The following is a 63,062-nucleotide window of genomic DNA, read 5'->3' on the forward strand; positions in this document are numbered from 1 at the left end:
TCAACCCACTGCAATGCCAAGAGCATTCCTATCATTTCTACAGTATAAACTGCCAAATGATTTGAAGTTCGCTTTACTCCACTGATCTACTTGCTCATCACTGTCTTGAACTATAAAAAGCAGCCCCAATTCTAAACGTGAAGCCTTCTCTTCTTCTTCTTCTTCTTCGATGTTTTTTGGTGGTTGGCAACCTAACTTATTGGTGCATTACCACCACAGACTGGAATGGAGTATGGATCAAGATATTTGACAGTAAAGTCAAAAAGAAAAGTCATTGAAACAACACAAACTTATGCTAAGTTTTCAACTCAAACTGTATCTAGAGTTCACTTATTTCAAAGAGTAATCATATGCATTTTAAATAATTACTAAAAGCTTAATTGGCCCAAACACACACACACACACACACACACACATAAAAAAAAAAAAAAAAGACCCTTGACAGATGACGATGGTCAGCTATATTCCTTTTTCAGTTTCTGCTATAATGTTTCCTCTTTCTCGTTCAAGAAATACACGAGGTATTGGGAGCAAACAAATATTCATTCCTCTATCTATATACATAACAAACGAGCAAAGCTTTAGTCCTGTTTCTATTTATAGGCCTAACAATTCAATTCTGTCTCAGTAAAGGGATTTTTGATTGTTGAGAACAAATTCAATAATCGCTTTATTTTGGAAACATATCAACAGAAAATCTATCCCAGCGTCTTCTTTTTATTGGATGGCATTGTATGATGTTAACTGGAGTGACACTCGGTCTCTTCCACACAAATATTTATTAACAAACAAAATAAAGAAAATATTTATAAAATAATATATTAAATAATATATATATTTAAAATATTACATAGATGCTACCCTTGTAATAGTGTACTTAAGTACACTAACAAATACAAAATAGCACTGCATTGAGATACAATAACAAAAAAATTAATAAAATAAATAAACAAAAAACAAGCCAGGACAATCAATCATTAAGTAAAATATCGTCATAAACCTTAATAAACTTGTTATTCTTATTATTATCAGTGTGTTTAAGAGATTTAACAATAAGCAAAATCTCTGCCACAGAAGACATCAAATCTAGGTAACGTATTGAGAAATTTTCTGAATAATTTCTGAAGAAATTTTATAAATAAAAAAATGTACAATGCAAAAAAAAAAAAAAAAAAAAAAATTACAACAAGATCAACAACATGGTTACTACCAGAAAAATACAAAAATATATCTTTCAATGAGAATTTTAAATCACCTTTTATAAAAGAAGATAAATAATAACTTAAGTTCTCCCAAAGAGACTTGACCTGATTGCAATAATAGAATAAATGTAGTAAAGTTCTTCAACTTTGCAGAACACACATAAGTTAGAAATATCCAAAAAAAGAGAGCAATTTTAGAGTTCGTTGGAATAAACATTTTGCAAAATTTTAAAAGGTACCTCTTTAATTTTATTAGAAATGCAGAATTTTTCAGGAAGTAACCATGCTCTCTTTTGATAACAGAATTGAAGGATCTAGCTGGCAGAGGAAAACTATACAAAGTCATAAATTCTTCATACTCCAGTATAGTACCATCATCTTTAAATAAATCCAAAACAAAGACAGTACCTCTGTCATAACACTTATCAATAAAAAGAGACTTTCCACAAATTAAAATACTTGAATTATTCCAAATATTTTTTATTTTATTTTTTTGTGGGGGGAAAAGTTGTGTTCATAACACAATTTCCAAGCAAGTAAAGCTTGCTGGTGAAAGTTTGAGAGAGAAATCGGCAATTTAGAAGGAGTGAAATTCCATCTTAAAAGAAAATCTAGACCATCTAATATACAAAATATTGTATTGGGGATGTAGTACCAAATTGAATCAGTACTACAGAGACATTTTTTTAACCAACTAATTCTAAATGAACTAACTAATTCTTTGAAATCCAAGACATCTAATCCTCCTTCAGAAGTCTGTTAGACAAGACAGATTTCCTAATTTTATGGGATTTATTCTTCCAAATAAAATTCAGCAACATTTTATTTATATCAAAAGCAATAGTTCACACTTTGATAAATTTAAATACAAGCCTGAGGCTTCAGAAAAGGACTGAATAATATGAATACTTTAAGGAATAAGGTAGTATCGTCCGCAAGTCGAGATATTTTAATTCAACAGCCAAAAGAAAAATAAACGGGGAAATGGGGCAGCCTTGACACACTCCTCTATCACAATTATACTATTAAGACCAGATTTTAAACGAGTAGCAAATATTAAAGCGAGTAATTTATAATCAACATTTAACAATGAAATTGGTCTCCAGTTTTCAATTAAAAGTGGATCTTTATCTGATTTAGGAATCAAAGAAATTAGTACCTGCTTCATTGTGGGCGTCATCTCACCTTTGTGAATACATTCTTTAAACAAACAATATAAAGGCTGCTTTAATAGGTCCCAAAAATGTAAATAAAATTCAACAGACAGACCGTCAGTACCTGGAGATTTTCCCTTTTTCATAGATTTAAGTGCCTCTTCTATTTCAGTAACAGATACATCAGAATCACATAATAATTTTAAATCCTCATTAATACCTGAAACTTTATCACAAATATTCAAAAGAAAAGAATCACATTTATCTTGAGAAAACTGAGAAGTATACAATTCTTCATAACAGTTGTATACAAAAGTTGAGATCATTCCTAGATCTGTACATAAATCACCATTAATATTTTAGGGCAGAGAGCAAACCACTGAAATTTTGAAATCCTGACGTAACGAATACATAGATAAACAAAATAAAACACAACAGGAAAATAAATAAATAAATACAGAAAAAAAAAAACCACTACTACAAGGGGCTTAATCATCAAAAAACAACAACAACAACAACAAAACACATTCAAAAGACTACATAGTTTAAGGGCTTTTATGTGACGCATGAGCTTTAGGGATTTGAAGAAGACCATTAAATCTGGCTGGAAAAGCATCTCTTTTGTTAACTGTTCAGCATTTGACAGTATGAAAAAAACATAGGAGAAAGGATACACTTTTAAGTCCAATTGAGGCTATTTACATATCTACATCGAGCACCGAACAAAGACAAATCAATAAAGTGAACAAGAGGGTTGTGGAAAACCATAAGTCAGCTGTAGGTAGATGATCTTTCGTAATAAAACAAAACAAACAAACAAACAAACAAAAACTAAATTAAAAAGTTTTGTAGACAAACTTTAAGTTGGCTTGAAAAGCCTAGCCAGAAAGTGTTTAAAAAGTTTTAAAAGCTTGCAGTCAAAGTTTTAAGTTTTGAAGTAGTTTGTTAGCAGAAGTATAGGCCTGATAGGAAACAGATATAAAAGATACAATGATACAAAAACAGACACAAAAGAACATTAATCCAACCATATACAAAAAATCACCTTAATCCCTTTGCTGGTTTACATGTTTTCTCAATTATTGCTGTATGAATATATACGAAGGAATAATTGACGACGGGCCGTTGAATTATTAGATATATACTACTGCTTATACCTACGGTTACCACACCACATGACATCGATCAGAAGATGAATTTAAAGGGATTCATCCTTTTTTGTACTTAAATCGCTATTGTGAGTAGGATTGTTTCTTCCGCATCTCATCCAACGCCTCTTATACTGGTTCCAAAATGTAATTTTAAAGCTGGTAACGGAGGCTTTATACGTTTTATATGTTTTTTTTTTTCCAATTATTGTTTCAATTATTTTCAATTATTGCTGTATGAATATATACATTTCATTCAGTTCTACTCTGGTGTTTGAGGTAAAAATTGACTTTTACTGGTATCAGTGATGTTACAGTGATGTCTCACTGGCAGCCTCAGTCTCATCCTCATCAGGGGACGTCTCATTAGCATTGTCCATCAACACAGGGCTGGATTGTTGTCCTTAAATAGGGCTGGACGATTAATCGAAAAAAATAATCGAAACCGAAATTCAGAACCTCTAACCGACGAAATTTTCCCATGTCGGTTATTCCGTTTTTTTTTAATCCTGTTAATACTTCCCCCTTAAAAAGCATCCTACCGCGTGTAGCCACATCACTCTCCCCCCCGTCCAGTCAGTGGCATAAAAGCAAAACACGGAGGTGAACGCCGGTTCAACACAAAGAGATGGCGCGCGGAGCGGTGAGCCTTGCATCTTCACTAAATTTTGTCAGTTGTATTTGTTTTTATGGTTTGGACATTTAAGCGATTAGAAGATCGGATGTGTATTATTATATCGAGCTACCATATTCGCGCAGCTGCATTGTGACACGAACACTCATATAAACAGTAGCTGTGAAGATCGCGCGCACAGAGGAACGCATAAACTATAGAATGTCAGCGCTGTCCTGTCGGCTGCCTGATTTATCACTAAAGTAGCCTAGAATCTCAAAACTTATTATAGCATATTTTTCTACTTTTGAAGGAACTAGGCTATTTACAACCCACAGCTTCACAATTAATATAGAGATGGTTTGACTAATTCACACACACATCACTCGTACTGGTACTGTGCTAATTTATCTTTATCTAATCTTTATTTATCTCTTACAACCGAGCAATAATCTGTAAGAGAAATGTTACGAACATAGATAAAATAACTGCTGATAGTGAGCTATGATGTCAGATCGCTCTTTTCATAGGAAAAAATATCCCACCTTTAATAGTCAAATCATATTTACAGTACAAACCTTGTCAGTGAACTATGAGGGCAAAACAACAAAAATATAATCGTTCATTAATCGTAAAAACGAGGTAAAATGTTCAATTAATCAAGCTTTTGATTTTAGGCCGTAATCGTCCATGCAGCCCTACTTTTAAATGACCCATCTGTAATAAAACACAGATACACAGAGGGTTAATGAAGATGATTTAGTTGCACATTATGCTTTTTCTTGATGCACCGACATTTTCTCTTCCTCAGTGTACATAGACTTTAGTGTGCATAGTATCTCACCTGATCACTGGCTTGTGCTGTGGTGCTTGTTTGAACAATAACAAAATTCAATTAAACACACATTACTTTGACTTATGAGTAGACAAATACTTTTGCATCTTTTAAAGTTTCCTTTTAATACTTTTTCCATCTTGTTAAATCATCTGTATGTAATACTCACTATTCTGTCCTGCATGAAGACGCTTGCAATAGTAAATCACACCCAACACAAGCTGCAGCCACCAGCAGAACAACACCAACACCAGCACCAACACATATTCCTGCCACAGCAGCTGAAGACAGACCTGAATCTGAAGCAGATAAGGACAGACATCATTACTACATCGAGAACGATAATCGGTAGTTACATCAATGTTGGTCATATTTAAAATACTGTATTAAGATATTTACCATTAAGATATTTAAGTCACTACACCACTAAGCACATGCTTCCATGAGCAAAATAAATATTATTATTTTTATATATGAGAGTGCACAGAAGTGACAACCACATTCCATAACCAAACTCATACCAGAACATTTTCAGGACTCGCAACTGCATTTTTGGTGAAGCCATGCTTTTGAACAAAACTGAACTGGACAACTAGTTTTCTTTAGTGTCAGTCCCAAACACTGAGTGTGAATGTAGCCGGTAAGCGGTCAAGGACACCTCAGTCATGTGTACTGAAGGTGGAGAAGAGCTCTGTACATTTACTCTCCCAGCCTACAATTCCTGGCTTTACTGAAACTCTGAACCCACAACCTTTTGGTTACAAGTCTGACTCTCTAACCATTAGGCCACAACTGCCCTCATTTAACTTAATTTGCTTAATTTTACTTTAATGTTATTAATTTTACATGTTAACAGCATTAGACTTGTGAACTGGACAAGCTTGTTGTGACATTTTGAAGCATATGCAAAGGTGATAGATCACAATTATATTTTAATAATGACTCAAAGCTCACTTTTGACCACAATAAAAATATTTACTGGAATTATTTAAACATTTCAAAATGTGTTTTAAAATTGCTTCATGGAAAAGTCCTTGTAAGACTAAATTTTACTCACCAATGACAGTAAAAATGAATGTTTTCAAACTGGTGATGCTGACGCTGTTCTGAAGGATGCGGCTGATGATCAATACTTTATAATCTCCAGAGTCTGTGGTTCTGGTGTTTGTGATGATCAGAGATCCAGTCTGATTGTTCAGTTTCAGTCTGTCTCTGAATCTCTCTTTACACTCATCATCTGTACAGATCTTACTCTGATCTCCAGTGATTTCAGCGATGAGAGAGTCATTAAAATACAATCTCATCACATAATTAGTTGTTTTTATGACACCAGGATCAAAAGTAACATATTCTCCCTTCTTCACTGATATTGTCTTCACTTTATCAGGAACATCTGCAACACAAACCGACAGCTGCTTGAAAAGGATGTTTTTTTTGGCAGGTGCTCTATTTTTGACTTTCAGCATGAAAACACAACATTAGTGAATGCATTTTGTTTCAAAGATGAACGTTTCATTAAATGTCTCACCAACAGTAACACTGAAGGTCTTTTCACTGATGCTGCTCCTACTGAAGATCTTCAGCTGATAGACCCCAGTGTCTGCAGTCTGGATGTTTTTTGATGGTCAGAGATCCGTTTGGTTCTCTAGATTCAGTCTGTCTCTGAATCTCTCAGTGTCTTCATTACACTGACATCTGTACAGATCCTGCTGAGATCTCCAGCGATCGCAGCGATGCGGGGTGTCATTAAAATACCATAAAATCTCTTCTTGTTGTGTTGTTGTAACATTAGTGTACAGAGTAACTGAATCTCCCTTCATTACTGATACTGATACTGTCACTCTGGCTATAATAACAGTGAAAACACCTGGAGATAAAGAAAAATATAATTACGAATCATGCCTGGGGTAGTGGGACATAATTATTCAGAAAAAAAGTAATCATTAAAAAAGCATAAGAAAAGCATAACTGATTCACACAATCACTCATCAGACAAACATGCATGAGTCTCATGGATGATCTTCAACATATACCTATATAACCTTTAATTTAATTAAATTGGGGGGGGAGGGGGGGGGGGTCACATTATGAAATAAATGTTTTTCTGTAATACACATTGGCCATAATTAATTCAATGCTTTCTGCAACCTATAATAATATACGTTTTACTATAATAAAAGCATGGTTGATTTTCATATCAGGTAAACAGTAGTGATGGGAAGTTCGGTTCTTTTCCGCGAACCGGTTCTTTCGGACAGTTCGATTCAATAAACCGGTTGAAAAAACCGGTTCACCGGTTTGATTCTTTTACCGCTCGACGACTCCGCGTAATGACGTCAAGTCTATCAAACATCCAAATTAGGGCTGTGCAAAAAATCGAATGCGATTTTTCATGCGCATCTCTTCAGTAAAGACGGTCTTGTAATTAGTAGTATATCTCCAGCACGTGCCGTTCAGATAAGGTTTGCCAGGTTTTCACTAGGGATGCACCAGTTTAACCGGCCATAAATCGGAAACGGCCGGTTTTTTTGCTTAAAATACGCGATAGGCAATCTGCCGGGTTTTGGTTATTTTTTCGGCCGATTTTTTCCAGAAGTGCGCCCTGCGTGCACAAAATACATTGTAATCATTCGCTATCATGTCATTTGTGTAGAAGTATTTCGAAATCTGTGCGCAGAACACGGGCAGTCGTTCAGCACTGGAAGTGCAGAGTTACATGTCTGAGGCACAGATAGCAGGAAGTGAAACCAGTATGGAAGGCCCAGAGGGTCTAAAACACGCGAAATTTTAATGCGTAAACAACACGTTAAATACGCGTATTTCACGCGTAAACAATAACACGTATTTAACGCGCGTTAAATACGTGTCGTTTACGCGTGAAAATAAGCGATCAGCGCATTAAATACGTGTATTTAACGTGTTAAATATGCGTGAAGTACACGTGAAGTATGTGTTAAATACGCGTGAAGTACGTGTTAAAAATCAGTTTGAACGGGTCAGTGTCATTGGTCCATTGCTGCTGAGACTTAGAGCTGACTTGAGGTCAAACTACTTCTGTGAGCTTAGGGGGTGTACCATTCATAGACTAGGATACCACCATTTAACATGCTATAGTTCAGCTTATTCAGCCTAATTATTTTGTTCTTTTTTGTATAGCCCTATAGAAATAATATATTTAAACTTGCAGTTTATGATGAAAAATTTGATATATATATTAGAAATAAAATTGCCTTGTTTTTTCCCACGTACTCGATGTTTTTTTTTTTTAGTAAAATAAACTTATTAGTGGACATTATAGTTTTAACAGTGTTCAAACTTAAGTTTGCATCAAAGCTTTTACATTTATGTGGGTAAATCAGTTAAAGTGAAGGGAAACAATCAATGCGGGTTAAGGACAGGCCATTGTAATCAATATTTGAAAAACAACGTGAGCTTTTCTTGTGCTTACATTTACAGCTATCACCAGCAGGTGGCGCTTATTATGCATTATTTAAGACTTTCAGGTCAGTTATAAGAACTTGATTTGGCTTTCCTGGACAGCAGAAGTATTCTACCCACTTCCACCATTTAAGATCCTCCTATGTACTTTTTTCTTTTCTTTTTTTTTTTTTTTTGTTTTTTGTTTTTTTTTCCTTTTCTTGTGTAGTCCAAAAAAAAATATCTAGATTGCAGTTTTATGAAAAAATACTTTTATCAAATTTCAGATAAGATTGCCCCTTTTTGCACATTAGTAAACAAACCTGCGTCATCACAGCAACCCGGGATTATCAAAGATTTATTAATTAATACTTTATTTTGAATTAAAGAAATTATTATATTATTTTATCCGCACAACAAATAAAATTCATATTATTAAAAATATTATATTTACCATACGCCTTGGCTACAGTGGACTGTATTGACATGCCATTGTCAGCATTGATTCAAATTAAGTTTATCATGAATAAATGTTACATAAAGTGCATAATATAATATAGGGCCTAAAAGAAAACATTTTTATCCATCCTACAGTCTTGTAAGTCCATTAATGATCGTCATTTTCCTGTCATATTGGTATATTGTTATATATTATTATTATTATTATTATTATTATTATATTATCCACTTATTATTGGTTATATATTTATATTCGTTTATATCAATATTTTCTTTTCATTTTGATCTCTTTGCTCGACATGCAATCAAGCTTTGATTATGCAGACTGGAATTTTTTGCTGGAATGCAGTTTAAATTTAACATATATTTCATTTTTATTTCGGCTAATTAATAGACCATAATTATCAAGCCTAGTATAGTGTTTTCGTTAAATAATTAATCATTCATGTAGTTTCATTTGTAAATGAAAAACACAACAGCTCATTTATCATCACCCAATGGACATAAATACAATCATATAATAGTCAAAACTTTTATTGCCATAATTGTCAGATAAACGATACGTGAGCGTTGTGTTTTCATTTACAAATGAAACTACGTGAATGATTAATTCCTCAACGAAAAAAATAGAGTATTTATCAAAAATTGTATAGTATTATCCTGTGTTTTTTCCCTTCTCCCAAAACAGCTTATACTAGGCTACTGTTTTAGCTATTAAAATAGTTCAGTTTTGTATGTAATGGCAAAGTGATTATATTTCGTTTCGTTTTTTTTAAGTTAATTTAGAAAAAACGTTTGGAGCATTTTAGCTGGCGCAATAGCATTTATTGTTCGTTAATGTTCGTTAATATATATTAAAATTTGTTGTTTTTTTTTTTTTTTTTTTTAAATGTCACAACTCAGAAAACACTAGTTTTTTACTGTAAATAAAATAAATATCTCCTTAATATATTCCCCATGACACACTTCATGGTTATTACTATTGCTGTGGCTTTGCGGCAAGCTTGGCCTATTGCGTGCATTCGAGCCGCTCTTACATGTTAACAGCATTAGACTTGTGAACTGGACAAGCTTGTTGTGACATTTTGAAGCATATGCAAAGGTGATAGATCGCAATTATATTTTAATAATGACTCAAAGCTCACTTTTGACCACAATAAAAATATTCCCTGGAATTATTTAAACATTTCAAAATGTGTTTTAAAATTGCTTCATGTAAAGGCCTTGAAAGACTAAATTTTACTCACCAATTACAGTAAAAATGAATGTTTTCAAACTGGTGATGCTGACACTGTTCTGAAGGATGTGGCTGATGATCAATACTTTATAATCTCCAGAGTCTGTGGTTCTGATGTCTGTGATGGTCAGAGATCCAGTCTGATTGTTCAGCTTCAGTCTGTCTCTGAATCTCTCTTTACACTCATCATCTGTACAGATCTTACTCTGATCTCCAGTGATTTCAGTGATGAGAGAGTCATTAAAATACCATCTCATCACATAATTAGCTGTTTTTATGACACCAGGATCAAAAGTAACAGATTCTCCCTCCTTCACTGATATTGTCTTCACTTTATCAGGAGCATCTGAAACACAAACCGACAGCTGCTTGAAAGATGTTTTTTGGCAGGTGCTCTATCTTGACTTTCAGCATGAAACACAACATTAGTGAATGCATTTTGTTTCAAAGATGAACGTTTCATTAAATGTCTCACCAACAGTAACACTGAAGGTCTTTTCACTGATGCTGCTCCTACTGAAGATCTTCAGCTGATAGACCCCAGTGTCTGCAGTCTGGATGTTTTTGATGGTCAGAGTTCCGGTTTGGTTCTCTAGATTCAGTCTGTCTCTGAATCTCTCAGTGTCTTCATTACACTGAACATCTGTACAGATCCGGCTGAGATCTCCAGCGATCACAGCGATGCGGGTGTCATTAAAATACCATAAAATCTCATCTTGTTGTGTTGTTGTAACATTAGTGTACAGAGTAACTGAATCTCCCTTCATCACTGATACTGTCACTCTGGCTGTAATAACACTGAAAACACCTGGAAAAAAATAAAAACATTTAAAATCGTGCCTGGAGTAGTGGGACATAATTATTCAGCAAAAAGTAATCATTAGAAAAGCATAAGAAAAGCATAATTGATTCACACATTCACTCATCAGACAAACATGCATGAGTTTGTCTCATGGGGGGAGACAATAAAAGCATGTTGTGCTAGACTGTTTTTTTTGTTTTGTTTTGGGGTCCTACGAACGCGCTGCTCACGTGGCCGGTAACATTGGACCGGTTCTAATGTCACTGAAATGGTTTTCTGTCTTGCATTTTCTCTCTCAAAATGAAGGAATTTTTATGCGGGTGGTGAGAGAAAAACACAGACATTCTAAACTCGGCAATAAAAGCTCCGACTAACTCATGTGAAAGCTGAAAAAAGTATGATAGAACCAATTAAAACAGCGAACAAGTTGATGCCTTATCATTTCTGGTAATATGACTTGAATGCCGTGTTACGAGCTCTCGCGATTCATTTTGAATAATGTTAGCTAACGTTATATGGAGAGTTTGAATGAACCTATAAACTCTAGAGTACTGCAAACATTTTTCGTCATGTACCGTTACGTCATATGCAGTTTTGCCCTTTATAGTTTTGTCGTTTATAGAAAAGTGAAAGTAACAAATGTTTTACCAGGCACGAAGAATAACCACAACGTGAACAAAAGAAAAAAACAAAACATTTCACCATTTTTCTAAAACTTTCTAAAACTTTTCTTCTTCCTTCCACTTTTCTTCTTCTTCTAGTTTTATGGCGGGTTACAGACCAGCATAACGCCACCTACTATATTGGAGTGTGTAAAATCATGGCTTTATTTATAACTTCTTAAATTCTTCTAACTACTCCAGTTTCATGCATAAACTTCATTAAAACTTTACTTTGGGAATGTTCTATATCTAGAATACCTTTAATATCCCATTACCTCCCTAATTTGATAATACATACTTTAAAATGTTCTCTTTCTTTGTTAAATTTCCTACATTTTTATTAAAACATGTTCTACATTTCCTTTGCAATCACATACCTCACATTTATCTGTGTTTATTTTACTCATAAGAAATAACCTATTATTAAGTCCAGTATGTCCTAACCGTAGTCTTGTGTATATTATTTCCTCTCTTCTGTTTCTAATATTAAATGATCTAATTTTAATAGATTTTTGAATTCTGTAATATTCTCTTCCTTTGTTATATAAATCCCATATTTTTTACACTGTTTATCAATTTTACTTTTAATTAAAGATTTTCCTTCATTTTTTCCAAGAGGAATCTCTATTTTATCAGAATTACTTGCATTTTCGCTAATTTATCAGCTTCTTCATTCCTGAGATTCATATATGAGCTGGAATCCAACAAAACTGAACATCTATTTGCAATCTTTCTAAATTTAACAATAATGAGTAAATTTCTATTAAAATATAATCTCTAGTTGTTTTACTAGTATCAAGACTGTGTAATATTGCTGCTGAGTCTGAATAGATTACCACTCTATCCGGTTTGACTTCCTCCACCCAAAGATACAACCATCTGTGTATATTTCTAAATATCCATAATATTTTTTGTTCATGAATTCTTGAAGTAAATTACAAATATTTTCCTTTCCATTCTCCAACCATTCCTTTTTATTTTTAGTTATAAAATCAAATGTATTTCTCTCCTCATAGAATCGTACGCTCTTTCTATATCAAAGTAAACAGTCGTCATTATTTCCTTCAAACTAATTGACTTTTCTATTTCATTGCTTATTTTAATTATAGCATCTGTAGTTGACCTACCTTTTCCAAAACCACACTGATGGCTATTAATAATCCTTTTTTCTTAGAAAATACATTAATCATTTTCTCAATCCATTTGCAAAGATGTGACGTTAACATAATTGGCCTGTAGTTTTTAGGACTTTCAGGATCCTTCCCTGGTTTTGGAAAAGGCAGGATAATTGCTCTTTTCCACAGTCTAGGAACTTCACCTTCTCTCCAAATTCTATCAAATAATTCCAGAATGAGCTTTAATGCTTCTTCTGGCAGATGATGAAACATAGTAAAGCTCAGCTGATTTTGTCCTGGGGCTGAATTTTTTGATCCTTTAATGGCTCTTTTCAGCTCCATCATATTAAATTCCAAATCTAAAGGGGTAATCTTATCTTTCTTTTTAATAATTAAAATCTAAAGCCTTCTTCTTCTTCTTCTTCTTCTCGGTTTTTAACGGAGGCATGCATCAAGACAAATCGGTACATTACCGCCACCTTCTGCTCCGGAGTGTGGAACAGAGTTTTACATTTTATTTGTCAACCCCGTCTCTCTTATAAAATCAAAGAATACTTTACTATTTATTTCACTTGCCCATATTATTAAAACCTTAAAAGAAAGATCCTGAATTCCATTTTTTCTTGTTTCTATTGTCATTTTTCATCTTTCTCGTTCATACTTACTACATTCAAGAAATACATGAGGTATTGTATCTTCAACATGACATTGTTCACATACCCTTTTGGATGTTTCCCTATTATTTTAAAGAGTGCTATTTAATTTTAAATGTATCTACCCTTTTCCCCGTTGTTTCACTTTAACTTGCCATTCTTTAATCACTTTACCCCAGATTAAAACCTTCATCTCTGATTTACTTAATGAACTTGTATCTCTGTCGGTTCTCTCTGTAGACCTTGCTTTGCTAATTTATCCACTTCTTCATTTCCCCTTATTCCTATGTGTGCTGGACCCATATAAAACTGATTGATGTATCATTATGAACAATTCTTGAATGTATTTGTAGGATACTAAAAATAATATATTGGTGACATGATTTAAAAGATTTTAAACTCTTTAAGACTGAAACTGAGTCAGAACAAATTAAATCATTCTCAGGTTTGTGTTCCTCAACCCACTGCAATGCCAAGAGCATTCCTATCATTTCTACAGTATAAACTGCCAAATGATTTGAAGTTCGCTTTACTCCACTGATCCACTGCTCTTCACTGTCTTGAGCTAAAAAAAAAGCAGCCCCAGTTCTAAAAGTGAAGCCTTCTCTTCTTCTTCGGTGTTTATTGGTGGTTGGCAACCTAACTTATTGGTGCATTACTATGGAGTCAAGATAATGCCGTATATATATACGCACGCAAAAAAAAAAAAAAAAAAAGTTTTGCAAAAGAAAATAAAGTTTTGCAAACGAAAATTAAAGTATTGAGGAAAATAATTTTGCTTTTTGCAAACAAAAATAAAGAATCACAAAACATAAATGATACCGAGCGAAAGCAATGATTTTGCAATACATTTTTTTCCATGGTCATATCTATTATTTTATTTGCAACACTGATTTTATTTTGCGTGTCAGTCTAGTCTGAGCTTGCGCTGCAGTTTTTCCTGTGCGCTTCATTTTTCTGCGCGTCTCGCTTTGTGACACTGTTTTGACGAGGGGGTGGAGTCAAGGGGCAGGGGCGTGTACAACATGCCTCCCTGGAAGTGACGTCATCGGCCCGAGACGCAGCTCACTGATCCAGGTACTGTCATGATGAGCAGATGCATGCGAATGGATCGCTTCCTTTTATTCACTAGCATTAAAACATGAATGGTTTTGTTTTATTAACTTTATTAACAAATGTATATGTGTATTAGCAGCGTTTGCTCAAGTTAAAGAAGTTGTTACCATGCACATCTGCTGTTTATTTCTCTCGATGTGCACACTTTTATAGCATTAAAATGTGTATTTCATTTGGTTAACTGCATGTGTATTAACAGTGTTTGTTTAAAATCTCTTAACCTGTGGGAGGACGCCAGCGCACAGAAGCGTTCTTTGGTCACATTAGTTCAGAGTTACTGATAGTTTTAACGATGCTTTTGGAAAACGCAGCCCTGAAGAGTTTTGTAAATAATAGCCTATACTGTAAAAGCCCGACATGCCAATAAAGATTTTTTACTGGAAGTGCACTTTAGAGGATGAATTTAACAATAACTCTATAAATACCCTAACCCTATAATAATAAATACTAGAATTATAAATGAATAATTCGCTAGTTTCATTTTTAAATGAAAACACTAATTTAACAAAGAACGTTAATTAGGTAAGCAATACACGAATTAAAAGGGAAAATAAGCATAACAATAAATATAAAAATATAGCCCTATTTAATATAATATTATTATCAATTATTATATACGGTTAGCCTATGTGAATAAATCAATGATGCATTTATATAGCGCTTTAATGTATTGTTGTACACCCAATTCGCTGTACGATCATGTGGGGGGGTCTCTCCCAACCACCAGCAGTGTGCAGCATCCACTTGGATATATTATATATATATATAATGATAAAACTAATAAAAGCATTATATGCACATATATTACATAAAAAGACATGATCAACGGACTGTGGGATGGATAAAAATATTTGATCAATCTCTGGTAATCTCAGGTTGCTATGGTCACGCGGGTTTGTTTATGCATTAAACTCGTGGCAAAAATTAAACCAAAAAGATTCAAGCTTCATTTTTTTTTTTATCTTACAATGACAGTCATTTATTAATTTATGCCAGGAGTTATGTAAATGAAAAACAAAGTCGAGATCAATATAAAACTTGAGTCGTAGACCTCTTTAATATTAAAGCATAATTTTACATTAAAACTAGCAGTAACTCTGAACTAATGTGAACAAAGAACACTTCTGTGTGCTGGCGTCCTCCCACAGGTTAAGAGATCTTAAACAAACAGTGTTAATACACATGCAGTTAACCAAATGAAACAATACACATTTAATGCTATAAAAGTGTGTGACTGGCATAAAGTTGGCTTGAACGTTGGACGTTCAATATTCGCAAATCTAGGGACCGTCTCTAAAGTTACATGCGAAACTACTATACACTTCTCTAACGTCAATAGCATGCAAGGAGAATGACTAAAGGCCAATTTATACTTCTGCGTCGAGTGTACGCCGTAGTGTACGTCGTAGGCTACGCCCGTAGGCGACACCGTCGTGAGCATTTATACTTCTGCGTATATGTCTGTTTTGCTCTGCAGTTACACCGCCGAAACGCTAGTTGACGCGAGCGGGTTCCACTGTGTTTTACAGTCCACGAATTCGCTGCCGTCTGGCAGTCTTTGTAATCTCCCGAAGAGGAGTCATACAGATGGCTGTATTTCCTCACTTCTTCAATTAATCGCTCGGTCACTTGGTCCATTTCCATGATGGCTCTTCACTGAATTTCGGAATTTAAAAATGGCGGGCGGTCCAGAGTGCGGAAGATCATTCCGGAAATGCGTAGGAGGAAACGTGATACTACCAAGCCGACCAATCACAGATCTTGCAGTCCGCGTCGTCGCGACGCGTAGTTACATTTTTGAGGAGGTGCGCGTCAAGGTACGTCGAAGGGTACGACGTATGGTACACGTCAATGCGTATGCTACCTACTACGCGCACCCGACGCAGAAGTATAAACTGGCCTTAACAGTCATGAAAACAGCTGTTAACTGTTCATCCAGGTGTCAACTATAATGCACACCTTTTATATTTTTTTGATAATTATTCAAATAAACTGTAAATCATATGTAAAATATTGCTATTTTTCATTACCGAATGCACTTAAATACAAATTTAAAGCTCAATAGCATTTGAACAGAATGACTCACATTCATAAAACATACTGTAAAGTGTTCATCTAGGTGTCAGCTATAATGCACATCATTCATATTTTTTCATAATTATTCAAATAAACTGTAAATCAAATGTAAAATATTGTTCATTGTCATTACCGAATGGGCTCAAATTTAAAATATGCCATAATTTGAAGCTCAATAACATTTGAACAGAATGACTCACTTTCATAAAACATACTGTAAAGTGTTAATCTTCGTGTCAACTATAATGCACACCATTCATATTTTTGATAATTATTAAAATAAACTGTAAATCATATGTAAAATATTGCTATTTTTCATTTGAGCTTTTGAGCTTTAAATTAGTGTTTACGTCCATTTGGTAATGAAAAGTAGCAATATTTTACATATGGTTTACAGTTTATTTTAATAATTATCAAAAAATATAAAGGGTGTGCATTATAGTTGACACCTGGATGAACAGTTAACAGTTGTTTTCATGACTGTTAGTCATTCTCCTTGCATGCTATTGACGTTAGAGAAGTGTATAGTAGTTTCGCATGTAACTTTAGAGACGGTCCCTAGATTTGCGAATATCGAACGTCCAACGTCAAGCCAACTTTATGCCAGTAAAAGTGTGCACATCGAGAGAAATAAACAGCAGATGTGCATGGTAACAGCTTCTTTAACTTGAGCAAACGCTGCTAATACACATATGCATTTGTTAGTAAAGATAATAAAACGAAACCATGCATGTTTTAATGCTAGTGAATAAAAGGAAGCGATCCACTCGAATGCATCTGCTCATCATGACAGTACCTGGATCAGTGAGCTGCGTCTCGGGCCGATGACGTCACTTCCAGGGAGGCATGTTGTACACGCCCCTGCCCCTTGACTCCACCCCCACGTCAAAACAGCGCCACAAAGCGAGACGCGCAGAAAAATGTAGCGCAAAGTAAAAACTGCAGCGCAAGCTCAGACTAGACTGACACGCAAATAAAATCAGTGTTGCAAATAAAATAATTGATATGACCATGGAAAATATGTATTGAAAAATCATTGCTTTCGCTCGGTATCATTTATGTTTTGCGATTCTTTATTTTTGTTTGCAAAAAGCAAAATTATTTTCCTCAATACTTTAATTTTCGTTTGCAAAACTTTATTTTTTTGCGTATATATAAGGCATTATTTTGACTCCATACATTACCGCCACCGACTGGAATGGAGTATGGATCAAGATATTTGCTTATACAGTCATGGCCAAAAGTTTTGGCAGTGACACAAGTTTTATAATTTGCAAAGTTTGCAGCTTAAGCTGTTGTGGTGTTCACTCACATTGTATCTAGATTATTGCAAAGAGAAAACATACATTTTAAAAAATTTCAATAAGCTGCTATTTTAAAAAAAAATATTGACAGATGACAATGGTCAGCTATGTTCCTTTTCAGAATTTTCCAGGAAATTTGATTTTGGGGCTTTGTTAAAAGAATATAACATTGTATAACATACTTCCGGCTTCACTGCCGTTCGGACGTTCTAGCTTACTGCTCTGCACTTTGCTTCTTATTTCTGTACTTTTATCTGATTTTTCTAAGATTTTTACTTCAGCAGATCAGCACAGTGCTCAAACAACAGATTTTTGGCACAAACACTAAAACTAAAAACTCTTTGGGACTGGAATAATACTACAAAAAGAAATCTTTGTCTCCCACTGCCAGCAGCTTATATTCCGGAGACGGAAAACAACTGCCTACATTCAAACAGAGGAGAGAGAAAATGCCTCCTGTTGAATATACTTGTTGCATGAACTGCTGCAAACTTCTACAGAGGATTGTGGTTCTTGAAACAAAGTTACTTGCTGGACTTCCAAAACAGACGGAACACTCAGCAGACCATCGTCATGGACCCTCTCAGCATACAGCCGGTGAGTCCCATGAATCTTTTGAATCTCAACAGTTTATACCAAGTGTAGAGGAACAAGCCGAAACTGATCGCCACACTAATCGATGGCACAAACAGGGAGCGAGACCCAAAGGAACACGAGACATCAGATTGTCACGAGTTTCTCGTATTGCTGCCTTATCATCCTCTACCCCAGATTTGACTATGACAAGGCTTGTGAATACTGGTATTCTACCACCCCCTATACATCTTGAGAACAGATTTGAAGCATTAATGAATGTGGGTGAGGAATCCCCAAATGTGATTAAACATGGATCGGATCGGCCAGCAGCTAACACCGCTACTAACAGGCGCTCAAGTTCGAGCAGACAGCGGCATCCAGCTCAGAGCGCAGCCGAGCCCAGGACTCTGATAGTGGGTGACTCTATTATCAGAAACATTAGTAGCAGAAATACAACAACATGCTCCCTTCCCCAAGCAATGGTCTCTGATGTGAACAAGGAACTTCAGAACATTCTAATGAAGCACAAGACTGCAAATCGAATCATCATCCATGTGGGGAAGAATGATATTCGGAAAGAGCAGTCAGAACTCCTTAAGAAGGACTTCAGTGAACTCTTTGAAACACTTCAAAGACTCAAAGTTCACTCGTTCATCAGTGGACCACTCCCAGCAAGGGGAACAAATATGTTTTCACGGTTGCTTGGGCTGAACACATGGCTACAAAGATCTTGCAATATAAAAGGAGTCCATTTCATCGACAACTTCAATCTTTTCTGGATCTCCACTTCTGTGCTTCTCACAGAAAATGGAGGAATTGATGTATGCTGGGACTAAACTCTCTCACTCATTCGCTGCAAGCCCGCAGATATCAACAAAAAACGACGGCCCCCCAACCACCAAAGCCTGTGGGCCCTGCAACTGTGAGAGCTCTCCGACCGCTGCCACAACACCAGGGCCCAAACCCTCCATCTGCTGTAGGTGAACCAAAAACAACTGATAGCAGCTCTCAGTGATATGTGTCGGGTCCCCGCTATAATAGCAGCAACATTCACAAATGTTTACAGAATAAGCGGGAACCCAGTGTGCCTGTAGCTTTCTCTATTTCAGTTTTATCACGTGATAGAAAGTCCAAGGCCTTTTCAAGCCGAAGGGCAAACAAATCTAATCTGCGGCCTATTATGCATCAAACTAAGATTAATGTAATTTTTAAACATTCGCTCACTAAAAAATAAATCATTTCTAATCAATGACTTTATTACCACAAACAATCTGGATTTTATGTTTCTAAATGAAACATGGCTAGAAGACAGCTACAGTGCAACAGTCCTCAATGAAGCAGCCCCTCCTAACTTTACTTTCATGAGTGTCTGCAGGACTGTTAGGAGAGGTGGAGGTGTAGCTGCTCTATTTAAAGATGTCTATCAATGCAAGCAAGTGTAATTTTGTCAGTACTTGTCTTTTGAATATCTAGGAATTGTGCTGAAATGTGCTCCACACATTCTGTTTATCATTATTTACAGGCCTCCAAAATACTCTCCAGCCTTTGTTGAAGAGGTCACAGAAATGTTATCAATAATCTCCTCAGAGTTTGACTGTTTTGCTATTGCAGGGGATTTTAATATTCACATAGACAATGCAGAAAACAAAACGTTAATGGTTCTAAACACTTTTGACCTGATTCAGCATGTGCATGGACCCACACACAAAGGTGGACACACTCTAGATTTAATCATCAGTAGGGGTCTAAACATTTCATCCATTGTTATTAAGGACGTAGCACTATCTGATCACTTCTGTATTTCCTTTGATATATTGATCTCAGCTACCACTGAATCTATATCTGTCTCTGTCAGAAGGAGATGCATAAACGAGAACACTAGTGTGCTATTTATGGAGGCTATATCTTTAACACCAAGCATTTCTGCAGACTCTGTTCATATTTTCCTTGATTCCTTTAACTCAAAAGTTAAGAATGTTATTGATGAAATTGCTCCAATAACAGTCAGCAAGAAAACAGACAGAAATCAGTTTGGAGAAGATCAACAGCAGTTCAGACTATGAAAAGACAATGCAGAAAAGCCGAGTGGATGTGGCGGAAGACGAAACTTGAAATTCACTATAGCATCTATAAAGACAGCCTTCATGCTTTTAATGTGAAACTAGCCACAGCTAGAAAGAATTTCTTCTCAAACCTTATAAACAGTAACTTAAACAACACTCGTACTCTTTTTGCCACTGTTGAGAGACTGACAAACCCCCCAAGTCAGATTCCCAGTGACATGCTCTCTGACAACAAATGCAATGAGTTTGCTTCCTTCTTTTCTGAGAAGATCATCAATATCAGGAAGGCGATTAGCACATCCTCAAGCAATGCAGAGGTCAGACAGATCCTGGCCGTAATATCAAAAAGATACTATGTCTATTTTTGAAGCAACTGATAGCAAAATTTTAGAAGAAATTGTGCGACACCTAAAATCGGCAACCTGCTATCTTGACACTTCTTTTTTCAAAAGTGTGCTTAACTGTTTAGAAGCAGATCTCTTAGAAGTGGTGAACGCCTCACTTCTTTCTGGGACATTTCAAAACTCCCTGAAAACTGCAGCTGTTAAGCCCCTCCTGAAAAGAAATTATAGGAAATTATAGAAAAGGTAGTTTTTAATCAGCTGAACAAATACTTAAACTCAAATGGATACCTGGACAATTTTCAATCTGGTTTCTAACCACATCACAGCACAAAGACAGCAATCATTAACATAATAAATGATATTCGCTTAAATTCTGACTCTGGCAAAATATCAGTGCTGGTATTGCTAGATCTCAGTGCTGCGTTTGACACTGTCGATCATGGGACAAACTACTAAAAATCAAGTCAGGAATCTTGGTGTGACTCTGGAGACAGACATTAGTTTCAGCAGTCATGTCAAATCAGTAACTAAATCAGCATACTATCATCTAAAAAACATTGCAAGAATCAGATCTTTTGTTTCCAGTCAAGACTTGGAGAAACTTGTTTGTGCCTTTATCACCAGCAGGGTGGACTATTGTAATGGTCTCCTCACCGGCCTTCCCAAGAAGACTATTAGACAACTGCAGCTCATCCAGAACGCTGCTGCCAGAATTCTGACTAGAACCAGAAAATCTGAGCATATAACACCAGTTCTCAGGTCCTTACACTGGCTTCCACTTACATTTAGGATTGATTTTAAAGTACTTTTACTCGTTTATAAATCACACAATGACATAGGACCAAAATATATTGCAGATATGTTCACTGAATATAAACCTAACAGACCACTCAGATCATTAGGATCGAGTCAGTTAGAAATACCAAGGGTTCACACGAAACAAGGGGGGTCCGCCTTTAGTTACTATGCCACCCGCAGTTGGAATCAGCTTCCAGAAGAGATCAGATGTGCTAAAACATTAGTCATATTTAAATCTAGACTCAAAACTCATCTGTTTAGCTGTGCATTTATTGAATGAGCACTGTGCGATGTCCGAACTGATTGCACTGTATTTTACGTATTCACTGTATTTTATGTAAAATAATTTTCTATTTTTAACTGTTCTACATTCATTTTAAATAAGTCAAATTTTAAATCATTTCCAAAGTTTTAAATTTGTTTGTTTTATTTTTGTTAGTATTTTTTTTTCATGATTATTTTACTTTCTTTTATGTAAAGCATTTTGAATTACCATTGTGTACGAAATGTGCTATATAAATAAACTTGCCTTGCCTTGCCTTGCCTAAACATCTTTAAATGTATATATTATGTCTTTATATTTAGAGTACTGAGTGCACTTTTCAGTCCAGCCATACAACTAACGTTAGCCTGGCTTAGCTTTCGATTAGCATCATACGTAATTCATGATATTTTTATAACAGCAAGATATGGATGATGATGGCAGGTAGCCATGAATTTCAAATTTGGGGTTTAACAAACATTATTGGTGCACCCAACCACACAACAACTCTTTGGCATGTTGTAAGGTTAGTCCACTTCTTCCATCCAATACTGTATGGCAGTTTGTTTTCCCCTAAAAGTGGGCGTGAATCTGTTCATAGACATTCTATGACGTTGCACCGGTTGTGCGTATTGGATCTGATCCAGCTACATCATCGTGCCACAGGCTGCAGCCAGGACCTCTTGGGTCAGAACAGTCCTTCTTGCCTGCACTTATTTCTCTCTTCCCTCACTGCAGTAGTGATGGGAGAAACAAAGCTGTCAAAGCTTTGAATCAATTGAACCAATTGCTTTGGAAAATGATTTATTGTTTCGAAGCGCTCGAAACACCACGTGCTGGTAACCTGCTGGTCAAAAGTGTGTAAATGCGACAAAAACTCAGGCTAAAACATGCATAAAACAGCTTTTAAAGCCCATTGCAAATGTTTTATTGTCAATATACTACATTAAATGCAATAAAAATAATAAACTACCACTAAATATTAAGTGCCTGTATGATATGTGGTTTTAAAATATTTTTGCTTAGTTTTTTTTTTTTTTTTTTTTTTATGGACAGCTTCTATATAGAGTAAAAGATTATTACCTACTTCTCATTCTTTTAAATTACACAGATGTCTCGTAAAAAAATGTCTGATGAACCTGATCTGAGATCAGGTTCATCAGTTGGTGGGCGATCTCAAAGAACTCGCATGATTTATGTTTTTATACAGTCTATGGTTTAAAGAGATCGCCCCCCAACAGCAAACCATTGAAATTTCAAAATGTTTCGAAACAATCCTGACGTAGCGATTTTATTATTATTATTTATTTACTGCTTGATAAACATACAAAATACCAAATAAACAACAGAAGAAACAATTCTTAATTCAAAGAAGTCCAAATAGCAGTATAACAAAAAATACACATAAAACAAACACAGAAAAAAAAAAAAAATACAAAAAAAAACAACAATACAATTAACCAAAACAACAAAATAATAAAAAAATAAATAAAATAACAACAACAACAACAACAAAAACATTCAAAAGACTATATAGTTTAAGAGCTTTTTTGTGACCCATAGAGGATTTGAAGAAGACCATTAAATCTTTCTGGAAAAGTAATAAAGTGGGGGGTTATTTAATAATCTACATTTATGAATGAAGTAATTGGCAAAAATCACAATATTCTTAATCAATCCTGACGTAACAAAGCCTTGTTTGCTGAAATCACATAACTTGCCCAATTTGACATGCTCCGAACCACTGATTAGAAACAAAAGATTTGTAAATGTTTTAAAGCTTCATGAAGCAGTGTTTCAAAAGCGGCCATCACTACACTGCAGCCATCTGCTCTCGTCTACATTTCAGGCAAGGCGTGGCACATCTCAAACAAGCCTTATATGTAAAGGAAATAAATGCAAATAAATCAGTCCTCAACTAGACACACTAATTTTAGGAGTTATTTATGTATGTCATATGGGACTATTGTGCAGGACTGTTTACACACTAATGGGAATTTGCTTTCAATTCAAATCAGAAGATAATTTCCAAATTCCTAAAATGCAAAAGCCTCATTCCCTTCGATGATCATTTGCAATATTTAAAGGTCCCATGACATAAAAGTGTCACTTTATGAGTTTTTTTTTTTTTTTTTAACTATCTGTCTATGGTCCCCCAGTGGCTAGAAATTTCGATAGGTGTAAACCGAGGTCTGGGTGTCCTGCTCTGTCTATGAGAAAATGAGAGCTCAGACGGGCTGGAATCTTCCCCATATGTCGTCAAACAGAGCATTCAAGTCAGAGGAGTAAAAACAGGAAATAAAAACACCTTTTATTTCTAAATTTACATATCTACATGGAGCGCCAAACAAAAGACAAATCAATAAAGTAAACAAGAGGGTTGCGGAAAACCATAAGTCAGCTGTAGGTAGATGATCTTGCGTAATAAAATTGTAGACAAACTTTTAAGTTGGCTTGAAAAGCCTGGCTAGAAAGTTTTAAAAGCTGTTCAGTTTGAAGTAGTTTGAAAGTTAAAACAGTTTTAAAACCCACTAAATGAATGCTGTTTGTGGTCTATAGCCCAGCATTTGACACCATAGTGTCTGCCACACTTGTTGCAAAGCTCCAGACTCTGGGACTAAACAGATCTCTGTGCAGCTGGATCCTGGACTTCCTGACAGGCAGAAGTCAGGTGGTCAGAATGGGCAACAACACTTCATCCCCGCTGACCCTCAACACTGGTGCTCCTCAGGGCTGTGTCCTCAGCCCGCTCCTGTACTCCCTGTACACACATGACTGTACAGCCATACACAGCTCCAACGTCATAATCCAATTCGCTGATGACACAACGATGATAGGCCTGATCACCGACAATGATGAGACGGCCTACAGAGAGGAAGTGAGTACCCTGACTAAATGGTGTCAGGAGAACCACCTCTCACTCAACTTCGACAAGACCAAGGAGCTGGTGGTGGATTTCAGGAGACAGAGCAGAGAACACAAACCCATCACCATCGACAAGACACCTGTGGAGCGGGGGTAAGCAGCTTCAAGTTCCTCGGCGTTTACATCAGTGAGGATCTCACCTAGTCCATACACACTGACGCAGTGCTGAAGAAGGCACATCAACGCCTCTTCTTCCTGAGAAAGCTGAGGAACTTTGGAATGAGCCCCAGAATCCTCAGAACATTCTAAACCTGCACTGTAGAGAGCATCCTGATGGGCTGCATCACTGCCTGGTTTGGAAACAGCACCGCTAGCAACCGCAAAGCTCTGCAAAGGGTTGTGTGAACTGCCAAGACGTCTCCTCAGTATGAGCTTCCCTCCCTCCAGGACATCTACACCAGGCAGTGTATAAGGAAATCCCGGAGGATCATCAGTGACTCCAGCCACCCGTCCCACAGACTGCTCTCTCTACTGCCCTCAGGAAGACGTCTCCTCAGTATCCGATCCCGCACTAGCCGACTTAGGGATAGCTTTTTCCCTCAGGCTATCAGACTAATGAACAGTCAAAACTTATACACCCTTCAGCATACTCCCACAATATGGTATGCCACACACTGTACTTTAATTTCAACAGTTCAACACTGAACTATACATACACACTGCATTTAATACAATAACCTACCCATTACCACTGGATACCATCCAAAGCACATCCATGACATTTCTGTATCTAGTTCATGTATAATCTTTTGCACCTTAGCCTATTTTTATGCGTATATATGTCTACATAATGTAGAATGTGTACATACTGTGTATAGTGTATAATGTGTAGTGCTAACTGTATGTCTAATAGTACACTGTGTGTACTGACTATATGTAAGTAGGGCTGGGAATCGATTCCAAAAAAAACCACTTAGGAGACGATACCAATAAAGAGAAGACTCTCCCTTTGGAATCGATTCCATCAAGGGGAATCGACTCCTCATTCAGAGTCTTTTTCAGTTCAACAAAGCTTATCTATGGGAGTCTCTCAAACGGAAGGCTACATCCAACAAAGGCTGCACACATTTCACGAGTTCACACTTACATATAATTACCTGAAGTATATAATGCATATTTGGCGTGCTGTCCGGGGAAGGGCTCCGAGCTAGGGAATGGCCCGAACCTAGAGTACCCCCCCCCACATAAGTGTAAAATGAACTCTAAGTGGAGGAGATGGGGTGGAGGGGGGATGCTGATAAACCGTCAATGGATAGGGGTAAGTCAGCTGTATTTATACCCTAGTGTTGATTATCTTAAGTGAGCTCCACCTGTGCTAATTAGGCTAAGTATCTGACGTGCTCCTCCCGAACCTTGTTACAAGTGAAAAACTCACGAGTTCACATTTACATATAATTAGCTGAAGTATATAATGCATATTTGGCGTGCTGTCCGGGGAAGGGCGCCCGAGCTCGGGAATGGCCCGAACCTAGAGTACCCCCCAAAAAAGCAATAGCAAGAGGACAGCCGCCAGACTAAGGACCCCCCCCACAATAGCATTGAGATCTGGCGGGGCTGATATTTGGAAAGTGAGCTGGTTGGCAGGCCGGACGTGTAGGTCCTCTCGGTTGAGCAGATAAACAGGCTTTTGGGCCGCCGGCAAAGAGGACTCTAGCGACATCCGACGGGAGATCAATACTCACGACGTCAGATGGATGAGACCTGTTTGTGGGCAGCAAGTAAAGAAACCCGACCGGGAGCACTCTCGCCGACATCTGACACGAGCACAATACTCAACGGCATCAGACGGGTAAGCCTCGCCGGCCGGGGAGTGGGAAAAGGAAAACCCGACTGCGCGGGCTCTCGCGGCATTCGATGGGAGATCAGGACATCGAACGTGTAAGCCTCACCTGGCAGGGGGAAAAGATTTGGACAGCGTTTGGCAGGCGGTTGAGACTCTTATCGCCACCCGTCAAACAGGAACGAAAAGTTAGGTGGCCGTGAGACTCTCGCTGACGTCCGATGGAGCTCAATACTCAAGGCATCGAACGGGTAAGCCTCTCCGACCGTAGCATGGAGAAAGTAAAGTTAGGTGGCCGTGAGACTCTCGCCGACATCCGATGGGAGCTCAATACTCAAGGCATTGAATGGGTAAGCCTCTCCGGACATAGAAAGGAAAAGGTAAGGTTGTCTAGCCGGGAGGGTCTCGCCGATGTCCGATGGGAGCTCAATACTCAAGGCACCGAACGGATAAGCCTCTCCGGACGCAAGACGGAAAGGTAAAGTTGTGTTGTCATGAGGCTCTCGCCGGTGTACGATGGGAGCTCAATACTCAAGGCATCGAACGGGTAAGCCTCGCTGACTGTAGGAGGAAAAGGTAAGGGTGTGTGGCCGGGAGGCTCTCGCCGACGTCCGATGGGAGCTCAATACTCACAGCATAGGACGGGTAAACCTTTGTTGACCATAGGATGAAAAAAAAGTTGTCTAGCCGGAGACTCTCACCCGACATCCGACAGGAGCTCAATACTCGCAGCGCCGAACGGGTAAGCCTCGCCGACCATAGAAAGGAAAAGTAATGTTGTCTAGACAGGAGGCTCTCACCGACGTCTGATGGGAGGTAAATACTCATGACATCAAACGGGTAAGCCTCTCCGAACATAAGACAGAAAGGTAAAGTTGACTGGCCAGTATTTGGCCAGACAGTGAAGCTTTTATTTATTTATTTACTTATAATTATTATTATTTTTATTTTATTATTTTTTTAAGTAAGGGAGTGTAGCCGGGAGGCTCTTGACGGCATCTAGTGGGAGCTCAATACTCACGACACGGACTGGTCAGGTTCGCCGGTAGTTGGATTTAAAGGCCAAGATCGCTTGACCAGGAGGGCTCTTGCAGCATTCGACGGGAGTTCAATACTCACTGCACGGATGGCTAAGCAACACTGATAGTTGAAAGAAAAACATTCACTCGACCGGGAAAGCTCTTGCAGCACCTGCCAGGGAATTCAATACTAAGAACAATTTGGGTTGTCTAAATGGGTAGATGCTATGAGGATTACTTTGTGTAACTGTTTAAAAACCGATGAGCTGCTTCCGATAACGTGTCAGAAAATCTTGGTGCAGTCTTTGCATTCGAAAGCATACAAAAAATTAAATAAATAGAATTTCCTGTGCCAGTGTACCCAAAATAAGTGCTATGAATCTGGATGCATAAACATAACTCTGAAATCTGAGGTGATGTCGACTTTTGCCAGCCAAGTGCTAAGACCCATGACATACAGTATATCAGGTTTTTTTTTTTTTTTTTCCTCCAGAATTTCTGAAATCATCAAGAGTAATCGAGGTGATTATGTTTCAAAACGGCAAGTTATACGGAGCTGACGGATCGATTAGAAGTTTCTTACACCAGAATTTTCCAAGTAGCCACACCAGTGGCTAGTGCAAAACTGAGAAGGCGGGGCATCGAAAGGGCTGATCGTTAATGGGTATGGACCGGTATGATAGCCTAAGCCAAAATATAGCTGTTTTACAGCATGTTTTTTTTTTTTTTAATATATATAAATGACTGGGTAAGTCATTTGGTTTGTTTCTTTGATTTGTTTCCTAAAAAGGAGAAGGAAAAATAAATGAAGCATGACATCTTTAACCTAAATATGTAATTACAGTTAATTTTAGTTATATAATTCATGTATATATCATTTCATATCATTTAGTTATATAACAATAATCATACACCTAATCTGATTTAATAACCCAATTTGAAGCAAAACCAGAATGTTCTCACAAGCTTCGTGAAATTATACCATGTAAACTTTTTATTAGACAGTCAGCTCCCCTCAAAACACGTTCATATAAACACCCAAATCGGTATTGGGGATTTTCCTCCAGTAGTTCGTGCATCATGAACAGTGAGTGATCTGCCTGCCACAGTAAGTCAAATTATTATTATTTTTTATTTTCTACATCAAGAGGGCTCGGATGAAAAATGGCAACTTTTGATGTCCACATTCAAGGATTTATGATTGCCGTAGCACCTCTGTTGTAAAGAATAGTTTAAAAATTCAAGATTAAGTGTACATTTGAATTAAATGTTTAGCCAAACGAGGATTAAATTGCACAGTGACATGGAGAAAGAATCATCGGGAAGTCGGGCCCTTTGAAGGCTTTTGGCAATGCATGTACATTATATTGTTTAAAGTACGTTAAGTTTGTTCAGTAGAACGGTATCGTTAATTGCTTTTCATACCTCATTTAACCCGATCACCAAGGCCTCATTGCTATTATACATGTATTTCAGGTCATTTTAAAGGCTATTGTTTGATAAGGGCCAGGTTTTTTTTTTTTTTTTTCTTCTTCTTCTCTCCCCTTCTTTCTACTTTCTTTGGCTTCTGTGAAAGCGTTCGCTGCAGTGGAGAAATATAGATAGAGGGCCCCATGGGAGCGAGAACTGCAGCGGCAGTGGAGAAATATAGATAGAGGCTCCTGCGGGAGCGGACACTGCAGTGGCAGTGGAGAAATATAGATAGAGGCTCCTGCGGGAGCGGACACTGCAGCGGCAGTGGAGAAAATATAGATAGAGGCTCCTGCGGGAGCGGACACTGCAGCGGCAGTGGAGAATTATAGATAGAGGCTCCTGGCGGGAGCGACAACTGCAGCGGCAGTGGAGAAATATAGATAGAGGCTCCTGCGGGAGCGGCCACTGCAGCGGGCAGTGGAGAAATATAGAGAGAGGCTCCTGCGGGGAGCGAGAACTGCAGCGGCAGTGGAAAAATATAGATAGAGGCTCCTGCGGGAGCGGACACTGCAGCGGCAGTGGAGAAATATAGATAGAGGCTCCTGCGGGAGCGAGAACTGCAGCGGCAGTGGAGAAATATAGATAGACGCTCCTGCGGGAGCGGCCACTGCAGCGGCAGTGGAGAAATATAGATAGAGGCTCCTGCGGGAGCGAGAACTGCAGCGGCAGTGGAGAAATATAGATAGAGGCTCCTGCGGGAGCGAGAACTGCAGCGGCAGTGGAGAAATATAGATAGAGGCTCCTGCGGGAGCGGCCACTGCAGCGGCAGTGGAGAAATATAGATAGAGGCTCCTGCGGGAGCAAGAACTGCAGCGGCAGTGGAGAAATATAGATAGAGGCTCCTGCGGGAGCGAGAACTGCAGCGGCAGTGGCGAAATATAGATAGAGGCTCCTGCGGGAGCGGACACTGCAGCGGCAGTGGAGAAAGTAGGGAAAAGCTCCTGAGGGAGCGAGAACTGGAGCAGGTTTTTGTTTTTTTTAAATAGAACGTGCAACTTTAAGGTTATTAGGTTTAAAAACACATGCATTTCCTCTTAATCACGCGCATAAAAAAAAAAAAAAAAAAAAAAAGTATTGAAAAACTAGCCGATGCGCACGTTGGCTAGACTTGGAGAGACGTGCCTAATACTCAAGTCACATGTGAATTATCGCTTGTTGATTGTTTCTTAGTGGTAAACCTTATTTTTAGCTGTACAAAACAGTTGGTTTAGCTGCTTGATATTAACAATTGATGTGTCCTATCATATTAATTTTAATCTGTTATCTTTATTAAGAACACTCTAGTTTGTACTGCAAACAGTTTTACTGTTTACTGCACGTTGTTATTCTCCTCGTTATTTACCTTTAGCGGCTAATGAAATGGAAGTCTCACCCATAGGCTCACTTCCGCGTTGAGGAAAAAGGCGGATAATCGATAGTCGTTTAGGTAAATAGCTGAAATCATTTTCTCGCAAATCAATCTTTTTCATCCGTTTATCTGAGTGAAGTGTAACTTAAAATACAGGAAAAAATACTCGCGAAATTAAGAAAACCTTAGAAATTTATTTGCATTCTGCGCCGTTTGCGACGTGGCTGAAAATAATATCAAGATCCTTGTGTCCCAACAGCAACCCATGACAACTTTTAGCGACTTACCTAAAAATGTATTTGCAACACTTACTGTGCCGCTAGCGCGAGAGCTTGACGCCCGGCTGCACGATGACGCTGCGGCCGGATGAGCCACGGCAAAAGGTTGAGTTGAAGCGGGAAACCAGTGGGGCTTTGCTGCGGTGAGATCGGCGGCGCGGCCCAGGCTCGTTAGCAGCCTGCTGCTGCGAGCCCGCGCTTAAGGACACCCGTTTTTATGTGCCGCGGGGCAATGGAGGTGTCGAGCGAGGCGAGTTCGGGGCCTTGCGAGTTTTGCCCGATATATTGGCCGCCCTGTTGTTTTGGATTTAGGAGTGAGCTTTGGCGGATTGCTGGGAGACTAATAACTTAGATCGTACAGATCCGCTTTGTTTACCTTCGCGAGGACTGAGCGTCGGAATTAATCGCCGTTTGCCTCGGGATTACGTGCGGTCCACTTCCGATAGGAGGAATTGTAGGCACAGCCTAAAGATAAAAGGACGCCGGGGGAAAAATGGACGTGACGCCGGTAGATGCGAGGTTTAGCCTCGGCGTCGTGGGGAGCGTGTGGCTGGTCGAGCAGAGCGGCGGCCGCAATGAAACACGGAGCTCGCGGCGGTGTCTGGCGGAGAAGGAGCGATCCTGGGCCCGGCAGATTGGCTAGAGAACTGAAAAATCCCCAATATAGACCTCGTCTTCTAAATGAGAAACGCTGAGTCTGCCATAATGGCAAAAGGTGCAAACCGAATGCTGATAAGTCAGCTGTATTTATACCCTGTGTTGATTATCTTAAGTGAGCTCCACCTGTGCTAATTAGGCTAAGTATCTGACGTGCTCCTCCCGAACCTTGTTAATAAAACATCATTTAAATTCACGAAAATAAACAAAGAAAACGAGTCGGTACTGATCAATTGAATTTTAGGATGTAGCCTTCCGTTTCAGAAGCACAATTCACCAAAGCCATAATTACAACAGTTGTGAGATAAAAGATAAATATAAATATATAAAAAAAAAAAATAGAGAAAGAGAAAAAAAGATTCAGAGGTTATTTTAAGGTGGAACTGGCTTGTCTACCATTTTAAGCGCTGCATGACAGAATAGATCATGACGTCATTGAGGGTCTTGATCTTATTACCATCTAAAATACTATTTTTAAAACATTTCTATCAGCCAATGATAATTATAAAAGAACACGTCATGAGCATAGATCAGTGCGCGAGAGCGCATCTGATTGACAGATAAACCATGAGCTAGGGCTGTATTAGGCCTACTCGAGTCCGGACTCCAGACATTTTTCTATCGTCTCGGACTTGTCTCGGACTCGTTGGTGTTTGCACTCGGACTTGTCTCGGACTTGGTCAGTCATTGGACTCGCCAAATGTTCTCGTTGGTCTCGAGCTCCACTCTAAAAAAAAAAAAATTCTCCTTCAAAACAAAAGCTCATTTGCGCTCTATCCTTGCGCTCCAGTGGCGTCTGCTGTTGCTAAGAAACCATTACCTGCACTAAAAATCCCTTGCAGTAGGCTCTGCTAATGAATTCATTTTAAAAATGGCTATCCTTGTACAGCTATAATCAGCTGTTTCTCCATCTTGGCTTAGCTTTCAATTTTGTTACGGGAAAGGATTGTGCATGACCAGCGGCGCACTTGCTGCGTTCTGAAAAGTTTAGATGTAATTTAATTTTCTACTTGTTAGATTGTTTTTATTATGTCTACACCTAGGTAGCCTTAAATTTACCAATAATGAAATACTTATTAATGTTGTACAGTATAGGGGCTGCAAGACTACTGATTTCTACTAGTCGATTTTTTATTTAAAAAAAAAAAAACTACTCGTGGTTCATGCTATTGTAAATGAAAACCCATTAAATAGTTTTTTTTTAATCAATAAGCACTTATTAATTTATAGCCTTATGCAACAATTACATATGTAAATTTGCAAAACTTTATAATTATGACATTACATATATAAATTTTCATGTAACATGCCAGTAGCAATCACAACATTTTTCGTATCTGCATTCGCATACAACGTCGTATAGGCTACCTACTTGACAAGACCGTTATGACTTTTTATCTTGTTTTTCATAGTTATCACTGACCAAGTATGTCGTGTTAAACTAAAATAACTATTAATTTCTAAAATAATATTTATCATGCAAGCAGAGAGATGTCATGACAAACATTTAGTGATCATTTGAACACGACTGAATCCATAAGCGCACATTTTCATTACGCAGAACTCTTTAAGCGAGTCTTAATGTTTAGTGAACTTCACTAAACAAATGTGCGTGTGCCGCGCAAACCCAGCAAAAGATAAAGATGCAAAAAAATGTAGAACAAGTAGAAAATGTATCCGATTCTATGCTGATTATTAGCCTACTTTTGAGAGAGAACTGGTTTGGTTTTTTGAGAGACTGAGAAGCGCAACGCGGCTGTTTGATTGGTGAGCGCGTGTGCTTGTTTCATTCATATCGTAGCCTAAGGTTTAAACACTGATCTATATATTATAGATCAGTGGGTTTAAATCATTGCCTTTTAAATATATACAAATAATATAACGTGTATGATGTATTATTATAGGTGATATTACTCCTGCCAAGCTCTGATTTCAGAGAGATGCACGGAGAGGAAAACACTAATGCGGTGTTTGATTTGCGTTTTTTTTTTTACTCAAAGTTTATATTCATTCACTTCACACTCGTGACTTTAGAGGTCTGTGTATACTATTGCGCTGATCACATGACTCAGCTGATATCTAGCAAACACCGGACTGTGCCAGCTTGAGCCGATTATCCAGGCAGAATTATTCCTTGGTCCGTTATTCGTTTTTGAAGCCATGGTCCAGGTATTAGGCTTTAGGCACACGCCTAATTATTACATTACATATTTTATTTTTACATGCAACATAGATAAGGTCATAGAAAGTAACAGCTCCACGCAATATTGTAATCCTAAAATTCACGCACTTGCAAACTCTTTGTATGCATTATGGTTAATACATGCTCGACTAGTCGATTGTTTCCGACAAGCCCTAGTACAGTATGCCAAAAATTTTGCTGTATTTATGTGCGCATGCCCAGTAGAGCCAAACGTTTCCCTTCTAGCCTTAACTGCGCGCCTTTGTCATGAGCTTTGCGTGTGTGTGCTGCGCCAAGGCATCAGTCATTTTAATTTTTGACCAAAGACATAATGTCAGCAACAGCTGCATTATAAAGTAAATAAAATGTGAATAAAGTACATAAAATAATTTGACCCTACAGCTCCAAACTCGGTCCAAGAGGGCCGGTGTCCTTTAGGGTTTAGCTCCAACCCTGATTAAACACACTTGAACCAGCCAATCAAACTCTTACTAGACACACTAGAAACATCCAGATAGTGTTAAGGGCCGGTTGTAGCTAAAGTCTGCAGGGCACTTGCCCTCCAGGATCTAGTTTGGAGACCCCTGTCCTACAGAGTTGTTACTTTGCACATGATTTTTGATCATTACAAATAATAATGTAAAATGATTTTCTTAGAATAGGATGCTGTCTCTCACATCACATACATTAGTTAAGTATGTGGTCTTGAAGAGGATCCTTTTTTTTCTCTCATTTGGACTTGGTCTTGACTTGGACTCGAAACTTTTGGACTTGGACTTGACTTGGACTCGACAAAGCTGGACTTGTCTACACTCAAAAAAATGTACTTTCACTTTTGCCAATTTTACTTAATCCGTTCATGTTGTAATTACTTAAAAAAAATAAATTTAACAATCTGAACTTATTTTAATCTAGTTTCATTTCAACAAAAAAGTGTGTATTGTCAGCTTTACTTAAAAAATATTTGTTCAGCCAAACATAACAGTGTCAAGTACACCCGGCTGCAGCCTGCAGATCGAGGCGGTGCCGCACCTGGGGCGGGGTTGTATGTGTAGCCCCGCCCCATACCTACTCTGATTGGTTCGATCGTCTTTCATAGACATACATGATAGGAAATGTGTGTGTAGTTGGTTGTAGGACGGAGAATGCTGTTTAAAAAGCTAAAAACGCTGTACAGTTTTATAAAGCCTTCATTATAATGCACAAAAGAAGAAAAAAAAACATTAACCTGTAACTCGCCATGTCCCTGAAATGATGTTTTGTTAAATTAAGCTGATCTTTAGGCTAACATATGAATATAGTAAATTAAATGGGTTGATTATCCACAGTAAGACGATCAGGTCTTTCAGATAGAAGAATGAATTATGAATTAAATAATTTTAGAAAATTTGATTATTTCATATCATCAGAGTATGAGAAAGGAAATGAAAAGGGTGTGTCATTACTGTTTTAATTTACACTGTAAAACCCGACAAGTAACTTAACTCAAACCGTTTGAGTAAACAGATATCCTTAAAAACCTGACAAGTTAGGTGTACTCAAACCGTTTGAGGAAACCGATTGCCTTAAACCATTTAAGTTTTAAAACTAATAGTTATGAGTACTCTGAACTAAATTCAGTTGAGTTCACTGAAAGAAGATATACATTGCAATTAAATAATTAAGTGATTAAAAGGAGTGATAATTAAGCATTATTGATGAACACCTGCTGTTAACAAACAGAATTACCTGAAGAAAAGAGAGAAAGGAACTACAACTGACTTCAGACACAGCCTCACTAAAACCTGACAAGTTATGTTAACTCAAACCGTTTGAGGGAAACCGATTGCCTTAAACCCATTTAAGTTTTAAAAAACTAACAGTTATGAGTACTCTGAACTTAATTCAGTTGAGTTCAGAAAAAGAAGCTATACATTGCAATTAAGTAATTAAGTGATTAATTAAGTGATAATTGTGAATTAGTGATGAACAGCTGCTGTTAAAAAACAGAATTACTGAAGAAAAGAGAGAAAGGACTCAAGATCTGATTAAACAACCCCAGAAACAGCATCACCAGCTAAATAAAAGACATTAAATCTCTCAAGATCTGATTAAACAACCCCACAAACAGCATCACCAGCTCCACTTATTAATAACCAGATTGACTGTCAGACGTCTACAGAAGATCTTATTGAGAATTAACTAAGGTTTAGATGTTGATTTATTGTTTCATTTGAAGTAACCATGTTAGAGATCAGTGTTTGCTCTAGTTGGGCTCTTGACCCTTGACTTTTGTCTTAATTTTTTCTCTGGTTGTTGTAACCATATGTTTTTGAAACATATTTGTTGTAACTTGAAAGCCCAGAAGAAATATCATCAGGTTTTGACAAAAACACACACACACACACTTAGACGCTGCTTTTGTCCAAAGCAACTTACAGTGCCTTCAGGCTAACATTTTTTACCTAACCTGTAACTAGGTGTTGGTTGTTATACTGTATATTGGTGATGATAATCATCAATTATTGAACTGTTAGGAGTCTAATCTCTGATGAAATAGGTGTTGTGTAATTAGTTGGATTGATTATAGTAAAAATGATTCTAGGAGCCAGTGGTTCTGTGATAATCAATTAATATAAAGGACTTTCCAAACAGTTTTGGTCTTCTATGGTGCCAACTAGTCACACACAGACATCAATAATCAGCATATGAACCTCAACAATGGTGACCATTAAAAAAAAAAAAAAAAAAAAAAAAAATGCAGCAGAGCATGCTGGGAGCCATGGATGAGTTTTGTACTACAATAGTACCCAGCAAGCATTGCAGCATGTTTTTTTTTTTTTTTTTCGTCACCATTGTTGAGGTTCATATTCTGATTATTGATGCCTGTGTGTGACTGATTGCTGCCGTAGAAAAAAGATGTATGTGCACAAAGTGTTTGGAAATTTTTTTATATTAACTAATTATGACAGAACCACTGGCTCTTAGAATGGTTTTCATTGTAATCAACTGAACTAATTATACAACACATATTTAGTCAGATCTTGGACTCTGAACAGCTCCATAATTGATGATTGTCATCACCAATATGCTGTATCCAGTCAGACTGTCATGAAAAAAATTCCAGTGTTTTCCACCATTATGAACATTAAGATAGATAGATTTTTATGGTCTAATTTCTTTAAGTTTCTTTAAGTTTTCTACTGTTATATACCAGATGAATCAATATCTTGAAATTTACTTAGAATTTATTTCTCTGTTTTAATTTGAAACTTCCATGACTTCTGACAATAAAATTTATCTTGATCAGAAAGCACAGTATACTGTCCATGTCCAGAAAGGTAATAAAAACATCATCAAAGTGGTCCATGTGACATCAGAGGGTCCATTAGAATTTGTTGAAGCATCGAAAATACATTTTGGTCCAAAAAATAACAAAAAATTACGACTTTATTCAGCATTTTCTCCTCTTCCAGGTCTGTTGGTGAGTGCGTTCACAATAATGCAGTGACGCCGCTGACGTACGACTTGACGTGTTTTCTGGTGCGCCCAATAACAAAGAAAACACGTCAGCAGCGTCAATGCAGCGTCGTGAACGCGCTCACAACAGACCCAGGAGAGAAAGTCAATGCTGAATAAAGTTGTAATTTTTGTTATTTTTGGACCAAAATGTATTTTCGATGCTTCAACAAATTCTAACTGACCCTCTGATGTCACGTGGACTACTCTGATGATGTTTTTTATTACCTTTCTGGAAGTGGACAATATACCATACATACATTTTCAATGGAGGATTGGCAAGCTCTCGGACTAAATCTAAAATATCTTAAACTGTGTTCCGAAGATGAACGGAGGTCTTATGGGTTTGTGACATAATTTTCATTTTTGGCTGAACTAACCCTTTAATGCCCTCATGTTTTTTGAAACACTCTGCCTTTTCCTGTTATCACCAGAGACTCTCCACAATGTTCTTCATCATCATCATCATCGTCATCATCATCATATTGTTCATTGGTGTGTTCAGTGGTGAATGTGGGTCATGTGACTCTCTCCTGGTACAAAGGAAACAGTTTATTGTCCAGCATCAGTGTGTCTGATCTCAGCATCAGTCTCTCTCTACCTCTGGAGGTGGAATATCAGGATAACAACAGCTACAGCTGTGTGATCAACAATCACATCAGCAACCAGACCACACATCTCAACATCACTGAACTCTGTCACACATGTTCAGGTACAGCAGCACTTTTATGATATGATCTCTGTATTTAGTTGTAAATCAGACTGGCACATTCACTTCTAGCTTTATTCCTACAGCACTGGACTTACATTCTCCTTCACAAGAAGACTCTCCTCTAATAGTGTTGATTTCTGCTACTGTTGAATCTCTGTTGATTGTAGCTGTAATTTAGATTTTCTGCATCTATAGGAAATGTAGAAGAACCGATCAAGAAGGCAAGTGTTAACTACTGCTTTTACCTTATTTTAAGTATTTTTAAAATAATCTAAATATTTTTATTAATTGATAGCTCTAGAAATATTATATGTTTAAACATTTAGCCCTCTGCTGGTTTTCAAATTAACATTTCTAGGAATGACAATGTAATTCGTTGAGCTTCAATAAAAATTAAAAAGTCATGAATATTGTTATAATTATTGCATATTCTGCTAAGATCTTTTGTCTCTGTGTGTGTGTATGTGTGAACCATTATCATGCCAAATACATAAATGCAATTAATTAATTTCTTGTAATTTAATAATGGCCTTACAAAATGCTTACATTTGTACTGTTACAGTATGTTGTGAAAAACAGATCGCTTGTGTTTTATTTGTGCTTTATTGTCCTTTATTATGTCCTTTAAACAGTTCAGACTTGTGATGAAGAATTAACTTATGCTGAGACAACGTTCTACAAAAGAAAAAAACACGCAAATTGGTAAGAAAGTTTAATCTCTGCATTTATTCTCTATGATTTCATCAGTGAGTCAGATTTGAATGTGTGTTTTCATGTCTGTATAATGATCTGTCAAACACGTTAAATGAGATCAGATATTTACGGTGTTCCTTAAATTCTATGTACTAACTAATAAAATAATGAATTGTTAGGTACAGTGTACATATTGTGTTCATGTTGAATTGCAAAACACTTTTTCTGCTAAGGTGGGATATGGGTAAGGTTTGGGACAGGTTTGGTGGTCTGGTTAGATTTAAGGGGTAGTAGGGTCAACAGTGTAATTATAGATGTACCCACAAAAAATACTTACAAATGTATTCAACAGCATGGTATTTTCAAATGTAAGTATAAAGTGTAAAAAATATGTATGCACACAATAAGTCCATTGTATGAAATTCTTAATTTAAAAGTAAGGACACTTAATATGAAGTAGGTCCTATTTACATTATGTATTCAATATGAAAACTTCCCTATCAACTCTCTTAAATATATCTTAAAAACTCTTTAGTCAGTAAATGTATAAAATAAAATAATAATAATAATAATCAAAAGAAAAAGAAAACAAGACCAAGTTTGTGTTGTCAGTTAACTAGATGCTAGATGCTAAACATGATTTTTAAAATGTAATGTCCCTAAAAAACACAAAATACAACACTTGCTTTCAACATTTGCAGTCAAAAGCATACTTGGAACTACAGATCCACTGCCTAGTTATTTTAGCAAAAATTATTAATGTAGCAGAATGAAAAATTGTATCTTTTGGGTTACAATAGCTTGTCACTGCGGCAGAAATGTCAAAATGAGACCTCTGTACCTTATTTACCCCAAAAGAGTTCATAGTGGTACCATTAGAGATACAATATGTATATAAAGGTATTATAATCCTAATATTACTTAATTTCAAAATTTGATTTTAAAGAAAATGTGTTACATTTGAAAAAAAAAAGAAAAAAGAAAAAACATTTCAGCACTATGTTGCATGTTTTTATAGAAAGTCAAAGAGGAGGATGATGTGGAGTATATACCTGTCATCATGAGATGATGATCAAACTTCAGTTCCAAACACAGCTGTGTGATCACCTTTGTTATGAAACTCACATTATGGTCTTAAGAGTCACTCTTTGGTTGAGTTCCTGGACTGGTGAGAATCACAAAAACAACAACAGCAGCAAATTTATATGGATGATGTGTTTTAAACCAAATCACCTAAACTCCCTTTAAAAAAGTACTTGTTTGATTTGCAAGAACAAACTTCACTGGTTTTTGTGCGCTTCCCTTCATTTCTTGATGCTTGAGAATGATCATTATATGGACAAAAATGGAGATGATTGAAGGTCTAATGGGTTTGGAAAGACATAAGTGTGAGTAAATTATAGAATATTCATATTTTGGGTCTAAAACAAATTGAGGACATGTATATCTTCACACCCTAAATGTAAAATGTTAATCAAAACAAGTCGAAGTGAAGCGCTTCATTCTGTAAAATGTGGTTTGGTGGACAAACATCTTCTGCATGAGAATGTGTCTGCTGCTGTATGTTTGTGTTTGATGTCTGTTCATGAGTTTGTGTCTGACGTGTCTGTAGTGTGTCTATGTCTATAGCATGTGGTTGTGTGGTGTTTTTCCATTTCTGCCCATGGTTTTAAGTTTGACACAGTTTTCTTCTGTACACAGGGAAAACAAAGAGAGGGGAAAAAAAGATTCTTCAAATCTTTAAGATTAAGATTGTGACATTTATAGTACCATGCACATGTTTGGCAGTTATAATAATGCCTTTAGTTTTCATCAGTTTGGGGGAGTAGCTAACAAAAAGGAGCAGTGTTGCTAGAAAACTATACTAAATGCATTTTTAAATGAATGTTGTGATCCAGATAGACTATTTCATGAATGAGAATAATATTCATTCAACATTAAATCCAGTAATTTTGACTTGCAATGCTATCATTAAGTAGCACCCAGAACAAGGACAGAAAGAGAAATCATACAGTTTTTTTTTTTTTTTTTTTTTTTTTTTTTGCTCAGTCATATATCACTACTTTTATTAGGGTTATTATTAATGGTCACTCTAGTTGTTTCCTATTGATTTTTTTTTTTTTTTTTTTTTTTTTTTTTTTGTAAAGACATCAAACATTTGTTATAAATTTCCAAAAATTTCATTTATACATATCGTGAGTGTACTACAAGCAGTGCATAATATATCACTGAAACGTCCTCTAGTGTCAAAACCAGAAACTGACAGAGTAAAAACCTAAAACCTTAAAAGGTGAACGTTTCAGTCCATCAAATTTGAAGTTTCATTCCAGAATATACAGACACACACAATGATTGCTCTAATAACTCAGTGTAACTAATTTCAGTTATTTTTAAATACTTTTCTGAGAAACAAATAATAATAACAAACTCACAGATTCCACTCAGTCTGATGTTTTAATGTCATTTATTACAGAAAAACACAAACAGTTGTATAAAATTTATAAAAACATACAAAAACTTAAAATACAAAAGCACAAATACAATACAAAAAAAAAAATAATCAAATCAGAAGCAAAGGCACCGTCAGAGGATTATACACAAAAAAATACAGTCATTACATAAATAATCCGCACCACTTCATAATATCACAAATGTTTTCTTCACAAAGTTTCACTGTGATTTTTTCCACATTTCAACAAAGATATAAAACAAATGCATGAAGACTATAAAACATGACTATTTGTTATTGTTTTATTATGTGCTGTTGCACTTTTCCTGAGGACTAAGGCATTAGGTGTTTCACATGCTATTTCATAATTCAAACACAACCCTCATCATTCATGCAGACAGAATTTATTATGAAGTAAATGATTTCTCGAGCTGGTTAACGCTGGTTGGTGTTATTGTGTAAAGACGGTTGATCTTAATGGCAGCTTGCTTGGTAAGGTAAGCTTGCTGGATAAGTAAAAAAAAAAAAAACACTTGGGACAATAACAACATAATATCAGTCTTTTGTAATAACTTCAACAATATCAATTAACAACACTTGCAGCAGCAGTTTTTCTGCATCTCTTCTGTTGCAGCTGTGCGCCCATCTGGGCGACATTTAAATGTAAACAGTCAATGCAACTATAAGTGATTGTCCTCAAATGTGATGAAATAACTGGTATGTCAAGGCATTTATAGGTCTTACAGTGTAGTTTTTTCACAATTCTGCAACTTCAATACAATACTATAAACTAAGTAATACATTTTTGTCATTAAAAATATGTATGAAAGTCAATCTGGTGCACTTTTTGTTAGTAGTGTCTCAGTCCACATTACATTTTTAACTAAGATTAATAAATGCTTTAGAAGTATTGTTCATTCTTAGTTCATGTTAACTAATGTTGTTAACTAATGTTAACTAATGAACCTTATTGTAACATTTTACCATTATTATTATTTCTAAGACTGAAGTACAATATGTTGTAGTAGAACTGAACTTTAAAATGAAAATTATTATTTCATAATTACATTATTTTAGTTTACTGTAGTACTGTATTCGTTTACTGTAGTTACTGTACTGTCTTAAGTTGCATGTTTTTCAGAAAAAGCCACTAGCTTCTTTCAAAGTTCAAACATTATCAAATCATATCAAACACATCTCAAGTGAGGTCAAGTAATAAAATAAAAACAAATAAACAAATCACAACCAATGGCACAAATAAATACAATAAAACAAATATACAAAATAAAACCAGTGCTTGAAGTTCTTCAGTCAGGTCTAACAATGACTTTCACTCTGTCTTTTGTTGTTTAAATTACATTAATGTCACAGCTGTCACTTTAAGACTGAGTGGATCTATAATAATGATGCAGGTGATTTCTTGTCGACAGTTCCTTTCAGACTGTTTATGAGGATACTCCCCAAGACAGGTATTTTGACATAATATTACATATTTATTTGCTCAAGTCTTGCAGATGTAAAAACAGACGACAAATAGACGTCTCTGTGATGTACGTGTGCCATCATGGCAGTAAACAATGCACGAGTATTGAGTTCTAGATCAGATTGTGGCGGGCCGTAACAGAACGCTTCAACAGGACTGAATGAGATGAGTGTTACTGATTTTAGAATGAAGGTTCAGAAAAGGCCCACAGACACTCCCCTCAAAAGAAGAACAACTCCTGGTGTGAATGGAAATGTGTCTCCCTCATCTTATTGTAATCCGATTGACCAAAATGCATCTTATTTACACTGCATGGTTCAAGTCACCCAGTTCTGAATTTTTTCCTCTCATGTGGCACAGATCGTATATGGCCCATGAACATGTAAGCAGGAAAAAAGAACATTCAAACTAAAAACGGGGTCTGCAGCATTTCGAAAGCCTGTTAATTCCGAGTATCGAAATTACAAAACAAAAACAGCATGCACTTTAATATTTGAGGGAAGTTAATCTGCAAAGATTCTCCTTATGTGTGTGTTGCAACCATAAATATATACAAAATCATAACCAAAATCGGTTGTGATTTTAAAACCCCTGTAGTATGAGCTCAGCTTTAATTAGGGACTTTAAGCAGCAACAGCTGATGGAACGGCAACGGTGATCTGACGTAAACTGTTAACTGCCATAGCCAAAGAGTGCAAAAATCACAAAAACAAAATCAACAACGGAACGTATTAACTCATCTAAGTTGAGAGAAGAACATAGTGGACTATGGAAAAACGGTGGTGTTTTCCTTTAAATGGGTTTCAAAATCAGATTAGTTCTTGGTGTGGTGTTGAAACTAAAGATATGGTAAAATTTCACTTGATATTGGTAGTGACTTCTAAAATCTTGGTATGATGACACCATTTCTCTGAGCAATGAGATTGTCTTATGGTGAAGAGAGGATTAGAAACAAGAAAATCTCTCCGTTCTCTATTCTCTCTTAACTTCCCATGAAAGTATCAAAATAATTAGTAAAGTTAGATCTTACTGGCAGCCTCAGGCTCAATCTCAACATGATTAGAGGATGAGTCATTGGTTGTGTTCTTCACTGGAGCATCAGTGTGATTAGAGGACGAGTCATTGGTGGTGTTCTTCACTGGAGCATCAGTGTGATTAGAGGACGAGTCATTGGTGGTGTTCGTCACTAGATCTTCAGTGTGATTAGGGGACGAGTCATTGGTGGTGTTTGTCACTACAGCATCAGTGTGATTAGAGGACAAGTCATCTTTGGTGTTTGTCACTAGAGCATCAGTGTGATTAGAGGAGGAGTCATTGGTGGTGTTCTTCACTAGAGCATCAGTGTTATCAGAGGACGAGTCATTGGTTGTGTTCTTCACTGGAGCATCAGTGTGATTAGAGGACGAGTCATTGGTGGTGTTCGTCACTAGAGCATCAGTGTGATTAGGAGGACGAGTCATTGGTGGTGTTTGTCACTAGAGCATCAGTGTGATTAGAGGACGAGTCATTGGTGGTGTTTGTCACTAGAGCATCAGTGTGATTAGAGGAGGAGTCATTGGTGGTGTTCTTCACTAGAGCATCAGTGTGATTAGAGGACGAGTCATTGGCGGTGTTCTTCACTGGAGCATCAGTGTGATTAGAGGAAGAGTCATTGGTGGTGTTCTTCACTGGAGCATCAGTGTGACTAGAGGAAGAGTCATTGGTGGTGTTCTTCACTGGACCATCAGTGTGATTAGAGGACAAGTCATTTATGGTGTTCTTCACTGGACCATCAGTGTGATTAGAGGAGGAGTCATTGGTGGTGTTCTTCACTGGAGCATCAGTGTTTTTAAAGGAGGAGTCATTTGTGGTGTTCTTCACTGGAGCATCAGTGTGATTAGAGGAGGAGTCATTGGTGGTGTTCTTCACTATAAAATAAGAGTGATTAGTGGACGAGTCATTGGTGGGGTTCTTCACTAGAGCATCAGTGTGATCAGTGGACGAGTCATTAGAAGTGTTCTTCACTGGAGCATCAGTGTGATTAGAGGACGAGGCATTGGAAGTGTTCTTCACTGGAGCATCAGTGTGATTAGAGGACGAGTCATCGGTGGTGTTCGTCACTAGAGCATCAGTGTGATTAGAGGACGAGTCATTGGAAGTTTTCTTTACTGGAGCATCAGTGTGATTAGAGGATGAGTCATTGGTTGTGTTCTTCACTGGAGCATAATCGATTTTAAAGGAGGAGTCATTTGTGGTGTTCTTCACTGGACCATCAGTGTGATTAGAGGAGGAGTCATTGGTGGTGTTCTTCACTGGAGCATCAGAGTGATAAGAGGACGAGTCATTGGTGGGGTTCTTCACTAGAGCATCAGTGTGATCAGTGGACGAGTCATTAGAAGTGTTCTTCACTGGAGCATCAGTGTGATTAGAGGACGAGTCATTGGAAATGTTCATCACTAGAGCATCAGTGTGATTAGAGGACGAGTCATTGGAAGTGTTCATCACTGGATCATCAGTGTGATTAGAGGACGAGTCACTGGGAAGTGTTCTTCACTGGAGCATCAGTGTGATGAGAGGACGAGTCATTGGAAATGTTCTTCACTGGAGCATCAATGTGATTAGAAGACGAGTCATCGGTAGTGTTCGTCACTAGAGCATCAGTGTGATTAGAGGACGAGTCATTGGTGGTGTTCGTCACTAGAGCATCAGTGTGATTAGAGGACAAGTCATTGGTGGTGTTCTTCACTGGAGCATCAGTGTGATTAGAGGACGAGTCATTGGCGGTGTTCTTCACTGGAGCATCAGTGTGATTAGAGGAGGAGTCATTGGAAGTGTTCTTCACTAGAGCATCAGTGTGATTAGAGGAAGAGTCATTGGAAGTGTTCTTTACTGGAGCATCAGTGTGATTAGAGGACGAGTCATTGGAAGTGTTCTTTACTGGAGCATCAGTGTGATTAGAGGAAGAATCATGGGAAGTGTTCTTCACTGGAGCATCAGTGTGATTAGAGGACGAGTCATCGGTGGTATTCATCACTAGAGCATCAGTGTGATGAGAGGACGAGTCATTGGAAATGTTCTTCACTGGAGCATCAATGTGATTAGAGGACGAGTCTTTGGAAATGTTCTTCACTGGAGCATCAGTGTGATTAGAGGACGAGTCATCGGTAGTGTTCGTCACTAGAGCATCAGTGTGATTAGAGGACGAGTCATCAGTGGTGTTTGTCACTAGAGCATCAGTGTGATTAGAGGACGAGTCATTGGTGGTGTTCTTCACTGGAGCATCAGTGTGATTAGAGAACGAGTCATTGGTGGTGTTCTTCACTAGAGCATCAGTGTGATTAGAGGACGAGTCATTGGTGGTGTTCTTCACTGGAGCATCAGTGTGATTAGAGGTAGAGTCATTGGTAGTGTTCTTCACTAGAGAATGAGTCACTGGTAGTGTAGAGTCATTGGTGGTGTTCTTCACTGGAGCATCAGTGTGATCAGAGGACGAGTCACTAGTCGTGTTCATCACTAGACGCATCAGTGTGATTAGAGGAGGAGTCATTGGTGGTGTTCTTCACTGGAGCATCAGAGTGATTAGAGGACGAGTCATTGGTGGTGTTCTTCACTGGAGCATCAGTGTGATCAGAGGACGAGTCATTGGTGGTGTTCATCACTAGAGCATCAGTGTGATTAGAGGACGAGTCATTGGAGGTGTTCTTCACTGGAGCATCAGTGTGATCAGAGGACGAGTCATTGGTGGTGTTCTTCACTGGAGCATCAGTGTGATCAGAGGACGAGTCACTGGTGGTGTTCTTCACTGGAGCATCAGTGTGATCAGAGGACGAGTCATTGGTGGTGTTCTTCACTAGAACATCAGTGTGATTAGAGGACGAGTCATTGGAGGTGTTCTTCACTGGAGCATCAGTGTGATCAGAGGACGAGTCATCGGTAGTGTTCTTCACTAGAACATCATTGTGATTAGAGGACGAGTCATTGGTGGTGTTCATCACTAGAGCATCAGTGTGATTAGAGGAGGAGTCCTTGGTGGTGTTCTTCACTGGAGCATCAGTGTGATCAGAGGACGAGTCACTGGTGGTGTTCTTCACTGGAGCATCAGTGTGATCAGAGGACGAGTCATTGGTGGTGTTCATCACTGGAGCATCAGTGTGATTAGAGGACGAGTCATTGGTGGTGTTCATCACTAGAGCATCAGTGTGATTAGAGGACCTCTCATGAGCAACATCCATCAGTGGAACATCACTCTGATCAGGTGACAAATCGTTAACATCATTTGCCTGTAAGAAAACAGATTCACAGAAGGTAAAATACATGAACAGGACTAATGATTCGCTTACACAAAAATAGACTAGGAACTGTAGGTGTATTTCTTTTTATGTTTGCAAAACATATGGTGTTCTTTTCCTAAATATTAATGAATCTGATAAACTGCATTACACTGTCATCTTCTGTTCTACAGTAATATACAGTTATTACCAAAAATATTGGTACCCTTGCACTTTTTTCAAAAATAACAAAAAACAAAATATTAAATATAATTTTCATAATAATATAATTAAATAAACTATTGGAATTCTATAATTATATAATAATGAAAATGTATCCACCATTGATCATTATGAAGTAAAACAGTAATTCAGCCGTTTCAGAACTGATCCAGTGCTCATAGTATCTTACCTGATCATTGTGCTGCGTCCTGGTGTCTGTTTAAACAATAATTAACAAACTCAATTAAACACACATTACTTTGGTTAATTAGAGTAATTGTATATGAACAGCAGAAAGTATAATGAATAATATATATATTATATATATATATATATATATATATGCATATATATATATATATATATATATATATATAATGAACAGCAGAAAGTATAATGAATAAAATGTATTGGAACCAGTGACTTCAACCGAGGAGGACATTGATTATAATAACTACAAAGTACTTTAAGTTTGCACCTAACAAAAAATATAAGTATCAGATCATGACAGATTGGGTATTAAATTACCCAAATTGGGGCACAAAAATGATTGACATGTAAATTAAATCACTTTTTGAACCGAGTTTTTGAAACAAACTATCTAAAAGGACCAGTTCACAGAGAGAGAGAGAGAGAGAGAGAGAGAGAGAGAGAGAGAGAGATTTTGAACTTCCCATCACTAATGTAATACTCACCTTTTCTTTTTACTTGACACTTGTAAAAATAAAACACACAAACAGATGCAGCCATAATCAGCAAGATAGCAGCAGCACATATTCCTGCTATCTGACCTGCAGACAGACCTGAAACTGAAAGAGTAAATAAGAGCAAATTATAATCCATTTTACTATTTTTTTTCTAAGTTTTTACACTTTTCTGCTTTAGTCATCAGCTGTATGATATTACTTTAACTGATAGGTGGTGAGTTCTAGTGTGTTTTTGGAGAACATCACCTAAATAGCATCATATCATTGAGCTGTCTGAAAAATGTTAAAATTAGTCACTTGACCTGAAGGTGATGATCTAAACAATAGTTTAATACTAAGGTTGCAAAGAGGTGAAACATTTCTGGTAAATTTCAGAAACTTACAGAAATTGTGAAAATTTTTCAGCATTTTATTTTATTTTTATTTTATTTTTTAGTATGTAGAAATGTTCCACCCCTTTGCAACCCTACTTGATACCTGGGTCAAAGATTACTTTTTAAAACAATGAAACAATAAAGCAAAATTCAAGAATGAAAAAACAAACAAACAAACAAACAAAAAAAGATTTAAAACAAAAAGTTGAATTATTTTAGTAACACTGAATGTTGCCACTGATATTCTTTTTTCATTTCTGCTGATCAATAGTGTATAAAGTCTAGAGTCTGTGGTTCTGGTGTCTCTGATAGTGCATAAAGTCCAGAGTCTGTGGCTCTGGTGTTTGTGATGGTCAGAGATCCAGTCTGATGATCCAGATTCAGTCTGTCTCTGAATCTCTCAGTGCCATTATTAAACTGAACATCTGTACAGATCATTCTGGGTTCTTCACAGATTTCAGCGATGCAAATGCCATTAAGATACCACGTCATCAATAATTTGGGGTTTTCATGAACAATGTCATTAAGATACCACGTCATCAAATAATTTGGGTTTTTCATGACACCAGGATCTAAAGTAACAGATTCTCCCTCCTTCACTGATTTCTTCATTTCATCTCGTTCAGCAGCAGGGACATCTGAAACAAACCAGCTGACTGAAAGATCTGTATGCCAAACCATAAAACAATCTCTGGATCTGAAAGTGATTAATCATGCTCTTTGAAAAGCCACATGTATCTCTGTTTTGCACACATTTTAAAAACAAATTTTAAAACAATTCATCATTCAAACCGAAACAATAAAAAAAATCATTAAATCAAAAACCACTAAAAAAAACACTTAATCACTAAATTCATTAAATGACTCACCATGAACAGTAACACTGAAGGTCTTTTCACTGATGCTGTTGCTGCTGATGATCTTTAATTCATAATCTCCAGAGTCTGTGGTTGTGATGTTCGTGATGGTCAGAGATCCAGTCTGATGATCCAGCTTCAGTCTGTCTCTGAATCTCTCAGAACCTTCATTACACTGAACATCTGTACAGATAAAACTAAGATCTCCAGTGATTTGAGCAATTCTAGTGTCATCAAAATACCATTTTATATCTTCTTGTTGTTTTGTTTCAACATTACTGTGTAGAGTGACTGAATCTTCATCCATCACAAATGCTGACAGTCCATCAGTGCCAACACTAAAAACACCTGGAGAAGAAATTAGTTAATTATAAACCAAACAAAATTATTCAACAGGAAATGATAATGAAATAGGGATGCCATGGTGAATAAATTCTCAACTGGTAAATGTGCGTCAAACCTTTTGTATTCAATGACTAAAACAAATATTTCTTAACAAAAACTAATAAGATGTCTTGGAGGCATGGCATATACTACAGGTCTCCAACCCTGTTCACTGGGACCCACTATCCTGCAAAGTTCATTTTTTCAGCCTGCTTCAGCACACCTGCCTGTGTATTTTCAAGCAAGAGTATGTTCCTGGTATGTAGCTACCAATGCAAAAATCGGACCAAATTTTTGTAGTAAATCTTAACTGGTCGATAGAAAATAGCCTACCTTGTTTTCAGAAGTGTTGAGATTTTTAATTTTATGATTTAAAGATTTCATTTTTTTAACCCATATGCTGGGTTGAGCCTTCTGGGTCATTTTTTATTTTTATTTTTTTGGTGGGGGGGGGTGGGGGGGGGTATTTGTATTCATAAAGATACAGAATACAAATACTTTGGATGTTAAAATATTTCCTCAAAATGGTTTACTGTTTGTTTTGGGCAGGTTATAAAGGCAATGGCAGTTTATTTCGGCTATGAGTGAAACGCAGGAGGACGGTCTCAGCCGTGAGAAGTTCCCCGCCGAACATGACTCCAGCTCGGGCACGAGAAGCGGCGCGACGCAGCACAGTTATGGAATAGCAGAGACTGGTTGATAACACCTAAATTACTTCTGTTTAACGTTTAATTTTTTACTGTTAATGTTTGTTAAACGAGTTTAAATTTGGGCAATATGTATATCCTATTAAAAACGATATAGGCTAGCTAAACAATGCTGTAGGCCTAAATGATAAATAAAAAAAAGGAAAATAAAGGAATTTATCATGCAAACCAGTGGTTGTGTGGAGTATTTTAGAAAGGTTTAGAGGGTTTAAGTTAATCTGTAAACATTATTTAATGTATGGAGTAAAAAATAAGCTAGTAATATAGTAAAAATGAATAAACCATAGCTGGGTTAAATCAACCCCTTATGCTGGGTTAAATAAACAACCCGATTTGCTGGGTAATATTAACCCAAGAGGGGTTCTGTCCTATATTTACCCAGCCCTTGGGTTAATAACAACCAACATAACGTTTACAATTGAACATATTTTCATTTTTAATGTGTGTGTGTGTGTGTATATATATATATATATATATATATATATATATATATATATATATATATATTATTATTATTATTATTATTATTATTATTATTATTATTATGACATCCTTTTTATAACAAAGAATAAATAAAAATAAAGGCTGAAATGATTTAATTTTATTTAAAAAATGGTCAAAACTTTATTTGAACATAGTACATGTCAGTAGATAAAATGTTATGAATATTTTTTATATAGATATAATGTTTTTTATTTATTTCAACAAAAAGGGCATACTGCTGCTAATTTTATTACATTTTATTTTCATTTTATTTTATTTTTTATTCTCAGGTCCGGCAGGGATTGTCGGTGGGGGGAGTGAATAAGAAGAGCTCTCTTCCACCTTCGATACCATGACTGAGGTCAGACCCTTGAGCAATGAACCAAACCCTGACTGCTTCCCGGGCACCACAGCATTGGCTGCCCACTGCTCCGGGTGTGTGTCCATTGTGTGTGTGTTTACTACTGTGTGCATGCACTTGGATGGGTCAAATGCAGAGCACAAATTCCAAGAATGGATCACCATACTTGGCCACACATCACTTCACTTTCATTTTCATTCATTTGTTGGCTTTTGCCATGAAACTTGGTCAAATGACTTTATGTGTGTATCAGTACTTTTTTAATATTTCCAGCGCATTTTAACAAAAACAAGTTCAATAGAGAAAATATCTAGGATAATCACATTAATGTATAACATAGGTAACAGCCAGGACAGTTAATAAAAAAATAGCAACTCAAGAAAAAAACAAGGCAAGCAAGCCCTAGAATAGAAGTGCTTGAAACATGCTGAGGACATCTACTGGTTAAAGTCGTGTAAATGCAACAAGAACAACAAAAACTGAAACTGACTCATACGCAAGTATGAATAATAGCCTATCTTTAAAGACGATAACTGTCTAAACAGAGTGACGGATTACAAATTTCGCTCGTATTTGAAGGATATACCCAAATCATCTGTTTTTCCTTTTGTGTCTTTGCGAAACGTAGCCTAACAGTGTCACCTACATCAACTTTCATTACTTGGAGACTTTAGCGCGCGAGATTAGAATAAACAGACATTTATCATTCACTGTATTTATACGATAGATATCATTTTCGCTCTTGGTGTAAACAGGTCTTAATAACGGTTACAACGATAACCGCGCCAAGATAAATGATTTTCTAGCCTACAGAATACACATCTATCCTCAAGGGTGTGGAGAGAGCTGCATTCATAAAGAAACACATGAAACAAACAGAATAAATTCATCATTGATTTAGGCTTCACATTCACCCATCAGACATACTTCACATATTAGCTGCTTTCCCCAAAAATATTTGTGCGTCCATATAACCATTTTCACAAATTCACAATAAATATTTCCCATCACGAATATTATAAATAACTATAATCCATGAATATAATAGAAAATGGTGCTAATTAGAAAATATTGATTTTGATTTTAGTAGGGCTTCTACTTTAATAAATAAAACTTTTCATTTATAGCCTATTTATTTATTTGGCAGAAGTTTTGATTCAAAGCGACTCAAATTATATTCAATGTACACTTAAAAGATTAAATGGATTTCAACATTTGTGTAATGATTTAGTTTTTAATAGACTTCATTTATTCACTGTATGAGATAACGCCCATAAGAGCTGAGCACGTGTACAGCTAAGGAAACTCTTTGCTTAAACTGAAACTAACAAGAGCAGATTGTAACAAAAACATGTCTTACCATGTGCGAGTAAAAACAAGAACGCTGAGATCAAAATAGAGCGGAGCTTCATTTTTTTTTTTTTAACAAAGTAAAAATAATACATGTAGGCCTATATAATAAAAAAAACGGGTTTAATTTCATTCATTCGTTCACGTTCTTCTTCTTCTTTGGCCTGTAATGGAGGTTGGCAAAAAAGCTTTAGGTGCATATTCCGCCGCCTACTGGGATGAAGTGTAAGACCTTGACGTTGAGGGAGAAAAAATAAATAAAAATACTAGGCCTATATACTCAGTCTTAAATCCTGATTATTAACTCTGTCTCTTTTAAATATTTAAACAGTGTTGAACACTGTTGCATCTTTGTTTAACAAAATCTTCAGTGAAAGCTGATTAACTGAATAATTCTCTCTTTAGTCTTTCATTGTCATATCATTTACACTTTATTAAAACAAGCTCAACTGTTTCAAATCGATCACATCTGACAAAACACCTGGATTCATGTCTTCTTGAATAGTAGTGGGTGTGGTTTGAAACAAGTGCTTACATTTTGGCAAATGGGAATATAGTTTTATATCTGTAACATGGAGTCAAAGGCGTTCAGATCCATTTGCAGCTTTATTTAATCATGGTCAGAAACAGACAAGATCAATCACCAGCGTCAGGGATAACAGATAATCTAGAGACATGGACGTATTCCAGGCAGAGGTCGGGGCAGGCAGCAATCAGCATAACAGAGTCGAAACAACAGCAATGGTCAAAGGGGCAGGCGGCAGAGAATCACAGGCAGTACAAACAATCCAAGAGAATCACAGACAGAACCAAAACCAAGGAAACCGCTCAGAAATGTCAGACTGGGCTAAACAAGACTTCGCAATCACTGAGACTCCAAACACAGTATATATAGGGGAGTGGTAATGGGGAATACCTGGTGGTGATTGGCCTAAACAAGAGTCCTGAGTGGAGTGCCCTCTACTGGAGTTCACGGTCACTCCAGCTGAAGATCGTGACATAATCACTGTTGAATACAAACGACCAATAAAAGCTGATTGAACAGCCATCTTTTATTAGGCATATTAGAAGCTGGACTTGATTGTTTCCATACAATAATGATGGAATAGTTAAACATTTAAAGGGTAAAAATAACTTTTGTTGGAAAATATTAATTTCTATCACTGCTGTGAACTGACTACGCAGAATGTGAAGAATATCCATAACTTTAGGAGTCAGCTTCTCAACAGCACCGCAACACACAGAAAGAAATATATCGAGATATCATTTTTGTCTCTATCGCACACCCTTATATAGCCTATTTAATTATTCTTTGCTTGTTTGGTACACATAATTCACTGATCATGAAGCTTAAAATAAGATTATCTTAGGTTTTCTCAACGATAACGAAAGATGACATGACAAATAAATAAATAATTCTCAGCCTATTATCAGCATCATTACTCCAGTCTTCTTTGATGCATGATCCTTCAATGTATTGTCAACGTCGGAAACAATTGTGCTGTTAATATTTTTCTATGATATTTTTACAGGATTGATTGATGAATCCTGGCAGATTATTATTCAAAATATAGAAATTTTATCAATTTAACATTATTGCTGAATAAAAGTTTAAATTTTGAAAACCTTTTTTTTTTTTAAAAAGGAAGAAAAAAAAAAATATAATATTAGAATCCTAATTTATATTTTAAATGTAAAATATAAGAAGAGAGGTGCTTGAAAAACTGAACATTAACCAGGCATGATGTATTTTTCTATTTATTTTATTATTTTACAGCAACAGTCTCAGATCTAGCATGTTACATCGTCATATCGCCATACTTTTCACCTTTCAACTAAATTTTAACGTGGTTTAGATGTCTGCCAATGACGTCTTTTCGACGTCTTTTCAACGAGTTTTTGCTGGGTGGGGATAGTGAATGTAACAAATAAATGTCTTACCGTGGTCGAGTAAAAACAAGATTCCTACAAGCGAATTACAGAGAAGCTTCATTTTCACAATTTTCCCAGTAGGAAATGAATACAGATTCTAATTTATAAAAGCGTTCTGTCCTTCTGGTACATTCTGGTGTTCTGGTAGGGCCTATGAAGTATCTGAGCGGAGTGAATTTCAGTCAGCGCTAAATGCATTCTGTCTCTCTGCTGCTCTAGATCCACTCTGGAGTTTCATTTCTCCAGTGCACCTCGGCAGCACTCAATTTCCTAATCCCAGTCTCATCGATGTTCATATAATTTTACATCCAGTCTGTGGTGAATGTGCACAACTTGGTAGTGAATTTTGTATTAAGTAGTGTTTTGCTTATTTTTGTCTGTGCCACAGGATCGAAAAGTGAACTAGAAGAAGCAGGTGCTCCATAATAAATCTTTAACGTGACCACGATTTCTGTCTAAAATCTGATGTGTGCTAACAAGCTAAATCGTGTACTCGTGTGTATTTTCATAATGGGCTGTGAATGATAGATCGACAAGCTTTTTGAGACCCACTAAACATTAGATGTCAAGTTTTGATCTACTTCTTGTGCAATTCCCCACTTGAAAAGGACAGTCCCTCCACATGAAGATCTTAACTGGATTTCACTCAATAAACAGCCATGGGAACAGTTGTTTGTCTTTTATTTACCATTCCTTGGTAGCAGTAAACAGGTGAAAAACCACAAGAGAGGTGACCAATTCAAGTTATTATTGGAGTTGACAGCCAAATTAAACAAAATTCTTCACATTCACCTCAGATAAACACAGTACTATCATTATAAAATAGGTTTCCACTTTTAAGCAGTATTTTCATAGTAAAGAATTATTCTAAGGTATCATTGTAGCCACACAACTAGATATGCTTTACCAAAACAAATCGATTGGTATTTTAAATTTTCAAAATGTATATTTTCTTATCTTTTAACCAAGTATCTTTAGCCAAATATTTTTAGACTATACATTTTTAACTGAATTAAGAACTTGGTTTATTAAGATTTCTACAAAGTTTAAATTACTTTTAACCATTTCAAACACATTCTTTGTCAAACAATGAATTTTGCTTTTCTTACTTTTCCTTTATACCCCACAAACAACATTTGAAATTACAAATACCACTGCAAAGGTCCTATCAAAGTCAACAAGAGTTAAGAGTTTGTGTATTCCAGAATACCATTAGCACTGCACTGCTTAAGTCAGTCTAGCCAAACATGGCCAATATGGCGCTTACCGGCTGTCCTTTGTAAGGGAAACAGGTCAATTTAGCTCAAAGGGAATCATTTAAGATTTTAAAGGGAATTTGAACAGAATCACTGTTTCACGGCTGATCAATGAAACGGCCAGCGATTCACTGAACGAGTCGGTATAACATCAAATCTGCGCTGGATATTAATATCCAAGTATAGTGAAAACACTATTAATTAGCACAGTAACAAGATCGGCAGTTTAAGACATTAACTTGTGAGCACAAAACACAAGATACTTCTCTTTTCAATATAAATAAGGCTTTATTAGATAAATCTAAGACATATAAACTAATCTAACACATAAGCACACGCACTCACACATTCACACAAGTTGCAGGAGGATAGAAACGTTAGGAAAGAATGAGTTTAAGAGAATGAAAATGTGAAATCCCAAGTTTACCAGCAATACGTGAAATTGCATAGACATGAACAACCATTTAATCACTTAATTAACCCTCGCACTGAGTTCCTCAATGAGGTTAAAATTATATTAGATAACACCAGTACAGATGTGAGTCTGGAGGTTACTTGCGTTGCCTGTTTGACGGGGTTCCCTTTGTTGTCGCTGAAAAGGGGGTTTCCCGAAGTTGCTGATTGGCTGGAAGTTCAGTAGTCGTTGAAGTGACGTCTTGGGAAGCCCGTGGTTGGGAGTAGGCTGAAGATGCGGAGTTGTGGGCTGGTTGAAGTTGAACGGGCACGCGAGGTCAGGCTCGGAGACACGGCGTTACAAAACTTAACTCAGAACACGAAACTCTCAAACGGAAAAGAAAAGAAGTAAAGTTTGACGAGACTAGGTGGTGTTTCTTCTCATCGTGGCTAAGTAGCAGCAGGCGTGCAGGCCGAAGCACGCTGGAACCGCGCTCGAAGAACGCTAAAAGGTGATGACAAAGCATGACTAAAAGCTAAACTACAAGCAAAGGCTAAAAGCCGGCATGACTGATAGCAAAAGCTTGACAAAAGCTAAAAGCTAAAAGCTAAAAGCAAAATTTGATGGTGTCCTGAGTATTTAAACTGGCATTTTGGCCACACCTCAAATGTTGTCTTGACCAATTAGATATTGTCTTTTCTCGTGGTGTTGCGATGTTTGTCCCACCCATTCATAAATCATATGTTATCTCTTATCAAGCTCGTGGTCGAATTTTCCCGCTCTTGCAGGGTATAATTTGGACATGATTCCTATAACAAGAATATGATACATTTGACAAATAACTAATGGTCAGAAACGTTTCAAGCAAGAATATTCGAACACACACATACTAAACATGAATATGATCCCTTAAGCTATTCAAGAGTTATTTAAAAAGACATACACAATAAGTGATTAGAAACATTACAATCAAATGTGTCGGTTACATAAATGATATGGAGTTAAGCAATGGACTGATATCCATTTAGAAGTCTTTTTTGAGTTCATTTTGGTGCATATATGCATTGGAAGGCATTCTCTGTGCCATTCTGGGGAGTAAGGATATGTCCTGTGGAGACCAGAGGGGTTAACAGATCTCCTTAGGAATTTCAGTCTGGTTCTGCTAGGTGGGGGGAAGTCAATCCAACGATCTTGTTTTCTCTGAGTGTCAGACTGTCCATCTCTTCGATTACTTGCCCCAAATTAGACAATCTCTTCTTCGAATTGAAATTGTCAATAATTGTTCTCATGGTGTTAATGTTGAAAGCTGTTCCCTGAAAAGAGTTGGTCGGTTATCAGACTGTGGTGCTGGGAGTTGATTTACAACATCCTGCCTTTCTGTGGAATTCGGCTCATGTTTCAACCAGGCTCCCGATCGAATCTTTAATTTGTCTGGTTCACGCTACACCTTCACAGTTTTGTGGAGGGCTTGGTCTTACAGAGTCACCTTGATGACAAAGATGAAGTTTCCTTGGTCTTGTGGTGCTATAAATGCCCCTTTGACTGCGGTCTAAAGACAACAACAGAGCCAGCCCTTACGAAAAAGAAGTTTATTCAAGTGTGCTATTAGTATACTTCTTTTAAACTAAAAATAGGAAAGTATGCTTTTAGTTTACTTTTTATGTACTTCTCAGAAATGGGCTTTATGTACTCCTCAGAAATATACTTAAAATGACATTTAAGTATACTTGACTTATACTTACAAAAAGTCTAAATATACTTGAACTTTACTTAAGTATACTTAATAAAATAAACTTGAAGTATACTTCTTTTTGGTAAGGGAGGTACTGGCACGCTCAGATTGCCTGGAAGATTTGTTCCACCTGGTTCACCACTGATTGAAGAAGGAGGAGTTTCACCACTGAGGAGATCCCAGGCAATTTGTCAGCACATTAGACGTCTGATGGATGTGCAGATTATGTCTATATTGCGTCCGTCGGTCCATGACGTGCAAACTAGGTCCGCTATTTGGACATCTAACCAAGACCCCATTTGGAAGTCAATATGCAGTTCAACATTTGAACGTCAGACTAGCTAACTTTTTTGGACGTCTAAGACATGCGCAGGAAATTTACATTATTAATGTATGTAATATTCATTTTATTTAAGACAAATAATACATTGTTGTTATCAGCATATTTAATGAATATATAGGTTATTTGTGATGAAACATTATTTGTTATTTCATTATTTATTTATTAAGTACAGGTTTTACTGTTTCTTTTCTTTACTTGCTTATTGTAAATGTCTCTGGATCGGTTTGTGTCATATCCAAAATCATCATTCCCTCTTGAGGACTGTCTCTCGACATGATGTTAACGCCTTGGGGGACTCCCTTCCTTCCTAACCTACCTGAAATCCTATTGCATAACGCCAGTGAAGTTGCAACTCTCACTGGCCAATGCCAGCCAAGACGGCGATTGGGGTTGGGGCCCCGCCACTATATAATGCACCATATTGGCGGCATAAACTCAGAATTTTCCTCTTTCATTATCCTACTGAGACAGCTGTAGAGAAGACGCAAAAAGACGGATTTCCCTCTCGGCGTTCCAGCCTGGGTCTCTCCAATGCGTAGGCGGCACTCACCGGGTCAGGCTGCCCGCACTGCAAGGAATATTGGACACGGAAAAATAACGCCCCCTCTGAATAATCAATTCAATCTCTAAACACAAAACAAAGCTGCCATCAAGGCCCTGCCATTTGACCGCACACGTCACGGACAAAGCGTACGCTGCCTCAGGAGAAGCAATTTCAGCTCTGCACACGATGGCAGGGCTCCAAGTTTTTCAGGCACAGCTTCTGAAATCCCTGGACGAGGGTGGGGCGGATCCCGAGGCATTTAAAGATCTATGCGCAGCAAAGGATTTCGCGCTCAAAGCCACAAAGAATATGGCCCAGGTGATCGGACGGAGCATGGGCTACATGGTCGTGCTCCACCAGCACCTGTGGCTGACTCTCACAGAGCTGAAGGATGCGGACAGGAGGGCGCTGCTCAATGCTCCTGAATCTCCATCTGGCATATTTGGAGATGCAGTCGAGGCTATCGCAGAGCGTTTCTCAGAGGCACAGAAACGCTCTAGGGTGATGAGTCACTTCCTGCGGCGCCGGGCTGCAGCACAGCCTCCTATGCGCAGTAGATCCTCATCTGTTTCCAACCGGCCGTCGAAGCGACCCCCCTCTGCTTCCACTTCATCAGCACCAGATCTGGAGTCGTCTGTTCGCGCCAAAACTCCGTGGCAGAGGACACCGAAGGAAAGGCGTCACGGCTTCAAGAAAGGCGGGAAACGTCCCGGGGGAGCTCCTCCGTTGGATCAAAAAACCTCGTTCCTGACGAGAGGGCGCAGAGGAGGAGAGCGCTGAGCGGCAGGCCTGCTGCGAAGCATCTGAGATGTTCTTACAAAGTCCCCTTAACAGTTGCAGGTGACTACGAGAATGTCTGTGTTGTGTATGTTCAAAATGCAATAAAGTCAGTGACACCCTCACAAAAAGAGCATTTTTCTCCTTCTCCAGTAATAACGGCCTTACAAGCAGCCGTGAAACCGTCAATAGAATTGGGCTCGCAGCTTCCCAGAGTATCTGGCAAGGCTCACGCCCCGGTGTCAGGTGACGGACCTCTGCAGCCGCGGCTTGCTCTCAACATCTCGCACACACACGTGTGTGTGTCACTCAAAAATTCAACAGGAGGCTCGCGCACCCCGTTGATCGGCGAGGCACGACCCTCTCTAACACACAGTGCTCCCACTCGTCCCGTGAGCTTTCTTAATACGACCCTGGTACACAGCAGCGTCGTTCAAAATGCAGAGGGCAAGGCGCTCCACCCTCTGTGTCTTTTTGCGAGCGCATGGCGATCCATTCCGGGCATTTCGGTTTGGTTGCAGAACGTCATAGAGAATGGCTACACGCTTCAGTTTCAGCGCAGACCACCCCCGTTCAATGGCGTGGTCATGTCGACAGTTCCGGCTCACAACGAGCCGGTTCTGAGGCAGGAAATTCTCAATATCCTCGCGAAACGCGCGATAGAAGTGGTCCCGCCAAGCGAGAGAGAGAGTGGGTTTTACAGCCGGTACTTTGTCATTCTCAAGAAAGGTGGTGGTCTCCGTCCAATATTAGACCTGAGACCCATCAACCGTGCGTTGTACAAACGCGCTTTCAAAATGACAACGCTAAAGCAGATACTGGCGCAGATTCGACCCGGAGATTGGTTTGTTTCGGTGGACTCGAAAGATGCATATTTTCATATCCAGATCGCCCTTCGTCACAGCCGCTTTCTGAGATTTGCGTCGAAGGCATAGTGTATCAGTTCATGGTGATGCCGTTCGGGCTAGGAGTAGCGCCACGTACGTTTACGAAATGTGTGGATGCAGCACTTTCCCCTCTGAGAGCGAGCGGAATGCGCATACTGAATTATCTGGACGATTGGCTGATCTTGGCACATTCAGAGGATGTGCTCAACAGTCACAAATGCACTCTGTTACATCACCTGGAGAGTTTGGGTCTCTGTGTGAACGCACAAAGAAAGCATGTTACGCCCCAACCAAACAATCATGTATCTAGGGGTGCAGTTGGACTCGATATCAATGAGAGCGCGTCTGAGCCAGGAGCGCGTACAAGGTTTAATGTCCGCTCTCAACGCATTCAGACTGGGCCGTCCCGTAGCACTGAAGGAATATCAGAGGCTCTTAGACGGATGGTGGCGGCCACGAATGGGATTCCTCATGGAGAATGGAGACTGAACCCTGGGACAGTGAGGCTGATCTGGGAACAGTTCGGGAAAGCGGAGGTGGACCTGTTCGCGACAGAGGAGAACACGCATTGCCATCTGTTCTTCTCGCTGTCACGCTCTCCTCTGGGCGGGAACGCACTCACGATGCCGTGGCCGAATGCCCGTCTGTATGCATTCCCCCCGCTGAAGATTTTGTCACAAGTGCTGCACAAAATCAGAGGGGAGAAGGCGTCAGTGTTATTAGTCGCTCCGTACTAGCCGAACAGGCCTTGGTTTCCCGATCTTCTAGAAATACTAACGGTTCCCCCGTGGCCGATCCCGCTGAGACGAGATATCCTGTCTCAGGCAGGCGGCTCGATATGGCACCCCAACCCAGAATGGTGGAAACTTCAGGTGTGGATGATGTGCAGGAACCGGTTAACCCGGGTTCGTTTTCTCACCGCTAAATGTACACGATTACGGAGGCGCGAGCCCCTTCTACGAGACGCCTGTACGCTTGTAAATGGACAGTGTTTGAGAGATGGTGTGAATCGAATGGTCGGGACCGGGAAAGCTGCCCCGTGTCTGACATTCTGGATTTTCTGCAACAACTAATGGATGGTGGCAGTATGCCTTCCACACTTAAGGTTTACGTTTCAGCCATCTAATTTTTTTCACGATGCTATTGATGGGCGCTCAGTTGGGAAACACGATTTAGTGATCAGATTTTTGAGAGCCGTAAGAAGACTAAAACCCCTCCCGCCCCCTACAATGCCATCCTGGGATCTGGCTCTGGTGCTGGGAGCGCTATCCCTCCCGCCATTCGAGCCACTTCAGTCTGCCGGCTTGAAGGAGCTCACGCTTAAAACCGCGCTGCTGCTCGCCCTTGCTTCGGTCAAGCGCGTGGGGGATTTGCAAGTGCTCTCTGTAAATGCAGACTGCATGCAGATTGGACCAGGTGATTGTAACGCTCAAGCCAAAATTTGGCTACGTGCCTAAATTGCTCTCGACACAGTTCAGAGTGGTGGCTCTTTCTGCTTTCTCTCCAGAATCGAAGACTTCATTGGACGTCACCCCGAGTCAGGTGTTGTGTCCGGTGAGGGCTTTACGACTCTATATCAACCGCATGGCTGTGTTTCGGCAATCTGAGCAGCTGTTTGTATGCTTCGGTGGCAGCGCCAAAGGACAGCCTCTCTCTAAACAACAACTGTCACATTGGGTGGTCGACGCTATTGCCCTGGCATATTCTAGCCGTGGTATGGAATGTCCCATTGGTGTATGAGCCCATTCGATGAGGGCTGTCGCCTCCTCGTCGGCGTGGACTAAGGCTGAGCCGAGGCTGAGCCTTTTTACTTCGCTGTTCCCACGGTGTTGTTCTATACAGTCCCCAAGGCGTTAATGCCATGTCGAGAGACTGTTCTCGAGAGGGAACATCTCCGGTTACTATCGTAACCTCGGTTCCCTGAGAGACGGGAATGAGACATGGCGTAGGCTTCGTGTTCACTGCTCCGGTCTGCTGTACTGTCGGTTCAGTCTGAAGATTCTGAGTTTATGCCGCCAATACGGCGCATTATATAGTGGTGGGGCCCCGCCCCCAATCGCCGTCTTGGCTAGCATTGGCCAGTGAGAGTTGCAACTTCATTGGCGTTGTGCAATAGGATTTCAGGTAGGTTAGGAAGGGAGTCGCCAAGGCGTTAACGCCATGTCTTTTTCCTGTCTCTCAGGGAACCGAGGTTATGATAGTAACCAGAGACGTTTTTTACTCAGTCGAAGGTAAGTTCGGTCCGCATAGTAAATATTATGTATTTATAGTGTTAGCTGTTTTAATTAGCTTTGTTGTCTTAACTAAACCTGCTGTGGCTAAGTTACAATTAGCATTGCATCTCTCAGTGATTAACAACACGACTGTGTTCCCTTCCAAGATATACAATATAATCATATCACATGTAGTTTGTTCTGTTTATTTGAGAGTTCAGAGCACAACACGACTGTATTCGCCTCCATCATTAAACGTTATACACTATAATCATGCATTATGTAGTTTCAAAACAAGTTATGTGTTTTAAAAATGACATAATGAATAATATTTGCCATATTCTACAACGCCTCTGTGATGCACAAGCCTTTGATACCCTGGTAGGTTTTACATTTCTGGAAGTAATGGATTAGCTTAGCATAACACAATTCAGTGCACTTGTACACTGTTGGGTTCCTCTGGGGAGTACCAGTCAACTTTATCATAGATTTATTCCAACAGGTGCTACAGATTGCACAAATTATATTTAAAAACACACAATGAATTTTTCCACAAATTAACAGACATGCATCTACATACATAAAGAATTAATTGTGATTTATATTATGCTGGTTTTCAATGTGTGAAAAAGGTTTTTTTTTTTTATTTTTTTATTTATTTTTTTCTGGGTGTGGACCAGACTGCATGTGTTTCATTTGTCTTTTTCTTGCTTACCGCTTGGTACATATATATATATATATTATATATATATATATATATATAGTATATATATATATATATATATATATATATATATTTCTTTTTCATTTTTCAATTAAGAATACTCAATTACAAGATCACAACACAATGCATTGTGCACAATGACCAGCTCTTAGTAAAAAGGGTTTATGAGATGTGTAATATTATTGTTACATATATCATTTACACTTATTTATAAATGTAATTTATTTTTCTTTAG

At 37.9% G+C, this 63,062-nt stretch overlaps 1 protein-coding gene and 1 long non-coding RNA gene across 5 annotated transcripts; both read right to left on the reverse strand.

Moving 5' to 3' along the window:
• Positions 1–4,700: 4,700 nt before the first annotated feature.
• LOC109069040 lies at positions 4,701–11,649 on the reverse strand. 4 transcript variants are annotated; one of them, XR_006157922.1, is made up of 5 exons: positions 11,516–11,649; positions 10,541–10,873; positions 10,076–10,411; positions 4,962–5,251; positions 4,733–4,834 (listed from the first exon to the last, which is right to left on the reverse strand). XR_006157922.1 is itself a non-coding variant. In XM_042749350.1 (4 exons), the coding sequence occupies exons 1-4, from the start codon at positions 11,562–11,564 to the stop codon at positions 5,121–5,123; spliced, it is 849 nt and encodes a 282-aa protein (XP_042605284.1). In that variant the 5' UTR covers positions 11,565–11,649; the 3' UTR covers positions 4,701–5,120. The 4 variants fall into 4 exon arrangements, 3 of the variants coding, with proteins under 3 accessions (XP_042605284.1, XP_042605283.1, XP_042605285.1); XM_042749350.1 differs by lacking the exon at positions 10,076–10,411 and adding an exon at positions 6,010–6,345 and having other exon boundaries at positions 4,701–5,251; XM_042749349.1 differs by having other exon boundaries at positions 4,701–5,251.
• Positions 11,650–48,791: 37,142 nt separating this feature from the next.
• On the reverse strand, positions 48,792–52,110 carry LOC122141576. The gene is made up of 2 exons (XR_006157937.1): positions 52,036–52,110; positions 48,792–49,088 (listed from the first exon to the last, which is right to left on the reverse strand). It is a non-coding gene; the product is annotated as an uncharacterized LOC122141576 (long non-coding RNA).
• Between the last annotated feature and the right edge of the window lie 10,952 nt (positions 52,111–63,062).

Source organism: Cyprinus carpio, chromosome B22, assembly GCF_018340385.1.
Source record: "Cyprinus carpio isolate SPL01 chromosome B22, ASM1834038v1, whole genome shotgun sequence".
NCBI classification, from domain to species: domain Eukaryota; kingdom Metazoa; phylum Chordata; class Actinopteri; order Cypriniformes; family Cyprinidae; genus Cyprinus; species Cyprinus carpio.

Coding starts and splice junctions, on each gene's coding strand:
- LOC109069040 (XM_042749350.1), bottom strand. CDS start 11,564: ATGTTTTGTTTTTTTCTTTTGTTCACGTTGTGGTTATTCTTCGTGCCT. Junction 10,874..11,515: donor GTGGTTATTCTTCGTGCCTG/GTAAAACATTTG, acceptor ATTTTTTTCCAG/GTGTTTTCAGTGTTATTACA. Junction 5,252..6,009: donor ATTCATTTTTACTGTCATTG/GTGAGTAAAATT, acceptor TATCTGCTTCAG/ATTCAGGTCTGTCTTCAGCT.